The sequence below is a fragment of the Phaenicophaeus curvirostris genome, chromosome 2 (assembly GCF_032191515.1).
Source record: "Phaenicophaeus curvirostris isolate KB17595 chromosome 2, BPBGC_Pcur_1.0, whole genome shotgun sequence".
In the NCBI taxonomy this organism is placed as follows: Eukaryota; Metazoa; Chordata; class Aves; order Cuculiformes; family Cuculidae; genus Phaenicophaeus; species Phaenicophaeus curvirostris.
In genome coordinates, this window is record NC_091393.1 from 82885943 (window position 1) to 82958031 (window position 72089).

Below are 72089 nucleotides of genomic sequence, written 5' to 3' on the forward strand. Positions count from 1 at the left end.
AAGCCCAACTCTCTCAGCCTGTCCTTGAGTGGGAGGTGCTCCAGCCCTCTGATCGCCCTTGTAGCCTCCTCTGGACCCTTACAAATGCTCCATCTCCTTCTAATGTTTAGGATTACAGAACCTGACACAGTGCTCCACATGAGTTCTCATAAGAGAGGAATAGAGGTGCAGAACCCCCTCCCTCCCTCCAGCTGGCCATGCTTCTTCTGATGCAGCCCAGGATACTGTTGGCCTTCTGGGCTGTGAGTGCACACTGATGGCTCATCTTGAGCTTATCAACCAGCACCCCCAAGTCCTTCTCTGCAGGGTGGTTCTCAATCACATCATCCCCCGTTGTGGACTGAAATTGAGGATTGCCCTGACATAGGGGTAGGATCTTGCACATGGCCTTGTTGAACTTCATAAGGTTCACACAGGCCCACTTCTCCAGCTTCTCCAGGTCCCTCTGGACAATATCCCATCCTTCTGGTGTGGCGAGTGCACTACTCAGCTTGGTGTCATCTGCAAACTTGCTGAGGGTGCACTCGAACTTGCTGCCAATATCATTGTTGAAGATATTGAACTGCACTGGTCCCAGTATGGACCCCTGAGGGACACCTCTTGTCACGGATCTCCATCTGGACTTCCAGCCACTGACCACTACACTCTCTGAACCAGTTTCTTATCCACCGAATCATCTACCCATCAAATCCATATCTCTCCAATTTAGAAAGAAGGATGTTGTGGGGGACAGTGTCCAAGGCTTTGCAGCAGTCTGGATAGATCACATCCATTGGTTTTCCCATGAAAGACCTTAAAGATCACCCAGTTCCAGCCCTGCTGCCATAGGCAGGGACACCTTCCACTGGTTCAGGTTGCTCAAAGCCTTATCCAACCTGGCCTTGAACACTTCCAGGGATGGGGCATCCATGGCTTCTGTGCGCAACCTGTTCCTGTACCTCACCACCCTCACTGGAAAAAATTTTTTTCCTAAGATCTAGTCTAAATCTCCCACCTTTCAGCTTAAAACCATTGCCTCACATCCTGTCACATAGTGCCTGATAAAGAGCTTCCACAGTCTTGTACCCAGAGTCTCTGATACCAGACCTGATATGTTCAGGTATTTAATATTCATAGAGCTGCTGTCAGCAGAACTGCCCACTGCTCTGCTTTCTGGAAAAGCTCCTGAATGTCTCCCCTGCACCTACTGGCATCTCTCAGCCAACATACAGCTTCTCTTCCTTGCCCATACTTAAATGTCTCAATTATTTAGCTAGTTATTATGAATAGCAATTCAGTAAAACACCTTCTTCTATAATTTGTGTGAAAGATGCTATACAAAATAAAAGACTATTGTACTACTTGCCATGTCTCACACAAGGGATATCAAATTCCTCTGATTGCTGAGATTAATTTTAAATACTGCAGCATATTTTTAAACTTTCAAGACCTACACAAATGAGTAGTAGCTCAGCAGCTTAGTTATTCATCTTATTTCAGATCTGAATAAACATGAAGTTTAGTGACTTACAGCCAGGCAGCAGTTTATTCCAATTTTACATTTCAGGGTTTTGCCTTATTATCCACATGTGACAACACTCAAGACTCACTCCAGCAAGAAAGGCGTTCTGCAGCAAAATGTAATGACAACTGCTGCTCACGCAAATTCAGTGATTTACTAACTCCTTGGCACTCCAAAGCAGGACTTCTCAAGATTAAGCACTAATGTAAACTGCATTAGCTGAGCTACTCAATCATGTGCCCACACCTCAGAGACAGCTCAGGGAAAAATATTCTTTTTTCTCAACTCTCAGTTAAAAAAAACCAAAAAAACCCCACACATCCCAAAACATTTCTGAATACTCACCTGACACATTTTGAGGGTTTGTGAGAACAGAGTTCTTGCCTTGATAGCAGCTGACATTGGGAGATGAGGCCATGATGTGTATTAGACCATGAAGTCTATTCTGCTATTTGAAGGGAAGGAGAAGGGAGTTTGAGATACTTATGAATGGAATTATTTTGTACCAGCAAGCTTACCACGTGTTTTTTTTTCTGCTTTTCCATACACTGGCTTCCCCTCACAGCCCTACAAGTAGGCAGTTACTCAGAGTCATTTTTCCAGCATGCAAAGCCCAAGTTTCACTCCAGATCTACTTTCCTCCTGATATCCCAGTGATGGGTAGGGTCACTGGCTGGAGCGGTGATATACTCCAATCTGGAAGAGATCACCTCATCCACATCTCCACATTGAACCTTATCAAACAACGTCAATATAAGCACTAACAGACTCCTAAAGAAACCACACAGGGAAACTCACTGCCAAAGTTCACTGCTCGGAGACGGGGCCTCTTTGGTACAGCTGCGGGGGAAGCACTGGCAGGGGTTCAACATCTGCTTGATATTCGAGTTCCAAGACACAAAGAGAATTCTTCTTTTAGTTCTGCATTAATTCGTTACCTGGCAAACACTAAAGATACTGCCACTCCTTCTTCTGCATTGTGACAACTGCAGTTTCTAATTTTCTTACTCTTTCATGAAGCTTAAATTATATTTGTTCATCGAAATAAAAACAATGTTCTGGGTTTTTTTGAAATGTAAATATTTTTTCTTCTTACATATTTTATAACCCGCTACAGCATGGAAGCCAGAATACTTTCCCAGCTATTCTGGCAATCAATACACCATGGTAGAGGAATTGCAATCCAGAACTGCACACAAACATGCTACTAAGTCTTGCTTGGGTTAAAAGATGGAATTGCATTAGTCCTCCCTCAATGTCTTACTGAGCTGATATGCGCAACCTGACAGAAGTGTTCCTGGGAGGCATTCTCCAGGTAGGACCTCAGATGAGCCCCAGCTGGGTCAGCCTCTCTGCCCATGAGTGCTCCATTTGAGCAGAAGTTGGGTGGCCCAAAGCTCTTGGAACAGAAAAGGCAGATGGTAAAATACAGACATTGTGGAGAAATAACTCGTCAACCATGTGGGCCAGACAGTCACTATTCTGAATAAGCACTATAAAAGAGCTATGTGATGGGCAGCATTTCCCATAGTGCTCAAATCCCTACTAATTAGTATTTCTGCAGAGATGGAGAACACTGATGATAGCAATTCCCTGGCAACAGATAGCATAATTAATTCATGTGCAAAGTACCATTTCTAAATGTTTGCACAATCAATTTTATAAAACCTGGACAGAAGTTATTGTAGAATGGGTTTTAGTGGGCATTTTCTATTTTTTTTTCACTTTACAGTCTATAGTTAATTATCCACATTGAATTACTTATGATTAAGTTTCCAATTACTCTAGACACTCTTAAATGCTCCAAATTCTAGAGGAAAAGTATTTTGGAAAAGAACAGTTCTCCGCAATAGTTGTGCAAGATTAAACAATACAAGCAGGTATGCCAAAGTTTGGAACCTAAGTGTTCTCCAGCAGTAAATCGATTTGCTTGTCTCGCAGAGGCTGTGAGCACCGGCTGCTGACAGGAAGAACAGGAAAGCGTTGAGAAGTATCTAATCAATCTAAGAGGACCAAAGCACTTAAGTTTTCACACAGCATAAATCGAGATGAAGGGCTTTGAGATGCAAGTGGTTTTCACTTCAGGGAAGAATGATAGGCATACAGCTAATACTGAAAAAAAACCCCAAACAAACAAACACACAAAATATCCCTGCATAAAAACAACAAACAAAAAAAACCCACCAACCCCTCAAAAACTACATAACTGAATCCTTTTCACAGAAATACAATTTGGAGGTGCAGTGGCTGAACTACTGTAAAAGAAAGGCAATGACAAAGGCATTAATTGCCAAATTGAAATAATCTCCCATCAGATCATAAATTCACCTTCTGGATTGCAAGGTCCAGAAGAACGGAATAACTACAACGCTTGAGTTGGCACTTGGATAACATTATCACATTACCTCATTCAGACTTGCAGGTGTTAAGATTAGAAAAATCTTGGGAACCTTGTGAGAAGAATTACAATATGTAAGAAAGCAGTGCATATCTAGGTAGGTATGTGAAGAAAGAAAAATCTCCATACCATCTGGAGGTGGATTTTTCCAGGCATCGTTCCAAATAACTGCACGTGCAGGTGAGTGAAAATAAAATATTGTCAGATTAAGATCTATGCATCAGGCCAGACTGAGATACAGAGATCTGATGAAAAGGTGGCATTATCCCATGATGCTTTTGAACTTTTTTGGTTCTTTTCAAACTAGCACATTAAACACATGTAGTTACTGGAGAGCAGGACAGAGCATTCAACTACACCCCATCCAGAGAGACAGTCCCTAGGCTGCAGTTCTCTGCAACCCTACCTCTCAAATCAGAGCAACAAAAACTAGAACCAGGGCAATAAAGCGTTCAACATAAAAAGCACTTTTCTACTCGTTTTAGTTTTTAATTTAGTTTTTTCCTTTTCCAACTGAGTTAGATTCCTTGGAGCAAAAGCCAGTAACGCTCTAAGGATAAACAGAAGAGAGTACTGTAGTCCTGGCCTTAGATCTGTGTCAGTACATGAACAGGAGCCCAAGCGCTGCAAGTCCCACAGCAGGCAGAGTGCTAACCCAGGATCCTAGGGTGGGAACAAGCATGTTTTGGGGAAGGGCCGGAGTTTAGGGCTGGTTTGTTTGTTTTCTTGTCAAGATCTACACGACTAGAACAAAAGAAAAAGACCAACACAAAACAAAAACAAAAAACCCAACCAAACAAAAGCCCACAAAAAGAAAACCTGAAAACAGAACGTCAGTTCCAGATGGAAGTCTAAACAAGCCCTAAAATTATTGACAGGTCAGCCTTACAATACAGGTACATCTTTACAACCTTTTTGGTAGATGTTTCACTTATGTTACTCTGAAGTCATATTCGTTACATACATACATTTATGGGTGGAGCTCGGGGGAGCTGCAGGTGCTGAAGGTCGGGGGGGGCAGAGCCAGGGGCTGGAACGGGGGTTCTGCCTCGAAAGTGGGGGTTCTGGCCCCAAAACCGGCCTGGGGGCGCTGGCAGGAGGCACTGCGGCTGAGCAGGGGCTCTGGCCCCTCAGTCACATGAGCAGAGAGCCCTTAAGGCTGGAAAAGCCTCTGGGCTCCCCCAGCCCCAGCGCAGCCCCGTGCACGGAACGTCCCAAGGCGTCAAGTCTGCTCGGGTTGGAACACCCGGGGGTGGAGAACCCCCCACTACCCTGGCGCCTCTGCTGGGGTCTTCACCGCACTCACACAAGGGCATTTTCCCTCGTGTCCAACCTCCAGGTAATTAGACAGATCTATGGCTTTAACTGTCTTTACTTATCAGTCTCTGTGGGTTTTTTTTTAATTTTTTTTTGGTGGGACTCTGTTAAATGCATCTATTTATGAAGCAGTCAACTCTCATGCATGATAGCCCTTTTGTACACTAAATGACCTTTGAGAGTTGGAAAGAGCAGTATCATGAAATAGTGAAAAGGGTTTAAAACATTAGTTAGCCTTTTTATGCCATCTTGTGTTTGAGCCAAAAGTAGAAACTCCTCTGAGCTCCTCTGAAGCTGTATTAAAAACTTACTTTTTAAAAAAGCAGTTATTAGAAGTACCTTCCCTGTTACCTCTGAGCCTTCAGCTTTGAAAAATACCAATATTACAGAATCACAGCAAATCAAGAGAGATGGAGATCTCCACAGAGCTTAATATTAATAATAGTAATATTAATATATGTATTGCACATTTTAATTTCTTTAATTTTCTATTCCTTTCAATAGGAAGGAATATATTCAATATTCCTGCCATGCACTGAAGCATTTATAAATCTAGAAAGTCTAATGCTATATTTCACTTTGGTGTTATGCCATTGTTGCTGAGGTTACAGAAATGGAAGATGTGAAATTGGTCAACGTAGCCATACATTGCCTTTATGTATTTCAATGCAGGCCAAGAAAAAGAAACTGCTGGCCTCCAGTGCAACTTTGGCTAAGGGCTCCTATTCCCAAAAGCCATATCTTGACTTTTTAAGCCTGGATATATTTGTGTCCCTAAATTTTGGCATTTAAAAATGTATAAAGGATATTTTCTCTATGTTCTGTTTCATCCTGAATCTGAATATCCACATTATAAGAAGAGTTTGAAACCTAAAAAATTAAAATTTAGTAATGGATCTGAAACACTGACTGTAGCTTTTAAGAATAATATTGGAAATGAACTTGCTCATAGTGGAAGATTCCTCAGAGACTCTGTTGTCATTATAATTTTTATTCCCGTTTAATGTTTCTAGGCAAGTCTCACTGCTTTGAGAGCTACTTATTCCAAATAGCAACGATAAGATTTTATGAATCTGAAAACATGTCAGTTTGAACTGAGTTAAATTTGCAGTGGTGCCAGCACTCAGTCTCTGAATGTTAGCTCATGGGGAACAATGAAGTTATCTTATTGTACTTCAAAATTAAATAATTAAAGTCAATCCCTTCTCCCCTCCCCTTCCCTCCTTTATTAACTGTCTTTACAGTTACTAATTGTAATAATATACTCAGATGCAGGCAGTGTTATTGCCTGATAATGCCTGAAATTTGAAATGGGCCTATTAGCCACCTGAGGTGAAACGTGATTGCCCAGTTTCTGTGCACTATCAGATGGCAGATGATGTTGCTAAATATTATTACTTAAGTATTTTGATTTTTCATATGGAAGAGAAATTAAATTTCAACTGAGTACTGCAGCAAAACATTCCACTTTGAAGGGTGTTACTGTTTGTGGAAGTTTGCCACGCTAGTACTGTTATCCATGTAATCTTTGGTGAATCTGGAGCTTCAACAGTATAATTAACGCTGAAGAACATAGTTGCTGAGAACTTTGGTGTGGTATGTATTGTAGTGCATATTTGCGCTTCCGAATAGCAATAACCCTGCCTGAATGTGTCAGACCTGAGTCCATTTAATTGCTGGGCTATTTATTCATTTGCATAGGGTAGTTTCAGATCTCTAGTATTAGTCACTGTGAATGAGATACTGCCCGGATTGGTAGAAGCCAATGACTTTACTGAAGAAAGGACTTCTCGTCTGTGCTCCAAAGTGTACACAGACTAGCACAAGAAGAAGTGAGACTTAACTTCTCTTCACCCATTGCTATGGAGAAAAAAATGCATACATGCATTCATTACTAAATCCTGAGAGTGCAGACATGAGCCACATGTCCTTCAGCGAGGACATGGCTTAGCTGCTATATACTGGAGGGTACTTATCAGCAGCTCCTTCAAATGAGTTTTGAAAAGGAAACAAGAAAATACGTTTAGCTGTGTATAATGAGGAAGTACAAGTAGTACCCAGTATTTTTCAATTATTAGCGGGAAATAATTGGTAGATAAAATTTCCAGATGCATGCATGTTTATTTGTTGTTGAGAAATATTTGTGTAAACATATATCTGCTTATCTGTGCACAAAGAGAAAAATGGTTCACATGACTGCTCTGTGTTAAAGAACATACAATATTTTTAAACACAAGTACTTCTGTAATATACAGGTGCACCAAAGAACATGTCTAGGAAAAAACCCCACCCAAATTAGCTCTATATTAGAATTATCAAAAGTGTGCTGTCAGAAATGGGGCATTTGAGAGAAAGTCTGATTCCTAGTATCCAAATTTCTGCTGTGCTAAGCCTTAGAAACGAACAAATTATACACTGCAGGGGAATAAGAATACCAATATCTTAACAAAACTATGAATTTTGTGCTTAAGAAATCTCTTTATCACCAGAAATGAAATCCATTGCAGCTATTTCTCAGTACTATTTTCTTTGTGCAAACTAAAATTCATCAGGAGTCTGACTACTTCCTTGAAACACTTTCTGTAGACGTCCACAAATATTGAGAAGTACCTGTCCTGTAGATGCAGAGGTACCCCTCTGTTCCAAACACTCTGTGGTACAAGGAAAGAGGTGGCTCAAGCCCCAAAGAACCAAAATACCATATTCATGCTAGCAGGCAAGCTTTCCAGCCATCTGTCTATATTCAAATGCTGTGGGATACTGGTGACCCTGCCAACGCACTTGTAAAGTAAGAACCTCATTCTGCTAGACTCCTGTCCTCATACAGAAGACAGAAAAGACCTCAAGAAAATGTAGATACAAAGTTTTTAATTATAATTTTGATTTAGTATTAGTGGAGAGAGATGTTTTACTTAAGTGCACTGGATCAGCACTCCAAAGGCGTTTTTTTTTTCCTTTCTGAACTAAAAGAAACTACTTTAAATCTGGATTTACTCCTTGCCAACCCAGGGTTCACTATCAAGAGTGTAAGCACATTTACACTTCTGACAGGCACTATGCATCTCACCCCGTAAATCAAAACCCCTTAACAACAATCAGTTTTAAGTGCTGTTTCATTTCATAAAAATTACTTCTACTCTAATCTTTCCAAAGCTTTTTCTTCCAGGGAGATCCTTTTTCATTTTCCACTTTAATGAAAATTCCTAGGCGTTTTCAAGGGACCTTCACTGCCATGTTTGATTGCTCAGGTTTCATCTTTTTTTTTTAGAATGACACAGTATTATTTTAAGGAGTTTGAGTACTTGAACATAGTTGAAGAATAAAGAGAAACAGGGTCTGACTGGCTTCCAGGCACCTTGGGTCATCCAGGCTGCTACTCAACCAATACACTCCACAGGGCACCCACTTACAGTGACAAAAGAGGCCGCTAGCAAATGTGGTCTGTTGCGAAGGGCTTGAGAAGACTTCAATGCCTTTGTGTAAGTTAAGAAAAACCATCTTCAAATATTTCCTGAGGCAAAGCTCTCGCTGTTATGTAGCTAAGCACCTTTTGCTTTAAAGTCTCCGTTAACTCACTTTGTGTTTTGCAATAACATTTCATAGCTCCCCTTGTTTCTAAGGATGCATTTTCAGGGTAGCGTGTCAGGCTGATTTTGCTGTGCTTTCAGCCATTGTTTTGCTTCAGCAATGGTGGGTTTTAAATATTTAAGATGCATTGCTGGTGTGATCCCAGAACTGCAGCAAGAATTCAAGGAGAAGTTTATTCTTCGTGGACAAGTGAAGGGGACAAATCTGGAAAACGTAAGACATCTCATTGCCTCCTGGATGTGCATAAAAACCAGAAAAGTGCTGCAATGGGAAACTACAGATCTCTATCTGCAACTTTATGCTGTTGAGAAGTAACTTTTCTTCTACTTTCCAAAGTAAAAGCAAAACTCTCAGGTACTGAGAATATTGTTAAAAGAAGCACATATCACTAAGCTAACTGAGTGGCGTGCTACTATGATGCTTGCTAACGGGAGGAGTGAACACAACACCCAATAAGCAAGAAAGGAAAGACACTTCTTTATACCTGGAAAAACGTTATCTTCAACTGAATTGAACTGTGAACTGCCTGCCAACTTATATATTTAATGTAAAAAGAATTTAATTAGACAGATGTACGCATATACATTAACGTAACAAGCCAACTAACTCTCTTTTTTGTCACACATCGGAAATCTGTGCTGAAGTGTATCTCCCCAGAAGCCCACCTGCCTGACTGCACCACGTGGCTGGATTTACATCCTAATGACAACCAAAGCCATGAACAGTGAGCACCCTTTTTTTAACCTAAATTTTTAATTATAAGATAGAAACAAAAACCAAACTCCACAAATCTGAGGGCTAAAATAAACTTTCTTTTTCCCACCCCCCCTTTTTTTTTAAAAAAAAAATCAGCTTCCACACATACAAAGGCTTAGACAGACACAAGATTTGCACCAAAACAACTGTTGGCATGTCTTCTCAGACACTTCCATAGTAAATGCTTCCTTGCACACACTACCTCCAGCCTAGAGAGACTTCAAGTTAATCTTTCAGCTCTCAGCCTTTAGCTGAAAAGTACTGTTCATATTAACAGTAGAACAGATTGGTGACAAATCACCAGATTTTCAAAGGTCAGTAAGAGCTTTCTGTTTTCAAAGCTTTGCTCCCTAACCTACAACGAGAAATTTCCTCAAGAACTACTAACGCAAGACTACATTGAGATGCAGGAAAATACACAAGAGGAGAGAACAGAAATGTACTGCTGCTTTTTCAAACTGAAATCAATGCTTCATACTTCTTTATCCGGTAATAAAATTCACAGACTTCTAAATATTTTGCTTCAAATTTTAGGGATATTTCCTGTTGTGATTTGCAGTGTATTGACTTCTTCAGTTACATCACCAAGGAAGACAATAGAGCAACAATTACTTATTACCCTGTAGGCACTGCCATCTATGTTACCTTAACCCTTTTAAGCATTATTTCAGGAATGACCACTGCCAATAACTCAGAAGCCATGCACCAGCACTTTGACCTTTTCAAAGCTTAGACTCTATCTCAAATTCTTTTGCATTTCAGAGCAACAATTCCTTGCTTTGTGGACTAAAACTCTTTACCATTCAGCAAGGTAGGTGCAGAAAGGTATCTCCACTGTTCCTTCTCCTTACTGACCAGGGAAATCCTGTCCTCTCTACACTGTAGTGGCTACTCCTCTTGTAATACACAACAGAAGTGACTATCATTCCCTAAAAACAAGGAACAGAGACAGTGAAACCTCAAATTTTATTTAATCAATTTACACAAATCCACAGCAAATTGGACACAAAATAGCACTATATACAGAGTATTACTTACAATACATTACAGATTTGATTGGTGTAGTGTGTCAGCTCTGACATCATACTCATTTATGTAAAACCCTTTACACAGCTGTACTAGGATACAGGAATGTAATGTGACCAAGAAACATTTCTGTTTTTTCCTCAGGTTCAATGATGACCAAATCTCTAGCATACTCATTTCTGCAGACGCTTGAACTGCTGTCAGGCAAGGTGGTAAAGTCACCTGTACAATCCTGTCTTTTTCTATTTTTCCCTAACAACTGTTTAAACATGTTATGGAAGGCAGTAGGGACTGGGGCTGGCAAGTTATTCTTACTAGAGTTCTTACTGTTCTTTATTCTATCTGATCTCCTACCACTGCAGGAAGTAAAATGTTTGATATTAAAACTTTTCAAGCCTTGATCAGCTATGTGAAAATGCAGTGATTGGGGATGCTGATGTGGTGAAGGAGGCTGCATAGAACATGGCCCTCTACATAGCCTTTTTTTTAGGGGGAATCCAACCCGTAGATGACAGCAGCACATACTTCAAAAGATAAGACCAAATGCTGTCTCCAGCAAGGCAGACTGCTATGAATGTTTTTTACATACGCTGCAAGAGGAGTGGGTTACAAGATGAAGCTAGTAATTTCAGCCGATGAAAACAGTTAACACCAATTTCATTTTTCTCTCCTGGTTTCCTTTAGGTAGAAAGTAAACAGTACTCACTGATTCAGATAATCATGTTTAATACCATTCTGACAGTGAAGATATTCACTATATGATTCCCTGTAGGTACTGTAAATAAAAGTGGGTTTTTTTAAGGCTAAGTACTCAGTACTACATAGTTGACCCAACTTCACCAAAGATTTATCTAGGCAGTTTTTGACTACAAGTTAACATGTGCAGAGAATTATAGCATACAACAGCTTCTACAGTGATAAGATGGGGGAACAGTCTTGCAGTAAGACATTCCTTGACCTACTTAAACTCAGCAAAGCATAATAATAAAGAAGACGGATGTAAATCAATTCTAGCTGAAGCCCAGCATCCTAGAACTAGGACTAAAAGATGAGTCCAAATCGGTGTCTGGAGAAGCAGCTTCTCCTTTCCAAGTTGTTTCCACTGTGGGCTGTTCTCCCTCTGTGTAAGGCCGCACCACATTTCATCCTATGTCTAGCACAGTCACGCTTGTCATGTATAATGCAGTTAAAAGGCATGAGCCCAAAACCAGTTCTAGCTTTTAAAGAAACAGTACTGGCTTTACATGGTAACTTGAGAGACTGAAGTTTTTCTCGGGTGTAATTCTACAGCTTGTTTTGGAAAACAAATCCTACATGGAACATTGAAACTGCAGCAGTTATTGCCAGCAAGAATTTAACAGATGTGATTTTGTAAATAGACTAAAACTGCTGTCAAGTATATCCAATTTAGACTACCATGAAAAGCGCTCAAGTCAGAAATAAATAACAAAGCATTTCAGACACAAGTGTACTAGAAACTAATCAACTTTGTACTAGTCCAGAATTTAAAACGTACTCAATTTAAAATCACCTGAATTTCTGGGGTGGAGAGCATTGTTGTTTTTGTCGTTTAACAGGAGCCACATGAAAGATTCTTTCTGTAAAGCTCAGCCTCATTGTATAAAGTCATGCATTATACCATTAGATCACAGAGCTGTGCTAACCGAGAATGTCATGATGAGATGGCTTCTACAGCCTCTATCAGGTTCAAGGCAAGGCTGTACTGCCCGTGGTTCTCAGGTAAGTGCTCGATAACTTTGTTAACCAGTTTAGCTGTTGTTGCAATTGGCACATCTACATTTTGAAGTTCCTGGGGGTCCTGTATAAAAGAATAAACACATTAGAGTAATTTTACAGATGATCCTCTGTACATAAGCCCTCCTAATGTTGTATAAAACAGATTGCTATGGTTTATTCCCTTAATTCAGTTGATGCTTTGATCCATTCAGCAGCTTTACCCTTTGTAAAACAAAAATGGCACCAGGAATAATTAGAATTAATTCTTGTCTCCTTTAGTAAGAAAGGGACATTTGGATGTAATTTTTGTCTTGATGAACAGAAGCTTCTGAAAATCAACCTGTTTTACTAACTAGAGCTCAACTTACCATAGCTTTGAGCCAAGTACATAGTGTGGGAGGAAGCCTAGCAAGAAGTTCCATACCCTCCGCTGTCTGCACATGCAGTAAAGTGAAGGCCAGTCTCTGGCCAGCCAGTATGAGCAGCTGCGATGCAAGCACTTCTTTGTCTGCCACATGAAGAAAGGCCTGAAAATAAAAAAAAAAGAACTAGAATCCAATCGAGCATGACACAACTCACTTATCTGGAGGCTTGAGAAGCTCTATCAAAAGAAGCTCCTCAGTACCTAAAGGACAAATAGTTTAGAGGGTTTCTTGGGTTATCTGTTACTGGATTAAGCACATTATTAAATGCTTCAAAATAGCAGAAGAGTGAACAAAAGCAGATAATTACTGCGTACTTCACACAGTGACTAGCATGTGCACAAGATCTGTTTTAACAGTTCAGCAACACATTCCTAACTTTCATATAATCTCAAGAAAGGGAAGGATTTTCTTGTCCAAGGACTGGTAAACTTTTCCTAAAAGGAGGCAAAACAAAACCAGGTCCCTGAGACTATCAAATACAGTATCATAAAAAGGCTGTACGAGTAGCGTAACTCCTCCTCACAGATTGTTGTTGGGAAGAACAAAATATGAGGGCAATTACTGGTCTTGAAGGAGTACTTCTCCAGCCTCTGATGTTTTCAGCCTGCTAATAAGATGCCTGGGAGGGTTAGGCAAGTAAGTGAAGCAATAATTTTAGCAGAATATCTGACATAATGCTGTACTGATTTAAAATAATGAAAAGCTATTATTACCTCTTCACCAAGATGATCCAGCCCGTAACTGTACAGTTCACAGACATAGTGCCTTTTGACTATATCCTCAGAGATTTGGAGATACTGAGCCAGGTCTGCAGCCAAAGTTGGCCAATTCTTCCCCTTTTCAAAAGGAAACAATTCCTCTTCTGAGACTTCTCTGGCCTTTTGTGATGAACATAGTGCTTGAACTGCTGCATTCACAACTTTGATCAAGAACTTGGAAGCAAAAATGACAAGTTAAGTGTAATTTGAAATTTTGGAAGTTTAAGAACTTTCAGTACAAAACTTGTACCTACTTGTTGTCGTATGGATAACACATTTGAATCCATATCCCCGCTAGGCAGCAGCTGAATTGAAGTAAGGTCTTTGAAAAACGCATTTTTTCCCTAAAATTGAGAACCAAAGACAGGCCTCAGAGATACAGGGGAATAAAAGTAACCCATTTTGATCCAATACTAAGAAGTCTACTTTTTTTTTTTACATTTAATTTGTACTGCGTCTTCTATTACTCTTCGGCAATGGAAATTAATATTGTAAGTTAAAGCTACAGAACAACACAAACTTTTGTTCATGCAGTCACAAGATGTCAAGGATTTGCTTTCAAACTTAAAACTACCTCCCTGTTGAACTAGGTATCTGATATTCCACCAGCTGGAGCCAAAAGTCCGAGTATATTCCTGGTCCCAAACTGCAAACCAACATAACGTGCATAGTAAGTAGGAAGGAATGCAAACTAGCCGATATAAAAACATGTTTTATTTATTACCTATTGATATATTTAACACTGCTTAATTTTAAGGTCTCTTGAACTACACAACAATGAAATTTCAAGCAAAACCTTGAATGAACCTTGGTGGTCCTTGTTTCAGCCTACCATGCTCCAGCAGTGACATAGTCGATGCCATACACCTCTGGCAGTCCTGCTCTGTACTAACGCACGGAGTAGGGAAACTGGTACAAAAAAAAATAAAAAAGCCTATGCTAAAAGACAGTGAGGAACATGTAGGTCTAGACAGTGAGTTGCCTTGTGAGAAATAAGATAATAAATGGTCTTTGTAACTTCTAACCCCTTTTTCAGTCATAAGCCAAAATTCTCTAAAGACCTGTTATAAATTCTCTGATAAAGCTGATAGAACAAATTCGAATTGTGAGTGAGTGAAGGCAAAATGCAGCGGCTGGGAATAATAGTTCTATGTAGTTCTACATTAAGGAAAAGAGGATAGTTCCTGGGGGTCCTGTATAAAAGAACAAACACATTAGAGTAATTTTACAGATGATCCTCTGTACATAAGCCCTCCTAATCTTGTATAAAACAGATTGCTATGGTTTATTCCCTTAATTATTTTTAACTCTGGAGATGTAATATTTATTTTTTTTTATTAATGTAATATTCATTTTATTTTTAACTCTGGAGATGTAATATGCATTCTCATATGACAGAAGGTCAAAAAACCCCCAAAAAATGACAAATGGAATTTATCTATGATAAAATGCTAAAACCAGACTCAGCTGCTGCATCAGAGCTCACACGCAGACAAGGAACGATAATAAAAGGAGAGTAATATTCTGCATGTGTAAAATTCCAGTAAATCATTAGGAAGAAATCTTCTGCCCAGTATTACAGGACTAAATAATTTTCTCCCAAGCAGGAATTAAATGGCAATATACTCAAGTACTTTGTGATCGATTTTTTTTAGAATAGTTGTGAAGCGTTAGGATGAGGAAAACTCAGTTTGTGGTACCTGCTGTGGATCAGGGTCAAGCTTAGATTGGAGACACACTGCATTTAAATTTAGTGACTATTTTTTTTTTTAAGTGGTTTATATGCATTAAATGACAAGCTGTTGATTCTCTTTGAGATGCTCAGAATTCTGGAAAAATCACTGGCACATAATGAACACAACAGTGTCACTAACGTTTCTGACCTTAAATATTTACAGTTTCTCTCATCTGACATTTCTCAGAGCAACTAGAAAAAAACCTGTCAGCCACTGATCTTACCATGCAATATTTTCAGGTCAGCTAATTATTAAGAAGTTGATTTGCATGCACCTGATGTCACTGCAAATCATCTATTCGTAAGAAAAAACATCAAGTTTCAGTCTGAATTCTGGTGACAACTTCATTAATGCATTACAATGAACTAATTGTCTTTCATTAAATCATGCATGAACTGTTTGAAGAGTGAAAGCTAGTGTGTATATACAGAGAGTGATATTATGAAGTATGCATGTAAGCTTCCAAAAGACATACCTTGCTATCAAAGAGTGAAAGTGGCTTCACACTCTTCAGCGAAAACCTCATGATGGCATACAAGATGGTGCATAACACAAACTGGTGTTCCACAAGTGGGTAGTGAATGTGTTTCTGCTCAAGGGCCAGTTCTACTATTGATACTGGTCCTTCTACTGACATCCAAGCATCTTCAGTATCTAAGACAGGAGCCTGCATTTCGTCACTACAAACGTCAGCCTGCCAGAGCAACACAGAAAAGCAGTCACACGTACTCTTTAAAATTAAATTTGACTCAATTATTTCCTTACTTTCTGCAGGAAAAATAAAAATTTACCTCTAGCAATGTTTGCAGAAGATCTGAACAGCAGCCAAGAAAAGCTGTCATTGCTGTGTCGCCCATACCTACATCCTGTTAACAAACAGTATGATTTAAATTGTTTCAGCTGGAATTGAAACAGGCTTTTATTAGTAGTCTTTGAGAAGACAGTTGTTGATATAAACCAAATTGTTAAGCTCATTTTATTAACCCACTCTACTTAAAGTTAAACAAATATTCACTTAAGTACCAAAAAAAATTAGAAGTAACAGCAAAGAACAGGAGTAAAACTAAATGTAGAATTCATCACATCTAGTAAATTTCATTTTCCAAGTGTATCGGTTGTCTTCCAAAAGAGTTTTAACTAATGAAACGATGCATGAAAAGTAATAGTAATTTGTCATATTATAGGCTCAAGTCTACCTCCTATAATATTCAAATTTTTACCACTGCTCTAATTTGTTTTATCAGATAGATACATTTCTTAAAATCCATAACAGTTCCTCCAGGGCTGCATTTTTAATTTCTCTGAAGCTTAAAAAAATTAATCACAAACTAGTATTAAAATTAAGGCATTTTTATTTATTTCTCCCCATTTAGACAAAAGTAGCATTACTTGCCCTTCTGCATAATCTGTCCTTTGGAGCTTTTCCAACCTGTTTTAAAAAAAACCCAACATATTTCAACACAATTAAATGATTTTCACCATTAGGTATCTGTCACCCCATGCTTTGCTATACTTCTATAGCTATTTTCCTAATATAAAATGAGTAAATAGTTAATTACAGATATATAATGCAACATTGAGATGGGGAATGTCTAAATAAGAAAGTTCTTGCATGGTTTCCATGCTTTGCCTGTCTGAATTCAGAAGAGACACCTCAATCATATCCTGTTTAGGAATGTTACTGTGAGGTCCGATTTCTACAAGGTGAATCCCATGCTGCACATGATGAAGCACATACACGTCAATGGAAGTTATCTCTTCCATAGCACAAAAATATAAAAGCAATTATTACAACATCATGGCAGAGTCTTAATCAACAGCTGAAGTTAAGAGTCCAGGGTCCTGAATTATGAGATTATTTAAACTCAAATTCCAGTGATTCATCATGCTGTTTCAAAGTCTGAAATACAGACAACTTTCAGCTGTCACTTTTGGGCCTGTTTAAGTGCCAACCAATTTGGAAACTGTATTTTTCTGGAAGTTGCCAAGAGATCAGTTGTGCTACTGCTTCTGTAACATAAATCACTATTAAAAGTTAGTGACATTTGTTATTACATGATATTTGCTTGGGATAACAGATGTGCGCAAAACCAGTTGGTTAATAAAAACCTTTCTCTCTTTTCCTGTATGTGTCAATCTAAGCAGAAGTAATGGTGGTGGATTTACATAAAGGCATGCAGAAGAATTGGAAAAGTTTTTGCAGAAGTAACACGTACTACAATTGTATACAACTGGTGCTGTTTGCTGAAAGGAATGAAGAAGATTATGTTCTTCAATTCTTACACAGCTAAACATCAGCAAAAAAAAAAAGAGGAGCAAAGGAGAAGGAAAAAAGAAGACAAGGCAGCAAATTTCTTAAGGTTGTATTCTTGTTTTAAATCCCCATCAACACTTCTCACTCTCGCACGTGGACTCGTGTGATGAAACACACTTGGCTGCTGTTCTACATCTGGCAAACCAATAGACAGATTCCCCTTAAAAATGTAAACAGATCTGTCACTTACTGGCAGTTCTCTTCCTAAACTGTCTTCCAGTCCTAAACAGAACTGCCTTCCAGTAAACAGATCCACTGCATATGTACAAGCATGAAAAACTTAAGTCTAGCAAGGACAAGAGACTGCTAAAACTCACAGCAAACAAGCTGAACAGAATCTGACTGACAGTGGCAGTGATAGTTAAAAATGCTCCACAATGTCCACAAAACCTCCTGTATTTTGCAGAACAGGAGCTCACACATGCAAAACTTGGACCACAACATTCAGAAAATCTGCTGCTTGTGGGAGCCTGAGTTTCATGGCAATAACTTACAAGGAAACAGGCACAGAGCAACAACTTCCAGTTATTTATTGTATTTTTACTTACAATTTTAGATATGCACACATATATAGTTTCAAACTGTTTAACAAATACTTTTTATTTAGCAATTACATGCTAACACTGGTCCTAAATCTTCAGTACACACCAGCCAGAGCTGATCAGCTACTAAGCTTGCCTATAATCATTCCATGGTTTTGATACTTTAAAATATGCATTCTTTCATCAATTCCAAAAGTTGGCTGCATAATAGACCAGATAAGCAGAGGTTTTTTGATGCTTAAATCAAAGATATTCCAAACTTATTTAAGAAGTCAGGTTTTAAAAATACAAGGTTCACTTTTAAGTCCATAATAAAAATTCAGCCTCAAAAATAGAATCATAGAATGGTTTGGGTTGGAAAGGACCTTAAAGATCATCCAGTTCCAACCACCCTGCCATGGGCGGGGACACCTCCCACTAGACCAGGCTGTCACAATCCTGCACTCACCTTGTCCATTAGATAGGTAGCAGAAGAAAGCCTTTTTACTATGAATGTATTCCACATCATCAGAGCGATACCTAGAAGTGAACAGAAAAGAGATCTTAACAAGTATGGAGTGATAAGCCATGGACAGAAGTTCATTTAATGGGGGAGCACATTAAAAATAGATGGTGAATGAAACAAGGAAGAACTTCCAGTTATCCTCACTGCTTTTACGCTAGGACTTCAGATTTCTCAGCAAGAGACCACCCTGGTGATAAGATGCAGTCGGAAGTACAATGAATCACTTGTAAAAATGATTACATTATGCAGACTGGCTTAAACACTGTAGGTACACAGAAACTTCGGTGGTAAGGATGAAGGCTTAAGACTAGTGCTTTAGGCACTGAACGCATCTTATTTGCATACAGTCTCCAAAAAAGACAATTATCACCACACTCACTAAAACAGAGTATCAAGAAATGCATGAAAAGTAATTGATTGCAAGTGCCACTATATAAATACAAATTAAATACCAGTTTCATAGAGATAGTACTTTAAAGTGGTTTTAGCTAAACGTATTACCTTTATTTAACCAAAATATTTTCCTGGTTCTGATGGAAACTCAGTCTCAACATGAAAAGCAAAAGCTTGAATGTCAGCAGAAAGTTTTGGGGTAGGTTTTGGGGTGGTTTTTTTTGTTTGGTTTTTTTTTTTTTTGACACAGTGGCCATCACTACCACAAACTGCATACATTTACACAAGTTGACCAATAGTCATTTATTCTGTTGTTTTACAATTTCAAAGACCAATTTTACCAAAAGCTCCATACTTACCATGCTGAACGTGAGCATTAACAATACATCTTAGATGATCTATAGACCTAATGAGAAAACATGCTTCCTTATGTAAAACAAAAAAGGTAAAAGAACAGGTTATTACAGTATTCAAAACTTGGTCTATATGTAAACTATTGATTCCTAAAAAGCCTGGGTGGATGATTTTAAAGCTAGTATTGTTTTTTTTTGACACTTACAAAACCTGGACGTTATTCTGATATTGCAATCTTCTCTGACAAACATACAAGCATGTGGCAAAGTATGTTTCAGTAATCATGAGACAAATTGTGATTTTAGCACTATTTTCAGGGCTTTATTTTAGTGTATGTACTGCTAACATACTCTTTGCTGAAGGTACATCTGCTGACTATGTAATTTTTCAAATACATAATACATTTATGCTAGACGGATTAATTCCTATGCCATTTCACAGAACTGTAGAATGGTAGGGGGTTGCAAGGGACCTCTGGAGACAACCTGCCTACCCTTCTGCTAAAGCATGTTCACCTAGAGCAGGTTGCACGGGAATGTGTCCAGTCTGGTTTTGAATACCTTCAGAGAAGGAGACTCCACAACCTCTCTGGGCAGCCTGTTCTAGTGCTCTATCACCCTCACAGTAAAGAAGTTTTTCCTCATGTTCAGGTCTCCAGGCTAAACAGATACAGGTCTCTCAGCCTTTGCTCTTGAGAGATGCTCCAGTCCCCTACTTATTTCCATAGCCCCTCTGCTGGACTCTCTCCAGTAGTTTCTTGTCTTTCTTGTGCTGGGGAGCCCAGAACTGAACACAGTACTCCAGATGTGGCCTTATTAGGACAGAGTAGAGAGGGAGGATAACCTCCCTCAACCTGTTGGCCATATTTTTCTTAATGCACCCAAGAATACCATTGGCCTTGGCCACAAGGGCATATGGCTAGTTCGTGGTTAATTACTTGTACACCATGATTCCCAGGTCCTTCTCTGCAAACCTACTTCCCAGCAGAACAACCCCTAAGCTCTAATGGTACATGAGGTTATTCCTCCCCTAGGCGTAGAACTCTACGCTTTCCCTTGTTGAACTTCCTTCGATTCATCTCAGCCCAACTTTCCAGCCTGTTCTGGTCTTGCTGAAGAGCATTTCATTATGATGGAGTAAGTACTTGACAATCTCAAAGGAACCTTCTACTCTATAGCAAGATGTTATGCTGCACAGATCTAAGGACTGCTAATTTCAATTTTAGTATCATCTGAACTTACGACAACATTTTCCAGTATTAGAGAAGCTATAGGACAGCTATTTATTTTCTCCTATGACAACTCCCAGCACTGGCCAGGGAATCTAGGAATATTCAGGAAATCTCTTTTCTCTTTAAATGGAATGGATTCTAGTCTAACAAATTTAGTATCTGTGATCTGTTTTAGCATATTTAGAACAGAGGAAATGTTTATCACTATTTTGCAGTACTCAAACCATTTGTTCTTGCACAAAATACAGTCAAAACCCTTCTTCATGCTACTTATTTGAGTCCAGTTTCCACATTTCCAATTTTAAGAATCTGTTAGCTCAGAAACAAACCGTCCTATCTTTGTGAGGTGCCATTCAGCCTCAGGACCTGCATTCATTTTCTCTCTGCTTGTGATTTATCACAGAAAAATTGCAGCTAGGATGCTTTCAAAGTCAGTTGCGCGTTTTTTTTCCCATTAACTATTACAAACTTGTGAAACTTTCTACAGAGTTAGTGTTAACCACTGTTCATTGCAAATGAAATACTTGTACCTCTGGGTCCTTATTCCACTGCACTACATATTCCCAGCAGCAATGCGCATGGAGTACATCCACTTCGAGACTACACGGAAACTGCTGGTATGCTAGTTGCAGCAGCTCTAGAGAAAAAAAAAAAAAAATCTGAAGTTACAAGACGAACCTCTTCCCACTATAATTCCTGCTACTTCACAACAGTAGCAACTAAAACATTGCTACAGACACTTCTGAACTTGAAAAACTCCCGTTACTTTCTTACCTAGGATTGTTTCCAAGCCTGCATCTGCTTCTGATTCCTCAAGAAAGATATCAGTATGCATTTCTACAGGTTCTTCAGTACTGTATGTATTATTTTTGTGTTGGGCCAAATTCAGTACAAGAGGACTGAAGCCTTGCTTAAAAACCCATTTTGCTACAATGTCCGCAATACCTCCTAGGATATAAAGAAAAATAAAAGAAGTGCATGTGGTAGTGGAGTTGACATATCCTAGAAGATTTATGGTTCAGAATTGAAGAATAAGAGAAGAGAGATGAGTTTTAGCTACCACCACTAATTACATAGGAATAACTCTACCAATTAGAAAGCTTCCTGATCAACAGATTAGCAGTTTACAATGCAGTCTTTACAAAAATATCCTTTTTACAATTTTCAAGTGGTATTCTATGTGGTTTGCATAGGTTTTTAAATTAAGAAAAGTAACCAGCAGAACAATTTCCAGTGCAGTGTATATCAAGTAGGTAAGGCTAGTTCATAAGTCTACAATAAAGGCAATCATCCATCTTTCCAAGAGAAAAAAAATGTACCTTTTCCAGATTCAAGCAATTTCTTTACAGAAAGCCTGCCCAAAGACTCAGTCTGGAGCGATGAAAATCTTTTCGTTCTTTTGCTCACTTTGCTATGCAGCAGTGTTTGAAGTATCAGACAATCCTCTAACTGTTTCAGCAAAAGTTTCCAATATTCAGTATCAAGAGAAAGTGCTTCCCAGGATTCTGTGTCTGAACCTACAGTTATTTGGGAAAACTAACAGAACATATGAACTGTTTTAGGTCTGTTCATTTAAAGTAACACAGTTTTGTTCAGTATTAAAATCAAAAACTATATCCCAAGAGCTACTGCATTTTAAATAATAGTTTAGTTCAAAGTATGTACAGTAATTACTATGCAAAGACCAGTTAATATCCTACACTGTTCGTAAGACGCATGGATTCTTAAATAAAAGCCTAAGGAAATAAAAGGACCTGAAAGGTTCATATTAGTTCACAAGTTAAAATCACTTCAAAAAGATTTAATTTTAAATCCTCTACTATTTATGCATTCCCTACACATATGATTATTCCACCTACATTTCAACTTCCTACAAAACCAAAAACATATATCATGCACTCAGAAATACTGGATTATACCACACCACAGCTGGGTATTATTTAGATAATTCTCACATTCATCAGAAAATGCTCTGCCAGAAGGCCCAAGAATTTTTTCAGTTGGGTGCAGATCAGGTTTTTAGCTTAGACAGCAAACTCCAGAGTTCTCAGAAACCTGGCCATTACCACTTCTAGGCTTTAAGCCAAAGGATGGTGGGGGGGTGGAAAGGAGCAAAAGATAAATGGCTTAATGGAAAGGAAGTTTTGAAGGAAAAATCACCTGTTGTTTTATTCTTTTAAGAGCAGATCAGAAGAAGAGGTGACAGAGGAAAGTGAATATGGGTAAAGCATAATAAGTAGTAACACACCAATATAACTGTTTGGGTGATGTTAACGATTAATATACAGAAGTGCAATAATTAAGATGAACGTGCAAAAATACTAAAACACTTCCTGATAATCTAGTTATAGTTTGTAAGGCTGTCTACTTACAGGACTGAATATCACCTAAATCCTACCTAATCTGTTATGATAACTAGCAAAACACACTCATGTCTGGTGCTATTTAGGAATCAAATAACTTTTTCCATCTTGAATTGCAATCCTGTGTGCAGTTTCAGTCTTAATCACAACTTTGTGAAAAGCTAGTTATTGCCAAGAAAATCAAACATCCTATCACCTCGCGAAGGCATAGTAACACGAGCGCTAAGAAAATTCATCAGTATATTTAAAAAGACAAACAACAAAACAAAAAACCCACACAACCATTAGAACAGGTTTACCATTCAAAGCTCAGCTGACTTCTCAAATTTATGTGTAGGCTATAAGTTTGTCAAGATTATTTGCTATCAACAGAAAAACTCAGTGTACAGTTACCATCACAAATTCAAATATGTTTCCTAATAAGTTCTGAGATATCATTCATTCACCTCAGCAAGTATTCTTCAAATTCAAATACAAATTTTCAGGTTTGCAGAACAGCACATTTGTGCCCAGGTTACAAAACGACAAACGACTGCTAAGGATTAATTAAGGATTAATTAAGGATTAATTGCTATTACAAAGATAGCAATTGGCATGGGATTGATATAGTAAATAAAATGGAAGATGGAGGTCCAAGACGACTTACCTTTTTCTCTGTCACACTGTCAATTATCTGCACAGTTACTGAATGTCCAACATGAGCAGATAACAAGGCAGCTGCGTTATTTTCAGACTGAATACAAGCTGTACGCATTTGCTGCCACCAGGGGGAAACCGACTGAGTGTCCCAAGACTCATCTATAGCAACTGCAGAGAAAGGAAAAGTAGGGAACTTAAACTTGGGTCGCTGTGTGTTAAAACTAGTAAAGCAGCAACCAGCCTTGGAAACAGCACTTATTAATACAGCTTATGTTAACAGCAAATGCCTTTTTCTAGCTATGCAGTGCTCGATTTCTGGATTATAACTCAAATTCAAGATAAAGAACAGAATGTGAATTACTCCTTATTCTCCAAGTTTCATTTGGAGGCAACAGATCTAAATTACTAGGTAGTAAAACCTGCTGCATGCTTACTAGATCTAAAGAATCTTACAAAATGACACTTCACAATGCAGACAGCTTCTTTTTTGATTATAAGATGCCACACATGAATGTGCACTCAAGCTGTATCTCTTCACGCTACCTCATGTTCAGCAGAATTAATTTATTTATTAATTTATTCATGCTTCTACTTTCACGCTCATAACCGTGCCCTGTGGTGAACTAGACACAAGGCACAGACATATCCACAGCAGCTCTGCGTGAGGTAGGAGAATCAGTATTTATTCATAGAATCATAGAATAACCAGGTTGGAAGAGACCCACCGGATCATCGAGTCCAACCATTCCTATGAAACACTAAACCATGCCCCTCAGCACCTCGTCCACCTGTGCCTTAAACACCTCCAGGGAAGGTGACTCAACCACCTCCCTGGGCAGCCTGTTCCAGTGCCCAATGACCCTTTCCGTGAAATATTTTTTCCTAATGTCCAGCCTAAACCTCCCCGGCGGAGCTTGAGGCCATTTCCTCTTGTCCTGTCCCCTGTAACGTGGGAGAAAGGGACAGCACCCTCCTCTCCACAACCTCCTTGCAGGAAGCTGCAGAGAGCAATGAGGTCTCCCCTCAGCCTCCTCTTCTCCAGGCTAAACAACTCCAGCTCTCTCAGACGTTTCTCAAAGGCCTCTTCTCCAGCCCCTTCACCAGCTTCGTTGCTCTCCTCTGGACTCGCTCCAGTGCCTCAACATCCTTCTTGTGGTGAGGGGCCCAGAACTAAACACAGTACTCAAGGAGCAGTCTCACCAGTGCCGAGTACAGAGGGAGAATAACCTCCTTGGACCTGCTGGTCACACCGTTTCTGATACAAGCTAAGATGCCATTGGCCTTCTTGGCCACTTGGGCACACTGCTGGCTCATGTTCAGTCGGCTGTCAACCACAACCCCCAGGTCTTTCTCCTCCAGGCAGCTTTCCAGCCAGACTTCTCCTAGACTGTACCACTGCACAGTGTTGCTGTGCCCCAAGTGCAGGACCCGGCACTTGGCCTTGTTAAACCTCATGCCACTGGTCTCAGCCCAGCGGTCCAGCCTGTTCAGATCCCTTTGCAGAGCCTCCCTGCCCTCCAGCAGATCAACACTTCCACCCAAACTTGCTAAGGGTGCACTCAATGCCTTCATTCAGGTCATTGATAAAGGCATTGAACAGGTCTGGACCCAGCACTGAGTCCTGGGGAACCCCACTTGTCACTGGCCTCCAGCTGGAGTTAACGCCATTTACCACCACTCTCTGTGCCCGGCCATCCAACCAGTTTTCCACCCAGGAGAGCATTTGCCTGTCCAGGCCAGAGGCTCACAGTTTCCTAAGCAGAACGCCATGATAAACTGTGTCAAAGGCTTTGTTGAAGTCCAGGAAGACCACATCCACAGCCTTTCCCTCATCCAGCAGCTGAGTCACTTTGTCATAGAAGGTGATCAGGTTAGTTTGGCAAGACCTGCCTTTTGTGAACCCATGTTGACTGGGCCTGATCACCCGGTTCTCTTGCATGTGCTTCATGATGGCACTAAAGATCACCTGCTCCATGACTTTCCCTGGCACTGAGATCAGACTGACAGGCCTGTAGTTCCATGGATCCTCCCTGCCACCCTTCTTGTAGATGGGCACAACATCAGCCAGCCTCCAGTCGAGTGGAACTTACCCAGTCTTCCAGGACAGGTGGAAGATGATGGAAAGGGGTTTGGCCAGCACATCCACCAGGTCCTTCAATACCCTTGGGTGGATCCCATCCGGCCCCATAGACTTGTGGGTGTCTAGTTGGGCAAGCAAGGCTCTGACCACCTCTTCTTGGATCATGGGAGCCTCATTTTGCTCCTCTAACTCCTGGGTTTGTATACAGAGGGAACAACTTTCTTTACAATTAAAGACTGAGGCAAAGAAGGCATTAAGTACCTCAGTCTTTTCCTCATCCCCTGTCACTGTTGTTCCTTCTGCATCCAATAGGGCCTGTATGGTCTCTCCCTAGTCCTCCTTTTATTGTTAAGATATTTATAGAAAGATTTTTGGCTATCTTTCACAGACTTTGCCATTACACAACTTAGCCTAGTAATGGCAAGGTGACTTTATGAGTATCCCTCAAGTTACAGAGATGTTCAGTATACAAATGCTGCAAGAATAAGTGTCTCAATAAGTTAAAGGAACTCAAAGGACTTCTGAGAGCCAGTCAGCACAAGGGAGAGGGGATAGGTTTACACACCCGAAAAAGAGAGGAAGGGGAGCTTCTGGTGCCAAATAGGAATTGTAGCAACTTTAATTGTGGCACTCTTCAGAATTTGATTGTATTTTTAGTTAGTTCATCAACATACAGCATTTAGTTCCATTATATAATTTACATGTGTAGGGAGGGAACCCTAAGCGAGAACACAGGCTAGTCAGAGTAGCAAATTTCTAATAATAATTTTATCAGCTGTTTTCAAGTGTTCCTAATGCACATTTTACCTTTCATTTTGCTCAGAAGTGACAGCATAGTGTAAAGGCAACTGACAGAATCCGGCTTGTCTAGAATATCTTTTTCCTTAGAGAGCCATAAATTGAGAAGGAGTGACTGTAAAAAAAGAGAACATGGAATTAAAGCAACAGAATAAAATTCTAATATTGCAATATGGAATCATAGAATCACAGAATCACAGAATATACCTAATGCAAACACTTATAAATTTTGTGTCATGGAACAGAAATGTTATATCCCTGAACCTTTATCATTAACACAGAGCAAAAAATATACTCTATAAGGCACCCTACCAGAGGCTTTGAAATGAAACAATAAAATCCATACCTTTAATTTAAAAATATGCCTTAGAAAATATTCTTTTGAAAGCATGGGCAGCTAATATTGATATGTTAGCAAAGTCAACTCATAAACATCATTCATTATTAATATTACAGCTGAAAATCTTAACAGAGGCAAGTAATGCTGAAATAGGTATTTCCATTGTTATGCAGTGGATGGAAAAAAAGCAGCAAAAGACTGAAATTACACGCAGATGAAATTTAAAATGACTGTCTGAACAAATTTCTGAAAAATTTACTTTTAATTCTCTTTAAAACTTCTTTGCTTGCAAAAAGGAATTGTAACAAATGCATCAATACCTGAAATTAACTACTGTCATAATTTTTGCTTCTTTGCATAAGAATTATTCAGCAAACCTTCTAGTAGTCCGAAGTGCATACTCTAAATATTTCCACTAGAATACCCACATTTCGTATTAGAATATTTTCTTTTTTTTTCCCCCTTTAACATCTGTTAAGTGGAAAAGCACCCAAACAACTGAACATGGGGGTATTTCAACACAGATTGAATACAGCATTAATCCAAAGGTCAACATTCAAAATCTTTCCTCTCAATTTTTTTTTTTTTCCAAAACACTAAATCGAAGTTTTAAAGTATGTAAGAAACACCTTACCAACAAGATTTGAGGGCTAAAACCTGCTGATTCCAATGCATGACACATTTCCTCTGTGGAACTCTTCCCACACAAACACTTCCAGAAGAAAAAGCTGCCTGAAGCAAAAATCAGTTGACATTATGAATGACATCTAAAGCCACAGCCTCTCCCCTTACGCTTGCATGAAAAATCATCTACTGATCAGGTCCCACTGAGTGCAATATAAAGGACTAAGTTACATCCAGATTACCCTGATGTCCTATCCTTAGTGGAAAAGAAGGTTCAGAACAAAGAACAGTTAAGCGCTTCTACCACATCATGAGTCACGTGTAAAGTGGATTTATAACAAACCTCTGTTTATTGTACTGCTTGCATTGCACATTTTGTTCAATTCAAAGAATGGCTTCATGTGCCAGATGAGTTTATCTGTGGAGTAACCCATAACTGTGTGGCAGCATGCTGTATCTTATATAGCAAAGTAGTTCTATTTCAAATTATTAAAAAACCAAACAACTACATAAGTCATACTTTACCAGCACTAAAAAAGTGTGAGTGTCCTTGTGAGTCAGAGGCAAACTGGAAAAGCAAGATCTAAAAGAAACCATCTAAACTGCTCGGCTTGACATTCAAGTTTCAATTACATTTGTTTACAGCTGAACACACTACAAAGTTATGGGTACCCAAGCCTGTCCACGGCCATGGAGAGAAGAGAACTTATACCTCAGTTCTTAAAACCAGGTATGGTGTTATGGTAGAGAAAATGAAAATTCTAAGATTACTTAGAAACAGCCTTTGATTTTCATACAGATGAAAGCCAAGCTCTTCTAACTTTTCAATCTCAATTTCTCTCTAAGTCTGACAATTAAAACAAAAATAAGCAGCAAGCTACTACGTGAGCAGCATAAAACATCTGTGCACAGAATTCCGTGTTTGCACAAAAATTTTCCCAGAAAATAAATCATCTGGAAAGACAGCGCATTTGAGACAGATTTAACTCAAGCTGCTTCAAGCTGCCATTTTGTGGCATTAATAAATGAATGAACAGTGGGCACTTTAGGGTAATTATGTTCACAGATGTAGTTAACTTTTATTAATGCATCTAGGTAGAAAGACTTGTCCTACGGCTAAAGGTAAGAGTTTGGAACTAGCACTGTCACAAACAACTTCAAGGCAAGACAGCTTGGTGAGGTCCCTAAATTAAGGCTAAATATTTAGACCATCTTAGATTATAGTTAGTCTTTAATTAATTTGATAAACAGTGGAACTTTTACCTAAAGCCACATATTCTCCATCTTCCATATTCTTCACACTAATCACATCTTTTTCATATTCCAAATATTCTAAGAACATTTTCACAGACAATAAGTCATCCTTCTCATCAGCAAACTGAGCAGTAGTTTGGGGATTTTCTTTCTTATAGTTCTCCAGTAAAGTTTGGAGCCTATGAAATTCTTTTTCTTCCATCCGAAGCAGTTTGGCCATGTCCTAAAGGCAAAAGCCAAAAAAATCCCATATCACAAGACTAATGCAAATAGGCATTTTTCATAACACAGTAAAAACTGTGACAAAAGTTAGAAGAGTCAAAATATTTCATTTTGAAACAATCTCAAAATCAGTTATTCATACAGCTCAAATGAAGACCTTGTCTAGCTTAATTCAAGGACTTCAATAGATGTATTTCCCATATTTAGATCCTGCTTATACTATAATATAATCACTTATCAAGCAAACAAGCCTATATTACACCACTCCATATGTTTTTTATAAGGTATACAGAGTTTTACAAATGATATCACAGAATCATAGAACGGTGTGGGTTGGAAGGGACCTTAAAGATCATCCAGTTCCAACCCTCCTGCCATGGGCAGGGACACATCCCACTGGATCAGGCAACTCAAGGCCCCATCCAACCTGGCCTTGAACACCTCCAGGTAAAGGACATCCACAACTTCCCTGGGCAACCTGTGCCAGTGTCTTATCACCCTCAATGTGAAGAATTTCTTCCTAATGTCTAGTCTAAATCTTCCCCTCTCCAATTTAAAGCCATCCCCTCTTGTCCTATCACATTTCCTCTCCAGTTCTCATGTACGTCTCCTTCAGGTACTAGAAGGCTGCTATATGGTCTCCTCGGAGCCTTTTGTTCTCCAGGCTGAACAACCCCAACTTCCTCAGCCTGTCCTCACAACAGAGGTCCTCCAGCCCTCTGATCATCTTTGTGGCCCCCTCCTCTGGATCCATTCCAACAGCTCCATATCCTTCATATGTTGAGGATTTCAGAACTGGACACAATACTCCAGGTAGGGTCTCACCAGAACAGAGTAAAGGGGGAAAAAATTACCTCCCTTGACCTGCTAGCCACACTTCTTTTGATGCAGGCCAGGATGGATTTGGCCTTCTGGGCTGTCGGCATGCATTGCCGGCTCACGTTGAGCTTCTTATCAATCAGCATCCCTAAGTCCTTCTCTGCAGTACTGCTCTCGATCACTTCATTCCCCACCCTGTATTGAAACCGCGGATTACCCTGACCCACGTGTAGGACCTTGCACTTGGCCTTGTTGAACCTCATGATATCAAAAAGCAAGCAGAATTATGATGCTACAGAAGTTGCAAAATTTCTACAATTCTATGAAACAGGCCTCCAAAGCCAAACAAAGTTAAGAACATGCTATGTAGTTTGGATAAAGGACCTAAATCAGGAGATTCTGGTTCTATTTGCACTTCTATCTCAACTTTATGTGACTGCTAAAGAATATTAGGTAGATTAAACACTAAACATCTGTACAGGGTTAAAAAAAAAAAAAAAGCATTAGAAATCAATTATTTCATTAGAAGTTCCAGGCTACTGAAATGGGTAACTTTCTGACCTGTTTATTTTACCTGAGGCCTTAGAAGTGGATTTTTACGCTTAAATTGTTATTCAATTCTGTAAGAAAACTGAATTTTTAATTTACTCACATTATCTGAAGGTGGAGTGCCTTTCTGTATGCTTTGGTTATTCAGTTTGCTAACTAGTTCATAAAGATGTAACAGCTTTAACTTGTTTGCACAGAACTGCAGCAGTCCTTCACCCACACACTCAAGCTCTGAGGAGAAAGAAAATTGCATTTGAACTGAATATATAGCCTGGAATAGTGAAACATACTTTACAGCTGCATTAGACTCCTCCTTTATTAGAACTGGAGGATTTATGTCTCTCAGTGTAAATTTTTGATGCAGTACTGCTTGCAATGATTATGTTTAATTCACAGCAGTATAAAACACTAATTATTTTTACAAGAAGTGTTAGAGAAAGATATCAAGCTAATTTTTAAACGGAAGAAGGCTAACAATGTGGAATTGAACAAAGGCAAAGCTAGTCTCTTTTCCTGTTTTAAGGCCAAACAAGCGATTGTCAAAAACTGAAAGACACGAAGTCTCAAACATATTTTCATTCATCAAGAATTCCAAACTATAATCTCTCATTGCTTCTGCCAATATTTTAAGCATATTCATTCAATGCCATCTCTGCAAGACACCACCTTCTCTATTTCTACAGCCTTCAGATATTTCATGTATCTATTGACATTCAAATTTAAGTTACAATTAAAGCAATCGGAATATGGGAAACTAACACCAACAAAACGTTGAAAAAAACTCTATTCCAACTTATTTGCTTTAAAACAAAGCATTATACAGAGATCCTAAAAGAACCTTTCTACACAAGAGGTATCTCTGAAAATATCATCTTCACCTGAAACAGTTTCTAAACATAATTTTCTCCTCCTGAGTTCTTAAACACTTTTGATACTTAGCTGTTAAAAATCCTACAAAAGAAAAATGCACAGAGCTTGCCACACAGTCACTTGATTTTTCCTTAACAACCACAGCATTCACAGAGCCTAGCATCTGCTTCACATTCTATTTTAAGCACAACTGGAAAGATATGTCACTACTCTTCTGAAACTGGAAGTCTGGAACATGAGTCAAGTTTGTTATTAATTATGACTGTGAGGAAGTAATGTTAACAATAAGAGATTAATGATGAAACGTACAAACTCAAATGAACAGACCTCAGTAAACATGCAGTTTTGTCAATCCCTCTTCAGCTTAAAAGGGCGCATCTCAGTTTTTGTTTGGTTGCTTTTTTTTTAAGGAGTTCTAGTAGAAATGGATAATGCTAGTGATTTAGAATGCCAGAATAAAATTACATAGATAACTGCATATGTGAAGCTCTCAAATCTCCTCTATCTACTTCAAGAAAACAATAAAAGAAACGCCACTGATACAAACGGAAGAAAGATTTCCTAAGGCTTTGAAACTACAGAAATGTGTTGACACATTCTCACTAAGGCAGGACAAGGGACACTGCCTTTCAAACCAAAATGGTTTATTCGGGACTTCTACACAACAGCGGTAGGGATTTCTTGACTCCTATTGCTAAAGCCTCATCTTCTAACAATCTGTAATTTATCTTGTGATAACAACCACAATAAAAATGCACAGACTACTACTACTGAGAAGTCCAACACTTGCAAAGGAAGTGGCATGTGCTTTCCACTCTGTTCCTCATTGCCCAGCTGGGTCTCCAAAGTGGGATCACCTCAAGCACAAAGAAGGTTCTCTCAATTTAGAAAGATCTAAGTGTACCATTCCAAGGAAACAATCTTGCTGACTTCCAGCAACAAATTTTTGAATGTGTAATGACACTTCCTGGCATTTGCTCTGAAAAACACATGAAATAACTTTAACGAAGTTTACTAAGAGAAGATACTAGGCATCTGGCCAAAGTGATAAGCATTTTGTGCTTCCAGTACCTTAAAATTCACAGATCCGAAGTACCATAACCCCACTGCTTTCCTTGGAGAGATAGGACAAAATGAAATTTCTACAGACAAAAGTTAAAAAGGCAGCTGCTTTAGAGAGAAAGCTACTTTCTTTTACTGGATGCAAGTATCCAGCACAGTTGTACAGTCTGGGTTTTTTATCTTTTATACTACAATTACAAGTTACTAGGCACACAGTGAGCACAGCAAAGCAGACTTAATAGCAATCTATTTGCAGCCTGCAACACCATGCAATACATAGCAGCAAAGCTAAGCGGACCAAGCATGTTCTCCCTGTGAAACAGAACAGTTTTGATAGTCATACACCGCTGCAGACAAAGTGTAAATTTCTCTCCATTTTTGCAAAATAAATATCCACGTACCCTGTTTTTTTAAATTATCCATTAATGTCTGAGTGACGTTCGTGAGAGATGAAAGTGGTACATGTTCACTTGTCAACATACTTTCCAGAGCCTGTTAAGTGGATGTTCAACAGAATTAAACATTTACTTAATTGTACTGTAGAAACCTATAAGATAAGCCAACCGTAGCACTTTGACACTTGATTTTTCATCTGTATTTTGTCTTCACACACACTTGTATACTAACTTGATCCTACAAAAAGGTCTGCACTCTATTATTTCAACTTAACCATGGATAATGCCTTGGGGAGGTCACAAGTCAAATTAATTCCAGGCAATATATATGGTATTAAAAAAAAGGCAAAACAGCTCAATTATTTGCTTCAAGTAATTCTGGGGAAAAAAACCTCAACATATTTTGAAAGATATAAAAAGAAAGATTTAGTCCTCTAATCTGGTAACACAACTTTTTTTATAACATTAAAGCATACTGACTTCTGTATATTCACCTGTTTCTTTGTAGCAGGGTATTTGATATCCAGTATTAATTCCTTTGCTTCAGCCTCAATCAAATCTGCAAACAATGCCAATCATTACTTTAATTCATACTCCTCAAATACACTCTGAAAAGCAAGTCAACCCACACCACAGTTAAGATGCCCCTGGGTTCACACTACAGAGGTGAAAGCACTATAACAAGAGTTGTCAAAATAAGCCTGGGGGAAATGTAACAAAATAGCAGTTCAGTGGCTTCTCTCACTCCAAATCTGTCTTAATTTTAAAAAATACATATTACTTACAGAAAGAAGGCTAGATTATCTAGAATCAGATGCTGAACTACATTATATGGTATAATAGTTTGCAAATAGACCATGTTTTATATAAGTGCTCAAAGTATAGTTTAGTTGAGATGGCAGACGAGGCTTATCTTTAATCCTTGTAAAAATAAATTTAATCTAGTAGTTCATAAAACAATACAAGCTACTTAAAGATGATAATTCATAGCACATACAGCTTTCAAAATACACCGCAGCCATATTCACATTTGTACATTTACAGGACAGATAATACAAGAATGATTTGATAACATACCATTTTAAAAAAATTACTGAAGAGAACCTACCTGGATCTGAGGTTTTTGCTTTGAGTAAGACATTTAACTTCTTCACTAGATGCATATCCTTTGCTCGCTCACTCTTTTTGTCACTGAAGGGAAATAATTTTAAATGTATGAGTAAAGAGAACTAAAGTGAGTGATTCAGAAAAAAAAATATATAACTTTTTTATGCTACTTTAAGGTGATATCACATTAGTAAAAACCAAGTTAATGTATACAAACCAATGTGATTATTACCAGAGTACTATACAGCTTGAGAAGGAACACCAGAGTTGCTCTCTCTACTTTGTTTCCAAAATTAATAATGAAATTAATTTGGTTACAGAGAGTCCTTACCTCAGTGCTAAGTGGAAAGGTACGTGGACGGTTTTCACACTTCCAGAGACTGGATCAACAAGGCTTATCTGGTAAGTCTGGGGCTGCCATCCCTGACTAGTCACATTGTTTAAACCCATTATTTTATAACCAGGATACAATAACCTGAAACCAAGAAAAAACATAGACTCTGCAGTGAAGAACAAAGTTAGCAACCTTCCCTTTCCACACACTAAACAGAAAGAAAAAAATACGTATAAAGCTAAAGTTTAACAATGCTAAATGCTTTTATCAGGAAAGACCGCAGAGTGACGAAACACGACCAAATCCCCTTCTATAAAACAACAGGCTGCATTCAGTAGAAATACTGTGGGCAATGCAAAAAGCATGCGCCAGCACTTTCCACTTCTACTGCTGGCGTTATCCACATATCACTTTATTGCAGCCGCACAGCCAATATACCTACCTGCTAACTGCTTCTTACCTACAGTATTTTCCCACATTAAAGGCTCCAACTCGAGGTCCCTGCTGTGTGCTCCACACTTCCAGAATGCCTCTCCTTGGAGCATAGATCACAAGGAACTGAGCCACTCTGCTTGGACCTTGTGCATTTCCATAAGGAGAAAAATCCATCTTCTCAGTTTCCCTTTCATGAAGGTCCTCTACAGTCTGTATCCAGCCAACTTCTGCATCACGGTATCCTTCATAAGAGAATAAAGAAGTTCATTAGTGCACAGAAACAAGTACATGATTAACTCACATCCCCATCTACTTCAGTACTATTCCAGTAGCAAGCTGTCGAACTTTGCTTCAAACTGTGCATCCCTGGCCAGTATCCAGATGCCTGTCAAGAACCGCAGTCCATCAGCTCAGAACAGGGCCCACCAGAGGACCCCTCAGAGCCAAATGCTGCCTACTGCAATGCTTTGTGGGGGAGTAAGTTCTTCTGAGAGAAGCCACAAAATCCCCCAAACTCATCAGGTCTGTACTCCGCACTCTACACCACTGCAAAAGCTTCTCTGAAGAAAGAGCCACAGTAAGTGTCCAGATTTCTCATGTTTCAAGACAACAGAAAAAAAGATTTAGGGAAGGAAATTTGTACAGCCTAATAAATAGGTTATGATTGATCTCTCTCTCTCTCTCTGGTAACGCAAACACTCTCCCCTCATAAAATCTTCAAAATCAAAAAAGGTAGAGATGCTCTAATGACATCATAGAATCATAGAATAGTTAGGATTAGAAGGGACCTTAAAGATCATCTAGTTCCAAACACCCGGCCATGGACATCACTAAACTATGTAATAGTTTAGCAAGTACAAATGCAGGCTCTGAACCACAAGTGAAATACTGATGTATAAAACAAGTTTATAGTGTTATATTAAACTGAGATGGTTGAAAAGTATTTGCAACTCATTTACTGAGAAAAGGTAAAAACCAATACATTTAATCCCGTAGACATTTTTGCTTAAAAAAATTAAAAGAGAAGCACCTATTTCACATCACCACCACTGGGGAGAAAAGCCAGAGATTTTCTACCTGTTGTTAAAACTTACCTTCCATCTCATAAAAAGTTGTAAATATTTAATTCTACAGAGAATATAAGAAGTGTTGTTAGATCAGGTGTAATTACAATTTCAGAGCTTAATGTCTGCATTATTTTACAAAAAGCCCTCAGTTTAGAAAAGACTGAGCACTCCCTTCTTGCGCAGTCACCATAATGAAATAAGAATCCAACAAGTTGTGTATCTTACTGATTTTTCAAACTTCTTTAATTCTGCTGAGAAAACGAGCAGAAGACAAAAGAGCTTATCAAGAGAAAGAATCTTGGTCAATACTGCTAAAGCTCCTACAAAAAAATAATATATTAGGTCTAAAGCTTTCTGTTGTGAATACAGTTTGTGGGGAAAAAAATAATAATCCATGCAATACAAACCAAACAGACTAAAATTTTACTACAGGCCATATCAGTAGTTCAGAGATTGGTACAACAATACCGTTGTGGATTTTATATTACATGTATCTTTGGTTTTTAATAACATAATGTACTAAAGTCACTGGAATGGAATGGCAGGAAGATGTGCCAGGAGAGGTTCAGGTTGGATATTAGGAAAAGGTTCTTCACTCAGAGGGTGTAAGACGACTGGAACAGCTCCCCAGGAAAGTAGTCACAGTGCTAAGCTTGACAACATTCAAGAAACATTGGGACAATATGGTGTGAATTTTGGGGTTATCCTATGCAGGGACAGGAGTTGGACTCAATGATCCTTGGTGGTCCCTTCCAACTCAGGACATTCCAAGATTCTAAGTCTTACTTACTAATAGAAAAACACTTGGCATTCTACATCTGGACATAAGAAGCCACAGTGTTTTGAATAATGTTGTTTGGTATACACTACTATACCTTTCCACATGCGAACTGCAAGTCCCCTTGTAACATCCAGTAGAACAACCCTTCCAAAATCATCTGTTACTGCTGCCAAAGTGTTACATGGAGAAAGACATATCCTTTCACCATGGCGACGGGAATCTGGAAGTCCAAACCTAAAAAAAAAAATAAACAAAAACTCAAGTAAAACCACTAGATAAATATTTTCCTTCAGAAATAGTAAGCAGGGTATCTTATATGGACTAAGATTTCTTTTTTAACGTAATATAAAAGTATTGGTAAAATTAAGAAGAAATTAAAAAAAAAGGTCTTGTGCTATCTACTGGGAGATCTCCTAGATCTGTTGGAGTCCTACTGTAAACCAAAGTTGCTGCCATTCTCCTTTCTCCACAATCAGCAGGGAAACAGGACACGTCATGCAATTTCTTCAAAGCACTTCAGTGATAAAACTTCAGGATTTAGATTTGTGCACTTATACTGTCATTAAACTGTGCACACTGTTCCTTTATAGTAACAATGAACCCACACACTGGAAATGAAAAAGATGAGCAATTATTTGTCCAGAAAGATAAACTGAAATGAAAGAAAGCTTAAAACAAATGAGCTGCAAACATCATCACTGCATAAAGTCAAGAAAAATAAACTTGTTCACCAATTATGCACCTTTCAAAATAATTCAAATAATTAAAAACGCAAGAGATGTAAAGCAACTGAGGCAGTATGTAAAACTTACCTTACTGCCAATGGGGTTGCAGGTTCAACTTTTGGTTTCGGTTTTTGGGCAGGTTCTTCCTCATGTTTACTCTTCCAACCAAGCCAGCCACTTGCAAAAGAAAAATACATTATGGGAATCATATGAACAATCCTAAAATCCTCAAACTATTGTGTAGCTATTATAAGAAAAATAATTTAATGTCATTTTTTATTTTATTACCTGGCAGCATTAAACAATGCTGAAGTCAGTTTACTAGCAACTGCTAAGGCAACATGAGACAACAGTGGCTGTGAGCTACCCTGAAAGAAAGGAATAAAGTGTTTAGCGAGTCAAGAAATAGTCAGCTGTGAGCCACCCTGAAATGAAGGCACAAAGTGTTTAGAAAGCCAAGAAATAGTTCTTACACTGAACTCAACTGCAGAATAGTTTTTCAGGCCTCCTATGGAATTTCAGCTCAGAAAGCATAGCTTTAAGACTGCAAAATTTTAATTCATTGCCCCCAGAAAAGCCATTCTGATATCTCTACCATTTCAAAATCCTCCTGCAAGTCACTGGTAGTTCAGAATGTTTGTCTGCAACAGAAGTTAAAAAAACCCTGTGTATGATTTATCATGGAGAGTTAACTGCTGTACGGCTTTGGCAACCTTGCAAATATCAACATAAGCAGATTTTTCATAAACATATTGGAAAAGCAACTATAAAATCAAAATTCCAATTCTAGCATTTTCAATCAATTTTTGATCCTGAAAAGGACAGCACACAGGCAGGGTCTGAACGTACAAGACACACAGCTACATTGCTGTATTTCTCCAACAAAGCAGAAGACGATAGTGTGCTACGGGTATAGTTACACATAAGCTGCAGGTTTCTTCTACAAGTTGTAGTCCCACTACATGAAATCACCACAGTATATTCAGGCCATGTGGGTACATGATCAAAGGCCACAGAATTCCAAAAATCCATAAGACACATTTACACAATCTTAACACAATTTTTCAAAAAACTTTAGGTTACTTAATTAGCAATAAATTAACATCTGAAAAAGAAGTTAAAATTACTTGACTACCATGTTAATTCTAAGACAGAAAATAAAATTTCTCATTAGCAGGAACCCGAGGGAGATATTGCTATCGCATCCACTGAAAACCATTCTAAATGCAGAAGATCAAGAAGCAGAAATGTCAGCATAAAATGAACCTAAGAATACTTCAGAAATACCCATATAGAAAAGAATTAACTATTCAAAGTTTCAACCGGTCAGCTTCGTAGTACATACCTCCAGGGCAAAAAAGAAACCAGTGAAAGGATTGGATCCAACTGTAACATACTGAGACATAGCAGGTGGGTTGTTTTTTATAGCTGCATTATATCCACCTATATTGGAAGCAGTCTTCATTTGATCAAAAGGAGACAGTGTCATGATTCCTAACAAAAACATTGAAGTGAATATCTCATAAATTCAGAACAAAGTCAAGCAATTGCTCTAGAAGCTCAAATACATTCCTGCATTCTGGACTGACCAGCCAACATTCAGGGGGAAGGGAGAAGGAGCAGCTTTAACCACAGAAATTCCGAAGAACACAAAAGAAATACCCTAACGTGATTAGGTTCATTACAAAGCACAGTTGTTTAGATTTAAAAAATACTAAAAATTAGCGGAGTTCAGCAGCAAAAACACAGCTACCAAATTCACTTCACCTGCCTTGTTAGCCCCCTTCTGACCTCCTACTTGCTTTTATGAAAAGGGTGGAGGAGAAATGAAGCTTAGTGTCTCTCAGATCTGCCTGCCTTACAAGAACTTGGGCTTCTGCAAATTCCTGAGGAGTAAAAGTCTTTTGAGAGCCTAGAAGTCACTTTGCCTTTCCTGTAAAGAAGCAATCTCGAATTTCAGTTTATGTACTAGACTCAGGAAAGACCCACAGCACTCTCAACCCACCTGCCAGACAGTTCCTTAACCTGGCAGAAATGGGAATGACTGCAAGCGATGTAGTCTCTCTTGGCTGTTTCTTACCAAACAAGAGATGACAAGACAGCTACAGCTGTTAACATCTTTTCTCCCCTCAAGTGGAGACAGGAGGCTCAACCAAACTAGAAGAGGGAGTAAAATTAATTTTTGATGATAGTTAACGAGATCATCCACTACAACAGCTTTCTGCCACTATTTATTTCTATCGAACCAGTACCGCTAAGTGCTCTCACACCAAATTTAAGAGCATGAAAACATTAAGTTTCATTTAAGCCAACTATTAGAACAGAAGTACTTACCAATACTAGCATGGTCAACAATCATATCCACATCTTGTAAACCCCATTTCTTATAAGCTAATGGTGGAGGCTGAACAGTCTCACTGCCAGATGCTGCAGCTGACAAAAGATGATAAAGCACAAAAAAATACCTATTGAGTAAAGGACAAAGGAATACCGTAACGGGGGCAGGGGACGATGCAATCTGAAGCCACAAAAGAACCTAGTTTTCATTTAACATACATTTAAACACCTGTTGAGCTAAAATGGCCTTTTGAAATACGTAGCTAAAAGGATTGAAAACAATTTTTAAAATTAACTGAATAAAATTGCACATAATATTCCATTCACAACTATATTTTGTAGTGGAAAGAGCTTTGTTTTACAAGCCACTTACAGTTTAACATTCTGTACAATTTTAAAACAATACTACAATTTATTTCTGTAGTCTGGGCATGTTTAAGTGGAAAACCCCCTGCCAAAGTACATGCAAAACCAGTACATTCACTAGATATGTAATAGTGTGAGGTAAGAAGAGTGGCAAAGCAATGCCTGAAACTCTCCAAAACATCTATTACAACAAACAAATGATCAGGAATGAAAGAAGATACAGCAGATATTATAAATAGCTGTAAGTGCTTCTCTGCAAATGGTGATCTTTTGTGGAAAAAGTAAAGCATGTTCTAGAAGTAGGTGGATTTTTCTCATTATAGTGTCTGTTTATTTTCTTTAGTTGTTGCATAATTCACAGAACATCAGTTTTAAACAGAAATTAGAAGAATTTTGCCTTCTCTTATATTCCATGGGAATGTTATCCTTTCATTAAGAGGATAAGAACAGACGTTATTAGATAGATGCAGGGAACCGTTTAGCATGGCAAATCAGAATCTAAGCACAGCTACAGCCAGATATCTAGGGAAGAATATTAGAATAAGGACACATATCTGATGCTTCCTCTAAATCAGCTTCTGAAGAGACCTTCTCAGCAAGAGATAAACTCGAAGTACTCGGTAAACCACAGCTTTCTTTTCCACCAGTCTGCCAGTTTCCCTCTAAGCCCAAGAAAGCCTTAACCTTCCATATCAACCTCAGCAAAGAATTCTACAATTTAACTTCACATTACATAAACAAACACCTTTTAATTTGCATTTCCTATCATCTAGCTTCATTTCACATCACTTCAACTGGAAGAAAGAGCAAGGAATCCATTCCTATTGGCCAACCCCATATGATTCAGAGAACCCTTATCTCAAAAGAGTAGAATTTTTCAGTTCTTTACCACTCATTCCTTCTATTTAAAATTCAAGCCTTAGTTTAAGGGTGCTGCCGTCCCAACCGTTACTAATGTAGTCATGCTGGCAGATCCATGGTGATTCTCCAGAAACAAGAATCTGACAAATCTGAAGTTTCATGAGAACAGCCACTAGGCAATTCAGAACAGTTCAGCAACAGCACCTGTTTAACATTTTATCTTGCAGAATTGTAACAGAACATAGTATTGTTAAGTGGTTCTCCTCTCACCCCAGGAAACTGACCTGTTTCCAAATTATAGTACAAATAGGCACTATACTAAAGGAACAGGATCAAAGGCTGCACAATCAAACTAGGTATCAAAAGCTCTTAGACATTAACACAAAGAGCAGTGACCATTACAGACATCATCATCACAGCATTATCATTTCCCAGGAAGTCAACACTGGGAAGAAAGGCATTTCAGACAGTGAAATCAGCATCCTGTTATGCTAAGTAGCACCTTAGAAGCATGCTGTGGGTTAACCCCAGTGGGTAGCTAAGCACCATACAGTGGCTCTCTCACTCCCTCCTACTGAGATGGAGAAGGGAATCGGAAAAAGTGAGAAAACTTACAGTTGAGATAAAGACAGTTTAATAGGTAAAGCAAAAGCTCTGTATGCAATTGAAGCAAAATACTGAATTAATTTGCTACTTCCCATCAGCAGACAAGTGTTTAGCTGTTTCCAGGAAAGCAGGGCTCTATCACACGTAACCGTCACTTGTGAAGTCAAATGCCATAACTCTAAACATTCCCTCCTTCCTCCTCTCCTCAGAGCTTTTGTGGTCAGGGACATCATATAGTATGGAATATCCCTTGGGCCAGTTGGGGTCACCTGTGCCAGCTGTGTATCCTCCCAGTTTCTGGTGAACCCAGCCTGCTTTCTGACAGGGCAGAAAGAGAAACAGTGCTGACACTGTGCAAGCACTGCTCAGCAATGACTAAAACATCATTGTGTTATCAACACAGTTTTCATCACAAATTCAAAGCACAGCACCATACCAGCTACTATGAAGAAAATGAACTCTATCCCAGCCAAAACCAGTTTACAGTATATCCTCACTGTGATATGAGTTTCACAAGTGCTACTCAGACAACTTGTGCTCTGAGAACAAGTTTTGCAGAGGATGAAATTTCCTTCTATGAAGTAGATGCCTATATATTGATGGACATGGAAGGAAGATTCAAATTACACCTCCACAATATTTAACAAACATAAGTAAATTTCATGTAATGGAAAGTACTGTTACCAGAGGCAGAAATAAGCATTTCCTTTTAAACATACCTCTTGCTACCTGATTGCGACATGCACGAAGGGACTGAAAGAGGCTGAAACCATCAATTGTCACAATTGCCGCTGGGTACAAGATACTTAGTTCTTCATTCTGTGGAAGAAAATGAGAGAAGGAAAAAAAAAATACCCACCACTATTACTATTGTAGCAGCTTTTTTTCTGGCTTTTTGTACTACTAACTACACAAAAATGAGGATTACATCCAAAGAGTTGGTATCTAACAAGCCACAAGCAACAGAATAAGGCAAAATGAGAAATTCAGTATTAAACTGTGCAATATATAAGTATTAGGCACATAACTTGATATATTTATTTTATTTCAATTACTTGTATGTTTGCTTAATATATTTCATGGCTTGGGGAGAAAACACAACAGTTAGAGCAGCTTGTGAAGGCCAGAGTAAAAACAGGTTTATCTAGAATCCAAGTATCAAGGTTGCAAGGTTTTATGAGCCAAATTCTGAAACTGGATTAGCACCTGAATTACGACTGGAGCACATAAATGCTAATTTGGCAATATAAATTCATTACGCAAATTTCTTAGTGCTTCTGCTTTTCAAAAACAATCCCAAAGCATCGTGCTACATCACATGAGCACTGTATAAAGCGAACTTGGAAATTTCTGTAGCTTCATTAGTTTTCTGCATAATGCATGCCAACTCAGCCAAAAGCAAAGAAAGCTGGCTACCAAAGCCCTTGAGCTCTAACAGCCTTCTCTGTGTGTTTCCTAGCTCTACCTCCTATAAAGATTGTTTTAATTTTCACCTATCTTCTCTGTGAAGTAATTATGTTCTTATAAATGAGTATATACAGCCCTTGGCACCTGTCAAGTTGCATTTTCTCCTTTCATTACTTTATTTTGTGCATGTAAATGAATAAACCGGCAATGAACGAAGCCTTCCTTTGCAAGGTTATCACAAAGAGAAATACAACAAATCTGTAAAGCTAGTTAAATACTCAATAAAAAAACAAAAACCAAAAAAAAAAATTCTGACTCCTCAAACTACACAGGCATGAATACTTCTACAACATGAAATCCAGAGTCTCTTGGTCTAAGGAACTGTCCACCCATCACAAACTGGTAAAGGACATTGAGGATTCACAGAGAAGACTCCCTTCCATACCCCATAACACTGCCACTTCGCTTTTGAAATAATCTGACAAAACCTGTTCTGTGACACCAGGATGCCTGGGAATTTCATAGGTTCTGCACTTAAGCTGTAGGACAGGATCTTCATTTAAAAGCTGTGCAAGAAGCAGCACTCCACTCTAGAAGAGAAAGAATAATTATCATGAACATTTCTGTCCCTTTCCTTAGGGAAGGCAAAAAGCACTATCTGCCGAAACAGAAGTTTTACAGAAATAGATGTTTACTGCAATACCTTGCGTGTGGGTCTGTCGTGCTGAGAAACGTACCTCGGTGTAAAAACGAACATAACCAGAGGTGAAGCCAACAACAATGCAGGTCCAGTCAGGACGGCCTGTTGAACTCCTGTTTCACAAAGATACACCAGAACTTAAAAACAAATCCTGCTTTAAGCTCTAGACATATAGATGTGTAACGTAAGGAAAATTATGATGCACATACATAAGAATATCAATCCTTACCTCTTCTGACTTGCCAGTGGGATACACAATACACTACTCACACATTCACTAGAAACAGAAAGATAAAACCACTAATTATATTTTTTACTCAGTTGTGAAATTTTGCTCTACACCAGATCTTGACAAGTTACAATTTTTAATATTTCAAGAATATATTAATGCAGCACACAATCTATCAAATTCATACTAAAAAGCGAAAAAACACCTTTCATTTTGAAGACATTTTCAATTACAAGTTCAAAAGTGCCTAAATAGATAGCATGAGTATTTATTACACTTTGTTCATGTTGTCTTTCATCATTCACAATCTGATTATTCTGCCAACACACTTCAGTAAAGATTAAAGTTAAATCTCATGTACCTAAAGGTAAATATTTTTTTCTAATCTATAATGATATTCCAAGAACAACTAATTTAAAAAAAAAACCAACTGAACTATACTTATAAAAAAAATTTTAAGATACATTATGCAATTACGTTGATTTTAATATCCATTGCATTTCACTACTTTATAATTTGAGAGCACCTGAAGAGCTAACACAGTCTTCCCAGTTAATGCAATAACTGAGCATGCTCAATGCATGGCAGGCAAAGCATGCAGAAGGCAAGCAGATGAGCAGGCCTCAATATCTCAAATCAAAAGTTATTTAACTGTTACCATGATAGAAAGTTTCACACTGTCTGGGGAAACAGAAGCAGTACAAAGGTTTTATGAAAGAGCATATAAATTCAAGATGACATCCCAAACAGCACTTAAAGCATAAATGCCTGCAGCACCATAGATTATTTGCATTTCAGGTCACCTCCATTCCCCAAGGAGTGATTAAATAATCAGGCTAGACCGTTAGACAAAAAAAGCTTTCCAAATGCAAGTTTGACATGAGCCGCAATCCAATTACAACTTCAAAGCAATGTTAAATATCTCAGTAAAAACTCATCTACCAAAAGCAAAGCTTAGCCACCACAAAATATTATCAGTTGAAGGCAACGTTGGGGCAAGGGCAGACAATCTGACAGTATTTGTATCTACACTTCCACAGAAATAGAACCTTCACCTACAGGAAACATTCAAACCTTAAATCAAGATGCACTGAACATAATCATGGCTATCTTAAGAAAGCTGTTCCATACAGTAGTCTCTCTTGGGGCTGTAACAGTACTAAGAAACAAAACCCCAAACAGAATGTCTTTTCCTTTTTTTAAATAAACATGACAGGGTAATTTCAGTGGTATTATGGGGGTAAAAAGCCTTTAAAAATACCAACACAAAACAGTTCAAATGTGTGGCAGCAGTTTTATAAAAAGGGGTTGTGGTTTTTACAGATTGGAGAGTCTACACCTCTTGCAGCATAACAGAAGGTTGAAGCCAATAGGGAGCACATTCAGAGGCAGGGAGCAACTCAAGGCTGCAAATTTAATAACAAAACGTGAAATTCTCTTCCAAATGAGAGATTCAAGAAAGCATCTGCCTGGTTATTTGACAGCAGATTGAGCAGAAATAATGTATAAATAGAAAACGTATGATCAAAGCAAATTTTCCAAGTCCCGAAATTACTCAGAGGCCCAAACCGTCTCTCGATCAGAGAGACTAAATTTCATTTGCTTGCGGTTTGGAAAACAGAAAGAAGTATTTCTAAAACAACTTCACACATTTCCAGCTGCAACAACCCCTAAGAAAATTTCATATCTACTATAAAAGTATATTTTCCAAAAAGGGTACTTATTTTTTCCCCTTCTAGAACAGGAATTTATAAAAAGCATGACAACCCAGATCTCTCAAAATGTCTAAATTACATCCAAATACATTGATTTGCACAGAGTACTTCTGTTAATTTATATGAAGTTGTCCTGAGACGCCACACTATACATGACGTGTGACCTTTGCAGACAATGTTTCTGATCACCAAGGCTACTCCATTTCTGTTTTCAACATTAAATGCATAAGATCATGAATGGACTCGGATGAAAGCAAAAAAAAAAAATAGAGTACAGTTAAAAAGCATATGCTACTAATAATTAAGCATGAAGATGATATTTCAATCACCACTGCATTTCAATACCTACCCTTCTTCAACATTCAGAGAGCCACTCCAGCCAACAGCATAGTGCATTTCCTCTTTTCCCTTCTCACTGTGCTTCCATTTAGCTGCCATTAAGAATAAAGACACCATCTATAAAACTGTGATGTTTTGTATCTCACAAATGTAATTCTATTCCTAATTCTTCTCTGTGGTACAATGCATCCAGATTAAGTACCAATCACAAACACTGAAGACCATAAAAATAACACAACATTTTTAGTGACTTTCCTAAAGAACTCTCATGTTTTCTTCAAAATTTACATGGAACAAAACTACTCAAATTCTGAAAAGCCTGTTTTTTTTAAAAAAAGATATTTATAGTAATACTGACTTAATCCAATTTGAAAAGGTTCAATACATGAAACAGGGATCCTTAGGAGAAAAGTACTACGTAAGGATAAACTAACCCTGGGAAGATTATTGAAGATGAGCTTAAACAAATAGAAATTTTTTATTTTAAATGCCAAGGAGGACACAAGAACCCTACGTTAAAACTAACAATATTTAATCATCATATCAAAATCAAGGTTAGAAACACTGTACTTCGTTACTTACAGGGTGCTATTATACCTTATGTTTTGATTGCTGAATCACCTCACAGGTGCCAATGGGCAACTAAAAAAAGTTAGGATTGCATGCCATTTGTCTGACACTTAAAACCTAAGACACAGGGACGCTTCTGCCAGTGTGTGGTACAGCTGCCACTGTGCAGTTCAGCAGAAGCAGTTCTTCAGCAGATGAGCCAGATCACCTCCTTATTCTTGATCCAAGAAGAACTTTCTGAGGAATACTACTATCTTTTCAGTGAAAAATTAGCAACTAATCTACACTGGTTTCAGAACACACAACTTTGCAGGGAATGACAAAGGCAGCATGACAATTCAATGCAATCTGCCTAATAATGCAACTGTGAGCTTCAACAGCCTGTTTTTGTTTGAAAATGGTATAATATTCCCCATATCAGTAGTATTCCCCTTCATCATGCTCACATGCTGCAAACTACAGCTGTGAATAGCATGAGCATGCCAGGCAACAGCACATGTGTAAACAGCAGATGGCTGATCAGTGCTCACATATTGCTAAAAGTACTAAGAGCCCTATTTTAGAGTAAAATATAAAGTCGTCCATTCCTCAAAACACAGAAGAATTTTCAATCAAAGGTGGAAATTTCAAAACCAATCCACCTCAACACTCCCTCCTCCAAGGGACACTGGCTCAGCTGGCTTTTTTCCAAATATTTTTAGTTTAATACAGAAGTTTTGTTGTACTTGTTGAGCACAATTACAATTAATGTCAATATCTATGAGCATCTCAAAGAACCAGTCATAGTATATATTAATCATACATGACGGAACAGTTTTCTCACATCAAAATATAGCTGAGAAGTCAAACCAAAACAACCCACTTTCCAAGCAGTACCTAGAAAAATGCATCATGTGTACTATAAAACACTCCAGAATTCTTGAAGGTATGATGGGGGGGGGGGGTGGTGAGGAGGAAGAAATCTTGCCTTGATTACTATTAAGTGTAGTAGCATATATACTTAGTAGGATGCATACTTACGCACTAAAAATACGGCTTTCTGTTCATTAGCTATTACCATCAGGTCGTTTGTTGGTGATAAGGACAACACACAGTCCTGCAGCCAGTAATTTCTCTGGTTCTTGGCAACAGATTCCTCTTCTTCCTACAGGTAAAGCTTTAGTCAACACATGCAATAACTTTTAAACATAGCAGAACTTGCAAGATTCACGACAACAAATTTGGCTTGCCACGAACACCAGCACTGAATGGACTACTACTTATGAGGTTATTAGAGCTCCAAATTGCATGAAAAGCCATGAGAAGTGCATCAACCTTGAACAAATGCTTTATATTTACAAAACAGAAAATAGATTAATACTCATCACTAACTCTACTCCTCAAAATATTTTCCTTTCACCAAAGAGACACTAGAAGAATTAGATTTAAGGTTTTGTTATTGATTAGAGACTGCAAAGAATCTCTTTGGTTAATCTCACTATAATTCCTACTCAAATTGAACAATTTATCCAAGCTCTGATTTTCAGACTGAGAAAAAGGAAACAACAGAAATTAAAAGCTTGTTTAATGATTAAAAGGCATTAATATTATATCTCAGAGAATTTAAATAAATAAAATGAGTTCTATGAGTAAACAAGGAACATGAAAACTAAAGTCATAAAATACAGCCATCTTATATTGCTCACAAGAATAAGCTAAGGGTTAAAACAGGAAAAACATTGAACTTGTCAAAAGAAAAAGGTGAAAGACAGAATGATTAAAATCATTATTTAAAACAAGATTTCAACATCATCCCTAGCTAATCAGTTCCATAAAAAGACACCTTACAGAAGAAAACTTTATTAAATTTCTTTTTTTTTCCTTTACTTTTCAATGCCTTTTCAAAAGTTGCTGGGTCCCATGAAACAGACGCTTGTCCAGGCAACTTGAAAATTCCAAAGATGTGCTTTATAGCAACTATAATGCAAACAACAGTTAAGACAAGGGAATTCATTGCTATATTATTTCTCAGCTGTGTGCTAGTCTGAGGTACTGACTTAGGCGTGTGTTCAAACAGATTCATGCATTTATACGCTCCTACACAGAACAACCTGTTTGCTGTGGATGCAGCTTTTCTTTTTTTTGACCTGGAACCACTAACAACTTTGGAAGAAAACAAAAGCAGAGAAGGAAGTCTTTAGCAAGAAGGGTGGGAACTAACTGGCAGAAGAATCTGACATTTTAAAGAGGAGAGTGAAAATTCTGTCCTGATCAAGAACTTTCTTGCCCAGGTGATATCTTCATAGCAGAAAAAACCAACACACAACAAGTGGAAAAGTCTTTGAGCAATGAAAATTCATTTACAGAAATGAACTTACAGGTTCAGGTAACTCTGCTTCATCCCAGGCTCCCCAGCCACCATCTTCCCAGTTTGTTGATTTCCCTGCTTCGAGAGAGAAAAATATTTGTCTCATGAATACAGCATAGGCAAGGAATAACAAAAACAAAAATGACTGCTGGTGGTTATTTTCCTTCTTCCACCAATGCATTATAACTTCATTTATGGCAGATACTGAACAAGTTCTACAGAAAGAATCATTAAGTGGTAGAAATGTGGTTTTTATCTGTTTTTACTCTCACACTACAGAAAAACAGTAACAGCAGAAGTAACCTAAGTACAAATAGGAAACAAGGTGTTACAACATCTGTGTCTGACAGACTGCATCTAAAAGTCAGGGCAAGTAACATCTTACAGCACCTGGTAACACACATCATTGATCCTTCAACAGGGCTTCTCTGCACTTTACTGGTACAAATTATTCAATCTAATTTGTCTTCTCTCAGTTTCTCCAAAGACATTTCAAGACAGCCAAGACACATTTCTAGTTTTACACAGGAAACTGATGCAAAGAGTGAGGGCATAAAAGAAGGAAACCCTATGCGTCCACTTGACAAAAAACTTTCTCCAGCAGGCACAAAGACCTAAGAGCTCACTGCAAAATTTATGCTTCAGCTTGATTTATCTAATTATTACTACTGCAAAAACAACAAAAGCCTCATCTTGTACGTGCTAGGTAGCTACAGAGGGAAAATAAGGGGACAGAAGGTTCTCTCTCCGCAGCCCTGCAGGACTACATATACGCCCTGCAGATGTTTTGCTAATCAACATAAGAAAACACGTTACACACAAGAACCACACATGCACAACTTCATGAGAAACAGTATTTCTACACATAAGTAATCTTCCTTTTCATAATGGAGGATTTTGGTTTGGTTTAAGTCAATTGCAGGATCAGCCAGTAGAAACGTGAGTGAATTTTAACCAAGAATGACAATGCATGGAAATTGATCTGTGACAACAAAACATCATGAGCCCAGGATAATGCAGATAATCCTACAACCACAACTCCTAAAAGCTGAAGCTGAGACCTTTGAGGGGAAAATGATCACAAGGACCATGGCTATTCAGGTCTTTGCAAGACACTGGAGAAAAATTAAGGACAGACTGTTTAGTTTCAGTTAGGTCATTCAGAAACCTCAGAGAAACCACACACAAAATGCCTCAAACACCTGAGAAAAATAAGATTCCTAGCAACAGGCCTACTTGTCAGTTGTCTTACAGCAGTTAACTAGTAAAGTCTTACATAAAAAACATCTGAAACTCTTTCACCTAAATATACAGTATTTGATGTGAATTTAAAAGCCGATGCAAAGGGTCATTATGCACAAGCATTTATATGTTGTACATGTACAATTCCACTGTTCTCAAGCTCCACCATCACTGGAACTCTCAATAAGTCAATAAGCAGTACTGCAGTTCAGCAGAAAAGCCAAGCACTGACTTCCATCCAGAAACACTAGCATGAAAGCTGAAGCAGTAACACCAATAAGACTTCGAGACTTAACCAAGGATTTCTTTCAAGTTTTTCTTTAACTGATGTCATGGCTACTTCAATGCTAAGAAGTAGTTTAAATGCCATGTCTTGAATTAGCTTAAATTTAGTTTTCAGCAAGTAAGATTTTCCCTTTTGGATAGACACACAGTACAGACAAGAACGTTTGTATCAAGAATACTCTAATTTTATTTGGTCTAAGAACGCTGGTTCCTTTACCATCAAATCAAAGCAGAATCCAGCACAATAAAACAGAAATCTGTATGCTGTCTGCTTCGGTAAATTTTATAGTTTTTCTATGGCTAATGAAAAAAAAATATTGAAAAAAATGTTAGCTTAAGAAAGAAGCTTTCCACCAATGCTGCTGAGAAGGTATTTCACAAGACTGTAGAAGACAAAATGCCCACTCCATGAATAACATTGATTAAAATGGAAAGGTCTATACTATCTACTGAATGGGTGAGTCAGCTTGTTGTACTGAACCACCATCAATACAGATCCGACTGCACAGTTTTTTTGAGCATAACTATATAAGCAACAAGCTTCCAAGAGTCATGGTCTCATTTTGTATTTGAGGTTGAGAATTTTCCAGTGTACAAATATACAGAGAAAAATTATGGCAAATAAGAAGAAAACACTAACTTCAATGTTTAGTTTAAGATAGCTAACAAAATTCTACTTCTGTTTGCATGTTATTCTCCCAAAAGGCAAAAAAATCTCCTTCATATAAAATACATGGAGGAAAGAAAAGAAATCTGTCAGTGTACCACAGTCCAGAGAGAAACATAACAGTATCCAAGAAACACAGTCAGGACCAATGCTTTCCCTACAGCACAGAACGGACCATTCTTTCACTTGAAGCACAAAGCATTAGAACTCCATCATCAGCATACCTGAAACTCTAGAGCTGCTTTAAATGCAGCGTATTTGCAGCATTGGTGTTAATGTGTAAGAAAACTAATTTCAAGCTTGTTTATCATAAACTTAATACCAAAAGAATAATTTCTACGATAAGCACATTTTGTTTAAAAGACAAGATTAGAGGAGAGAGATCTATATCAATGAAGTCTAATTGGCATTACACAGGGCAATTTTAGTATGAAAGGTGTGTAAGCCTTCCTCCCCAAATTGCAGAATATCCCTCTGAGAACAGAAAACTGCTAGTGCCTTCCCTTCCAGAGCACTGTGATGACCTGTGGCAGGGAGCAGAGGCCCTCACCTCTGTGTTCCAGCTCTGTGCTGCAGGCTACCAGAGGACATGCTTGGCACAGGCTTGCCCAGAAAAGTCTATGGCTGCCCAAGCAGGAGAGCACGTGTTCAAAAGTGGATCCCCAAAGCCACAAAGGTCAAAATACCCTTAACTATACTAATACATGGATTTAAAACAAGCAAATTTATGTTCACGTATTATTTTTTTAAAATAGATAAAAATATCATCTCGTGCAATACTCTGTCCTAAACAGGTTTTAGATTATTGGCCATAAAATACCAAGCTGCATCAGCCAAAAAACTACTAAGTACACTCTCTGTACATATAAAAATGATAAATAACACCAAGTTATGCATAAATTTGTTTGATATCTTAACATACTGGTTTGGGCTAGGATAGTTAATATTCTGCCTAACAGTGGGTATGGTGTTACCTTCTGGATCTGCAATGACACAAACACACCAATGTTTTAGCTGTTGCTGAGCAGTGCTTATGCAGCATCAAGGCCCTTTATGTTTCTCACACTGCCCTGCAGCAAGCGGGCTAGGGGTGTGCAAGAAGCTGGGATGCGACACAGCTGGGACAGTTGACCCCAACTGACCAAAGGGCTATCCCATACCTTATGATGTCCTGTCCAGCAAGAAAATCTGGGGAAGAGGAAGAGGGGGTGCGTGTGTGACACTAAGTTATGGCATTTGTTTTCCCAAGTAACCATTATGCAGAATGGAGCCCTGCTTGTCTGGAGATAGCTGAACTCCTTTCTGCTGATGGGAAGTAGTGAATGAATTATGTTGCTTTGAATGCATGCAGAACTTTTGCTTGACCTATTAAACTGTCTTTATCTCAACCCACATGCTTTCTCCTTTTACCTTTCCAGTTCTCTTCCCCATCTCATTGCAGAGGGAAGTGAGTGAGCAGCTGTGTGGTATTAGCTGCCTGCCAGGGTTAAACACTGAATTGCATGCACATAGTTTGTTGGGTTTATGATCCTCCAGCTTATTTCCCATCCATGGTTTAAGAATTTATAAAATTAATAAGCAATCATTTCTTGCATTATTACTTAAGTGCAAGACTTCCAGATTTTTTCTGCGTATATTAACTGCAATTCTGACACCACTAAATTGTGTAATTAGAGAAGAAATAGAACCAGCTTCTTGTCTCTGCAGGCAAAGGAACTTTAGAAATAGTTTAGAATCTTCTTACTATTGAGTAATCATAATCTATTTATTTCAAAAGCTTCTTCAACCCAGGGACTGACAAATATATTAAGTTGTTTTGCCAGCATTTCTAGGAAGCCTCTTTTGAGGCTAGCATAACATTTGTTTTCCCATCACTTCAGATGTCCATAAGTGAAAAAAAAAAAAAAAGACACAAACTGAGGTAGCTCACTAATTTTAGAACCACTTGAACAATTTCTCTTCCTTTAGATATTCACAATCGCTTTAAACAGAGCAGAAAACAACTAAGTTAAAAAGAAGCAGGGTACAACATAGATTCCTGAAAGCAAAGCTGCAAATTTCCACAGCTTATAGTTGCAACTTAACTCCAAAACCAAAGTTTCAGGCACCATTGGGGGGGGGCGGGGGGGGAGGGTGGCTTTGTGACGCTGTATGGCACAAGAAACATATTTCAGCTTTCTTTCAGTTGCAAGTGACAGCTCAAGTTATAGCAAGAAGAAGGAAGTCTATCCAGTAAAAGAGGTGCTAAAGCAGGAAAAGAAATAGGTGCAAAGATACTTTGGACAAAATGTTCTGACACGATTCTGTCACGTATGTTAAGAGTGTCATATAGTCTTTGCCATATCTCAGAATGTACTAACAATTACAGATGTAACACAATGCAGGTAGAGCATGTACTTCTATATTTTACATGGAAATGGAAAGAAAGGAATCTTAAACTTCTATAATGCAATCTGGAGAGGGAGGGTTTGATTAAAGAGGCAATACAAAAGAGCTTGTCAGAAGACTCTTCAACCAGAATATACCAAATTCAATAAGAGGGATACAGAAGCAGTTAAGAACAACTCTACTGCTAAATGCAATCAAGAATTGGATTTTGTAATGTTTTTATTTCTTTGTAACCTTGTTTGCAAGTCTGAAATGAAAAGCCTGCCATTCTGTATTTCTGAATTAAATTAGTTGATCCAGATAAAGCAAAGTGTACAAGCACTAGTCCAAAGATGATGTTTAGAGGAACAGAGCTGAAAAGCACTTTTCAGGACATACATAACAGGACTGGACTTTGGAGAAGTATTTCTCTGCTGGGCTTAACCATCATTCCTACTGTAAAAAGAAGCATTAAAGTGACACCCCACACCTCTGAGCAATCCCCCTGACAGCAGTAGTCCTACCTGACTATGTCACTGAACTGCTGTCATGAAGCCTATGGAATGTTTTAAAACACACAATTTGAGATTAGAGTCTACTGGAAGAATAGAGACACACATAACTTTAAATAAATTCTAATTAAATTCCTCAAATTATAAAGAGTATAGAAAATTTTACATTACTTGATTGATCAATTTTTTGCTCTTTTCAGAGCTATGAGAGAAAGCAGCAAGGTGCAACTTAAACAAGCTGAAAACATGCACGCAGAAGTTTTAGTGGTAACATTAACTACCTGAACATGTAGTGTACTTGAAAAACCTTTTTCACAATTGTTGTGTCATCTTTTTCCCAGGACCTGTAGTGACAGGAGAGCCACCAGTTTTAAACTGAAGGAGGATTGGTTTAGATACGTTATAAGGAAGAATTTTTTCTATGATGAAGTTGGTGAGACACCGAGTTGCCTGGAGAAGTTACGGATGTCCCATCATTGCAAGTTTTCAAGGTCACGTTGGACGAGGCTTTGAGGAACCTGATCTAGTGAAAGACGTCCCTGTTCAAGGTGGGGGGGCTAGACTGAAGAATTCTAAAGGTCACATCTAACAAACTATCCTATTATCTCCCTCCCCGCTTTAACCTTACACACATCCCTTTTTGTCTTTTTCAAGTTGCACCTTGCTGCTTTCTCTCACAGCTCTGCAGTTGCAAGGACTTTACAATCATCCTCATTAACCCCATCAAATAATTGCCTCCTGTGCTGTCGCCAAAAAAGCCAAAACATCATCCAATTCCAACCTAGGACACCTGCAACTAGACCAGGCTGCTCAAGTTGGTTCTTCTTCTCTATTAAGAACACAACTCCGGTGCCAAACAGTTTGGCTTTGGCTGTGCATTGCCTCACAAATCTGGTCCACAACTTTAGACTGTAGCTGCTGTGAGATTTACTGTCTTTTACTTTTAGCTGCTAAACTAAATAGTTACCATACTTTTAAGTGCGTTCTGCATTATTGCACAACATACGTAAACTTTACTAGGACATCCTGAGACAACTGCACTCTCTTAGGGAGAAAATGACAGCCTCAAAGCCTGTAGCACACAGAGTCTGTGGCCAAAGAGCTTCACCCACAAACTAAAGCTTCTGGACTGCAGGAATGATACAGAGAGTGAGATTGAGAGCACCCTCAGCAAGTCTGCAGATGACACCACACTGAGTAGTGCTGCTGTGACACCAAAAGATTGGGATGTCATCCAGAGGGACCTGGACAAGCTGGAGAAATGGCCTCTGTGAACCTCATGAAGTTCAACAAGGCCAAGGGCAAGGTCCTACACGTGGGTCAGGGTAATCCGCGGTTTCAATACAGGATGGGGGATGATGTGATTGAGAGCAGCCCTGCAGAGAAGGACTTAGGGATGCTGATTGATGAGAAGCTCAACATGAGCCGGCAATGCATACCTGCAGCCCAGAAGGCCAAATCCATCCTGGCCTACATCAAAAGAAGTTTAGCTAGCAGGGAGGTGATTTTTCCCCCTCTACTCTGCTCTGGTGAGACCCCACCTTAAGTATTGTGTCCAGTTACGGAATCCTCAACATGAGAATGATATGGAGCTGTTGGATGGGTCCAGAGGAAGGCTACAAAGACTATCAGAGGGCTGGAGCACTTCTGCTGTGAGGACAGCTGAGAGAGTTGGGGTTCTTCAGCCTGGAGAACAAAAAGCTCCAGGGAAACCTTATAGCAGCCTTCTAGTACCTGAAGGTGACTACAAGAAGCTGGGTAAGGATTTTTCACAAGGGCATGTAGCAATAGGATGACGGGGGATGTTCTTAAACTGGAAGAGGGAAGATTTAGAGTAGACATTAAGAAGAAATTCTTCACCACGAGAGTAGTGAGGCACTGGAACGAGTTGCCCAAAGAAGCTGTAGCTGCCTCATTCCTGGAGGTGTTCAAGGCCAGGTTGGATGGGGCTTTGAGCAGCCTGGTCGGTGGGAGGTGTCCCTGCCCACGGCAGGGGGTTGGAACTGGATGGGCTTTGAGGTCCCCTCCAACCCAAACCATTCCATGAAAATCAAAACTTGTTGGCGAAGGCGTGGCACCCGCAGCGGGACACCCAGCCGTGACAGCCCTTCACCACAGCAACGACGCCGAGCACTCGGCCCCCCGCGCCCTAACCATTCCCCCTCCCCGCACTCACCACTCTCCTTGCCGGCCGCCGCGTTGCCTCGGCGGCGGTGCGGGCATAAGAAGTCAGCAGCCGCCTCCAAGTCCTGAAAGTGACCGAAGGGAACCAAGCTACACGACATAGTCGTTGCCGCTACCGCTGCCACGGCCACCGCCCAACCCGGAAGCGTTCGCTCACTTCCGGATCTTGAGAGCACAGCGCATGCGGAAGAGGCTGGCGGGCGCGCGCCCTTGCCCGCGATCGAAGGCAGGGCGAGGTGGGGGCGGATCCGTAGAACCGCTAGGCTGGTAATGGAAGAAGTGGTTGTTATTGCAAAATGCGGAATGTCTTTGCTTGAAACTGAAATAAAGCTCATTCAAGTAGTTGTATTTTTTTTGAAAGTCAGGCAGATTGCATGTTTTCTTTGGCACAGTGTTTTTTCCAGACCGTGTTCGTTCTTCGGAGAGGACAGTGTGCGGTGTGATTTGTGCTGGGCAGCTGCTGCGATCACCTCTTGTTTCACTTCTTGATGACCTCAAAGGCAAGGTCAGGCGGAGCTGGAGCCAAAGCTCCAAGTCAGCAAGAGCTTTGACTGTTGTGGAGTTCATAGTAACATTAAAATGAGTCATTGGAAAGAAACAGAATGTGCCTAAGATTTCTAGGAAAGTTTATCTTTTAAGATGATCTGAGGGCTGGAGCACCGCCCATACCAGGACGAGGGTAGAGAGTTGTTGTTGTTTAGCCTGGAGAAGGGAAGGCTCCTGGGAGGTCTTATAGCAACCTTCCAGTACCTGAAGGGGCTACAAGAAAGCTGGGGAGAGACTGTTTACAAAGACTAGTAGTGATAGGACTAGGGGCAAGGGGTATAAACTGGAGAGGGGCAGATTTAGGCTAGACATAAGGAAGAATTTCTGCACCATGAGAGTGGTGAGACACCGGCATGGGTTGCCCAAGGAAGGTGTGGATGCCCTGTCCCTGGAGGTGTTCAAGGCCAGGTTGGATGGGGCCTTGGGCAGCCTGCTCTAGTGGGAGGCGCCCCTGACCATGGCAGGGGGATTGGAACTGGATGATCTTTAAGGTCCCTTCAACCTAAACCTATGATTGTATAATTCTATCTATATGCACGTAAGTGGGAAATAACATCCTGTCCCAGCTCCTGTCTCGCTGCACATGATGGATGGAGATCGCTCCCTTGTGTTGTCCAGGCCTGATTAAAGGGTGCTTGCTTTCTAAAACTCCAAAATGAGTCTTAGAAAGTTTATTTGCTGTGAGAAACATCCTCATAGCCAATGGTAACAGGCTCAGGTAGATTCCATAGTGAAGCACACTTTATTCATATCCATACATGAACACGTGTCCCTCTAAGTAGGTGCAGGCTGGTATACACTTAGCACACTTTTTACCCCTAACTATGTGACCAGACTGTCCCTCCCTTATTTCCTCATTGGCTGGGTACTCTAAGGTTTACAGCCTATCTGACGCTTCTTATTAGCCTATGAAGTCTCCCGCCCCTGTTCATATCTCCCACCATATCTCCCCAGTCAACCCCTTCCCTTATATAGACACTTCCTTTCATGGTTTTTGGTTTCTTTAAACTCTTTAGGCTTGCCCCTTCAACCACCATATCAGTTTCCACTGGTGTTACCTGGTGTTATGCAAAGATGGCATCATTCTACATTTCGATCTTTGACTGCAGACCTAACTTTTGTGAGGCACAAAGTTTTGGCTGTCTTTGTCTCTGGTCCTTATTGGGCAAAATTCAGTGCCTATATCGCAAAAACAACATTTCTTTTCCTAATATTTGCCTGCATTTTCGGTATCATTGAAAAAGACCTTTGAGATCATTGAGTCCAACTCTACCTTTCCACTACTAAACCATGTCCCTGAGCACCTCATCTGTCTGTCTTTCAAACCCCTCCAGGGATGGTGGTACTACCACCTCCCCGGGCAGCCTGTTCCAATGCCTGAGAACCCCTTTTGGTGAAGAAATTTTTCCCAGTGCCTAATCTGAACCTTCCCTTATGCATCTTGAGGCCACTTGAATTGTGGTCTGCATGTCTGGTTTTTTTGTGGCCATTGGAGCTGCAGCCATTGGGGCAAGAGCCTTGTCCCGGAGCTGTGCAGCTGGGCTGGGAGTTGTTGATGCTGATTCTGCCCGCCAGCTGGGTGCCAGCACTGATGAGCGGCTGTGAGCACTGGGCATTGGCAAACCCAGGAGTAAGAACAGCCACAAAGGCCTAGGTTTGCCTTCCAGAGCCAACTTATTATGCAGTCAGTGGCAGTAATTGGCATGCAGGAGTTGCATTGATGACAATGACTGTGTACTTGACAAGGAAGACCAGACAGCTTCACAGCTGGCCTGGACCTAAAGGAAGGTGCTATGAGATGCTGATACAATTTTGTAATCCAGGTGTGATGATGTGCCAACACAGCCCTAAAAACCTATGGTAGTTCGATGAATAAGAAACACCTACAGTGGGTGATGAGGACAGGGTTTCTTTCCATCTTAATGGTTCTTGCAAATAGCAATAGCAAACTTTTGTTTGGATTTATTGTCAAGCAATTTCTGTTCCTTCTCTGGACATTGAGGCATCTTAGTGGCAGCAGTGACAAGTGTGATTTTCTGTGGAGTGACATCAACATGGTGTTGACAGACGATCCACAGCCTCAAAAACCTCCCTCTTGAGCAAGGAGAGGAAAAGGCATATGCAAGAAGAATACCAGAGATGTTTTATGGTTCCCAAAGAAATAGAAATTGCCCTGTCCACAGGCCTTTACGAATTTTTGTACGAATTAATTATCCTAATTTACAGTGCTTTTTTTTTTAGTATAAAATCCTGCTGTTCATTTTTACATAGATGTCTTTTATTTTATTATTTGATAGGTAACAATGCGTATGTCTGTAGTAGTTAAAAGAAGAAAAGATTGGGCAAGTAGTCCCAGTCATTTTAAAAGTTTGGTTTGTGGTCTAGGTTTTTCGGGTGGCCTTTAAACACTTTGACTGAACACATTTTTATGAAGAGAAGTAAATGAAGATAAGTAATCCTGTGCCCATTCAATACAGAACTGTTGAATCCTGTTTTTGTGAATGGGCAGAAAAACTACATGCTGTGTGCCAACAGGAAGGAGGTTCTTCAAAAATAAGGTCACAGTAAGGGAAAGGCTGAAAGCAACTGTTACAGAGGAATGGCTGCTGACTTCGAAGACACTGTAATTAAACATGTAAAGGCTGTGGGGAAAAATATTTAATGGCATTTTAAGTATATTACATGCAAAGTCACTAGTAATGTCAAGTGAATAAATGAAGGCTATGCAAGAAATTAACAACCCAGTTTGTCATTCTTTAGTGATGTTTTCATCACATTATGAAAATTTCCGTGAGTAGAAACTAGTGAACAGAGTAAGACACTGCCATACCTTGCTTGGTTTGCTGTACACAAAGAAGTCAAGTTACAAAACTGCCAAAATACTAATGAATGCATAAAATAAGGCAATGAAAATTCAGCAAATTAATTAATATTTCAAGATGGGATTGTCTTGAGCCCTGATGAACTCCAATTATTCCTTTGGCTACTGGATTACCTTTTGTGCATTTGTTACACCTTCTTCAATAGTTAGCATTTTTAACATGTTATGTGGAAAGCAATTTAAAAAAAAAACAAAACACTTTGAAAACCTCTCATAAATATTAAGTAAAGTTCCCGAAGGCATTCAGATAAGTGCTTAATATCCAAAATTAACAATATATTTACTCTAGCAACAAGACTTTGCGTATACAAAGGTCCTGTCTTTTGGGGACCTTAATGTAATTTACGGAAATATGTAATTATGAATATTGGGCTTTTCATTGGGGGAAATGAAGGTAATGAAAAAATGAGTGATTTGCTAAGGGTCAGTCTGAAGCTGAAGTATATTCCCACATACAAAGACCTGTAGAGGGTGGTGGAAACCCCCAAAGTTTTCTTCTCATAGTTTCCTCTGTATTTTTAGAAGGCAGTCTTGTGACAGAAGGAATCACAGAATCACTAGGTTGGAAAAGACCCACAGGATCATTGAGTCTAACCATTCCTATCAACCATTAAACCATGTCTCTCAGCACCTCATACACCCATCTTTTAAACACCTCCAGGGATGGTGACTCAACCACCTCCCTGGGCAGCCTGTAGCATAAATCCTACACATCCATACTGGAAATGCCAGGCCTCCCAGTTGGAGATTGCAACACTTAATCACCTGCTTTCTGTACAATAAACTTGCTCACAATTCTCCTTGGTGTGCTTTGGGTTTATGAAAAGTTCTAATTGTTGGGATTTGATCAATTGTAATCCATTCTACTTCTTAATAATTTTAAAATCTAAAGATCTAATTTAAATCTAAAATATTTTAGATCTGTATATATGTGTCCAAAACATACTTTCTTGTGTGCACTTGATTCCTTTCCTACACTGAGACAGTATTTTTTATTTGAAAAAACAGATCTGGAAACGAAAGCAAACCCTGCACCTCCAACATATCTGTCAGCATGCAGCGATATGATGTGCAGCGTCAAAGCAAAGAGGGAAGCAATCTGTCTTGCTCCTTTTTTTCTCACCCTCCTGGGCCAGATTCAGGCTGGCATCCCTGCCTGCCTGCTCTCTCTGCATGCAGAGGGTAGCTGTTGCTAAGCAACTGTGGACGAGGCACTGCAGCCTGGTTTAAAAATGGAGAATGAACTAAATTCATTTTGATGGAGCCAAGATACAGCGTAAGAACAGGCTGGAGCAATAAAAAAAAAAATAAAGCAGCTGTGATTTGCACTGGAGAACAGAAGGTGTCCAAGCAGAAATGGGAGTTTTGAAAGCAAAGAGGGAATGATGTGTGAGGCCCATGTACAAGAAATAAATAGAGAATTAGGTGTTCTTCAGGGCAAGTGCTGTCACTATAGCTATATATTTAGGCTGGAAAATTTATAGGCCAAAAAATCTTTGTTACAATGAACTTGTGAGTGAATCTCAGAAAGTTAAAACCAAAAGCAGAGAAAAATAAGTAAGCTGGTAACTTATCAGCAATTCATTGTAGTGGGTATCAGTCAATCATTTATTCCTTTGCTTTCCTGCTCATAAATGCTAGTAATAGATTTTAAGGGATCTTAGTTCACAAGTACATCTTCAGACAAATTTCAGATAGTACTTTGAGTTTTACATAAAGCAAGATAGTTGAACCTCATAGGCTTATTCAGTAAGAGAGTCCAATAAGATGGATTTCTTATGTAATACATATCTCTGAAGTACATTTTTGTAAATATTTGGTTGTCTCAGTAGAATATTATCTATCTGGGGTCTCAGTACACAACCTAGAACTCTTGAGAGAAGTGCTTAAATGTTAGGGACCTCACTTTCTTTCAGTGTTGTTAAGAATGAGGCTGACATATCGTTCCTACTTCCCTAACATGCTATCAGTCAAGCATAAAATATTCATTTTCTGCATTTGAAGTTCATCTATTCAATGTCTTTATTCATTACAGTGAGACCTTGATGTCGCAGATCTGAGAAAAATATCAAAGAGAGATATAAACATAGAGAAGAAAGGATGCTTAGTCTTCATGCTCCTTAATGAGGGAAAACCTGAATGTCAGCAAAGCAAATTTGCCATCTCAGAGGATGAGTACAGACTGCCATCTGGGGAATTTATAGCTGAGAAATCTGGCTGCAGGACTGAGAAATTTAGCCTCTGTGGTGGATCTAACTGGATGCCTTCCAGTAGTCAAAGCATTCACTGCAAATATCTTACCCAGTGAACTTTTTACCAAGTTGTTTAGTTTGCAAACTCTGCAAACCTGGACTGATTGTTGAGCACTTGCAGAATACAATACTGGGGTTGTGTAAAATCTTTATGAATAATGTCATGTAAGCACCAGACAGCTGGTTAGAGTGGCACCCACAAATGCTTGTAATGAAATCTTCACTAGAGTGCTAGCAGAAGGCAAGTCAGAGCTTTCAAACCACAGTGATGGGGCAGGAGTTGGGAGTGCAAGACTGCTTGGCATGAGTCAGCAGAGACTCTTGTCATAGGATAAATCAAGCTGCATTCATCCCTGTCATGCTGTCTCCAGGTATCATTGTAATTCCTTGGAGCAAGAGAACATTTGTTCTTATAAGTAGTGTAGTCTTGTTGGGGTATTTTGGCTTATTACCATGTATTCATCTAGAGAAATCCTTTAGGCCAGGGGAAGGCATTCGTGGATAATTTGTCTAGGTATGTTGAGCTACTCTAAAGGTGAGACATTGACACCTTTACTGTCTATATTTGTTTCTGAAGTCACTGATTTCACATACCATTTGCCTTGTCTCTACTATTAATATATGTATTCAGATAAGACTCTTGAGCAGTAGGGCAGGTTTTGTTTCTAATGGCAATTGATTTATCACAGCTTAGGCAAGATACTCCATTTCTTTGCACCTCCTTTCATCTTTTCTGAAGGGCAATAACAGTAATAAGAAATTTTGTTAGGTTTCTGCATGCAAATAATTTGTCTTCTATCATATTTCAGTTCTCTATGGTCTTGGTAAAAATGGATTCTCCTGTCTTATCAACCACCAGCTTAAAAGGTGATTCTAGGTAAAGATCTGTAAGAGCTGAAGGTAGTTATTTTCTGCAGTAGCTTAGATGATGACATGAAATGAACAGTAAATGAAAACACAGGTGATTACAGATTCCTCTCTACCTAGATGTAAGCAGGCTGAAACTGAGTAAAAAGTGGATGCTGAACAAAGATGTTTATGTAGTGTATTTGAGATTTTTCTGAAATCAATATATCTGGTCAGCAGGCATTAGACACATTTTCCTATACACAGAGAGAAATCTCAACCTCATCTGCGCCAGAGTAAGCTTTATAGCCAGGCATTACATTCGGTTTTCATTCACAGTTTAAGAACAGAAGCTCAGTGCTGAATCTCAGCAGTGCTGTTTAGTGATTTTTTTTGAGAAGCACAAAATTTGTTGTTTGTAAGCCACACAGCCCTTTCCAGCTGAGATCAGGATAGTAGTAGTATCTGAAAAGTTTCTGCAAAACTGGAGCCTGCAAACTACCACTCTTTCATTAGCACGTACACTTCATTATTTTACGCATTCAGAAATATGAAAGAAAATATAAAAGAGGAGATTATTAATAAACTAAACTAAGGGAAGTATGTCTCAGAGGCACACAGATACACAATGTTGTCTGTAAATTCTTTTTCATGTTTCTGCATTGATGTCTAAATTATTTCCTTTTTTTCCTATGGAGGAAGTGCCACATCAGCAGGAAACAATTGAATTTCTCTTTATTGCTCCTCAGAATAATTGTTCTCTCATGTAGCAACACACACAGAAGGTTACAAATCTACAGTTAGCACTCAAAGATACTCTCACAGATATTTTAGAAAGCAAAAGTTTTGCTAGTTCTCTTGACTCTTTAGTCCATTGCAGTGGTTAATCATGACTGGAGCAGAAATGGGGTGGGATTAAGGATGTAGGCATAACATTTCTGTTGAAGTGCTTTCTCTATTATCTTTCCACCTAACCAAGGTAACGAATCACATCAAAATCAGAATGCCAATTTTTAAGGTGTACTTAAAGATCTGTGAACTTTTTTTTCAAATGCTAAGTGAATAATAATTGGTCTTGAAAATACCCTGTTAAGAGCATCAGTAGATAACCCATCTGCTTATATAATTATGGAGAGTTAATGTCTGTTAAGATACGAACAATTTACATCCTATTGTCATCTGTTCAGTTCAGCAGGGTTTTACTAACTTTTCTCATTACTATATGTAGCCCTGAAGAAACAGGGAGGCCAAAGTCTTCTTGTTGTTGAAAGACATAAGGAAAAGAAACATCCATAAATGCCTCTGAGATGATATACTGCATGCATAAAGCAAGCAGCTGTGTATTGCTGAGCTGGATTATATGGTTAGGAGTCCAGGTCTCAGCTATAACTGAAAATTGCATGATTTGTGTCTCCTGAGAGAAATAAGCAACATCTAAATAGACAGCTGCTAGCTTTAAGCTATATGTAATTTATTTAACTACATAGTGCCATGGACTTCTAAGATTGGCCAGTGCCAGAAGCACTAAATGTGCTAGTGGGCTAACAGTTAATCCCATCTGCTTAGTTTCTGAAACTGGAACTGAAATACTGGATGACAGTCTTATTAAGCTTCATTATTTTAGCTAGACCTCTCCTTCAGCTTTGAAGACCTACACAGCATGAAAAATAAATTCTCAAAAGAAATAGGTTGCCAGTGAAAGAGTTTCTCTTCACCCCTTCAAACTGTCTGCCCAGAACAGTGTGTTTACCATACAGAAAGGGAGTGTGATTACAGTACTTACATAAATGGCTTTCTAAATTGGCATTTTAAACAAAAGTTTCAAGATGATCTCATCTGGATATACCTATTATACTAATTTCAAATTGTAAACCAAAATGCCAACCCCCTTTTCATGCAACTTTACTTACATCAGTTTCCCGCATTTTTATTTATGCTGTTATGCTTTCAGGAGTCTATCAGAGTATTTCATTCATGAAGTGGAAGTAGACTTAGTAGCTCACACGGCCACTTCATCACAGTCTCAGCTCAGAAATATTCTTTTTCACAGCAGCCGTGTGGTTCTAGGGAGAAGATATCCTCAAGGTATCAATACCTTAGCTTTTACATTTTTTTCACAGATTCAAGGAGATAACATGCCTTTGAAATTTAGCTTGGGAGGGGGTATTAGGTAAATACAACTGCAGCTGTGATTCACTAGCCATCAGACTTCACCTGTGTGCAGAAGGAGACATTCACTGATAAGGGAAAGCTGGAATGTGCACAACAGCAGAAAGCTGACTGCACCTGTCTCTGCAGTCTTAAAGCTCGACCAGGATGAGACTGTGCCTGCGCACAGATTGGGCTCAGGGACGATTCATGAGGAAGATGAAGGCTACTTCAGCCCTGAGCCCCAGACCACAACACCGTGCCTGCGCAAGTATTGGAGAAGCTTCTTGAATCTAAATATAATAAGAAACGGGGAAAGGTCATGAATATGTAGTAGGCATTTATGAATAGGCATGTCTTTACACTATAACTATCTGCTTGTTAGACCATATGGTGTGCGAGTTAGGAGGATTACCCCCTTGCACCCGCTGGCGAATAAACGCATACCTACTTTATAACCCTTAACGGAGTTATAGAGTTTGATTCCACAAAACAAATATGTGATTCCTATGTATTGCTGTTAGCGGGCAGCAGATAGCCTAAGTAAAGTCTCCTGACACTGTGACCTAGTTCTGCCAGGGCTTCGTGGTATTTCAATGGTAGAGAAATGTTGCCTAGCACTCGTTTCAACCTCTGGGTCTAGTCTGCTATGGCTTTTTTAAGTTTTAATTTTTTGGGTTAATATTTTCCATGCTCTTTTGTCTTATCTCATCCTTTTTTGAGAGTTTGAACAGTTCTACAAGTATCTTCAGCATGGCAATTAATCTAACATCTATGATTTTGCTAATGCCAGAAATATTCCTGCTAAGCCTTTCTTCGAATTACCAAATCTTTCTAACATTTTGGTGTTTTTAGGAAAGTGTAATGCTGGACTCTAGAACACAGTAAATTTTATTGTAAATTTTTTTTTTACTTTTTGTTTAAGGAGCAGAAAGTTCAGACCTGATCCTTCAAGATATTTTCTTTCTGGCAAAATGTAGGACCTCCCTCTAAAGGTGGCATGCAAAAAAAAAGAAGTTGAAAAAGGTAACAGCTTATTGTCATTCCACATCAATGTCATAGAGTTAAATGTGTGAAAGCCCAGCTTCCTTTCAAAAACTGTGCAGGCAACAGCATCAAGATCAGGCTGGTTTTGTTTATTACTTGACATAGTAATCAAACACTAGGTATGTGGAAATGCCACGATTAAGATCATAGCCAAGACTTGCAAGCAGACTTCTCCCCATATCTTGTGACTTATCCTCTCCCCACCAACTTTCACATGTGAGGTCTAGCATCCAGGACTAACCCAAGACAGTACAGGTCCTGTTTCCATTTAAATAAACATCAGAAAAATCTCACTGATTTGAAAAGAAGCAATACCAAGCCTATATTACAATTGTGGACTACCTGAGCCACTTTGGAAGCTGCTTCTGGAAGGTGGTGGGGGAAGTAACAGCCCCTGTGGATTCTCCTCTGACCACAGCAGTACTTTGACGCGAATTTTGTGTCTTACAAAATGGAAGTTGTTATTAACAACACAACCAAAAAGTGTATATAAAAACATAGAAACATAGAATCACACAATGGTTTGAGTTAGAAGGGACCTTAAAGATCATCTAATTGCAACCCGCCTGCCATGGGCAGGGACACCTCCCACTAGGTCAGGCTGCCCTATCCAACCTGGCCTTGAACACCTCCAGGGATGGGGCATCCACACCTTCCCTGGGCAATTTGTGCCAGTATCTCACCACCATCATTGTGAAGGATTTCCTCCTTATGTCTGCTCTGAATCTGCCCCTTAACATAGTTGTTTTATTCCTTTCTGGCTTTTTATGTTCTAGAAAGTACCACTAAACAGCCTACAGTTAGAATTTTAATACATCTGAGTTGTATTCATAATTCAGGGGATTTTTTATTGTGTAATAGCTTCCTAGTGGTAAAAACTCAACGTAAAATAGCAGAAAAGTCAAACTGTAATTTGCTATGTTAATAAATTAAACAATTTTTTTCTTGCAGACAGTGAAAATAAAAGCCCTTTTAGTAGTACAGATATTTATAAATTTAGGTACCATTAAATTGTCTAAATTCTAAAATTTCTAAATTTTTTTAAGGTTACTACTGAAATATAATTGTTTTCTTGAGTGCAGTTTCTTCAGAAAGTCCTGTTTCAGCTAGAGAAGAAGATTTTCCATTGGAAACTCTTTACTTACCACCCATCACTCATTGCTGGATTTATTGAAATAAATAATATGGGCATCTCATTAATGAATAAGTTATATGAGAAGAATGGTGTCAGATTCTTTTTCATTGTTTGCGTCATGAAGAAAGAAAATTCAACAATGCACTGAGTAAACTTTGCTTTATACAAGCTACTTTTTAATTTGGAGAAAGTAGATGCAAATCCTTTGAAAAATCTGTGCCTGACTTTCCTTAAGCAAAACAGATGAGCACAGCAAAGGAGTGAACAATTTTAGTACACAGTGGGTAGATGTCAAATGGGCACACACAGGAAGACAGTAGGATAAGCTGTGTTTTTAAACTATATATTTCATGGAAAACAGATCATGTCCTTAGCTGAAATTTCAGGTTTCAAAAAGTTTTTAGAAACTACTTTTTCCTAAAAAGGCAGGAAAACCTCCAGGTATAATTTCTGAAGAGGCTGGAGAACAAGCTTTATGAGAGGTGGCTGAGGGAACTGACGATGTTTGGCCTGGAGAAAAGGAGGCTGAGGGGAGACATTATCCCTGTCTGCAGCTATCTGAGAGGAGGCTGTAGTGGGCTGGGTGCTGGTCTCTTCTCCCAAGTGACAGGACAGGAGGAAATGGCCTCAAGTTGCACCAGAGGAGGTTCAGATTAGACATCAGGAAGGATTTCTTCACAGAAGGGGTTGTCAGGCACTGGAACATGCTAGTACAGTTGGACTCGATGACCTCAAATGTCTTTTCCAACAATTCTATGATAAGCAGGAGAAGGGTAGTGGGGAAGAATGATAGGAGTAGAAAGAAGCTGCTTAGAGCATAAAATGTTGCATTTTTAATACATCAGCTTCACAGCTCTGATGAGAGTCACCTGTTATCTCCAAGCCTGTATGAGAAACACTTGGCAGAAATGCTGGGAAATGCAAGATTTGCTTATTCGGTGTACAAAATTGTCACATGTGATTCTTTTTTTTTGGACCATTCAGTATGACTTTCAGCAGGATTACTGTCTGTAGTCTCACAGGACCTCCGAGCTACGTAAGCATAACTGGAAGGATTTTGTATTCTAGCATGTAGCCCTTGAACCTCCTGTCCATGGGGGCTCAATTTAGCACCTCAGCCCATTTTGCTGTATCCTGCTGGTTCTTCTTATTCAGAGTCATTCACTGGAAGTTGTTGAGGCCAGTGTTTCTACTGATCTACACAACCAAGACAGTATAAAAAGAACCAACATAAGGAACTGTCTGCATTATTCCATATAGGTACGGTTGTGCTTGCAATCTCAAAGGTCTTTTCCAACCTACTGATTCTATGATTCATGCTCAGCCATTTCCCATGTTTAGTTCCGAATCTCCCGTCACAAAGTTTTGGGGTATTTCTTTGTTTTGTTAGTGCAAACTTAGGATGCAAACTCTGCTGAGAAGTTCTACTTCATCATTAAATCTAGAATAGAGATGTGTGTGTTGAGGAGTTGTTTGTTCTTTCTCTTCTTTCTTCATGAGTCCATTTTGAATATAGGTATAGTTTCTTCCACAAACCAACCTGTGATTTTGCACTTTGGTGACTACTGCTCCTTTGAAATAATTATTCAGAAGGATATGTGTACTGCACCAAAACAAAAAAAGAGTCCTTCAACAGCTGCTCAGTTTCAGACTGCTTCTCTTGGAAATTCTGACTGAATATATCAACCCAATCAAAGATACTAAATATAAATGTTTTCTCGTAAATAAAGAAAATCAAGAAAGTCAGAGGTTTGCACGTGTGATGGCCACTTGCACCTCCAATATGTAAATAAATAAGTAAATAAATCCACGTCACAAGAAATGCTAGCAAAGAAAAGTGTAGGCTGCAGAGAGGACTGTGCTGTGAGAAATGTTTCATCTGGACAATAACTGGGGTGCTTTTTTATAGATTCAGCCTAAATAAAAGTTAGGCTCGGGGTTGAGAGAAAGAGCCTGGAGAGCTGCAGCTGCAGTGAGGCTAGAAGGGGGCACCCAGAGGGAAGTGGGGGCTGTGGAGTGACCTGGGTTGTCAGAACCTTCTTTCTGAGTAATGGCTGGTTGCTGATGTTGAAGGATAATCCTCAGGTTATGGTAGAACAGGGTAGCTCTAGAAAATAAAAGGTTTCTTTGTACCAGTTTCTCAGTCTAGAGACTGAAGCTGTCCAGGAATAATTCTCTGTCTGCTCCCCTGAGACCAGCCTGCTGATGGAGAAATAGCAATGATGCATTCTCAAACAAAAGCTTCAACCTACAATCCAGATACAAATACCCTTGGATTTTCATAGTGCATACAGCTGCATCCAGATGTGAATATCACTGCTGGTCCTTACCTCCTGTATAAATAAAGAAAAGTAATAAATCTAAATGTGGTAGATAGCAACAACTTTAATGCCTTTTAGCCAGTGGGCATCTCAACATAAAACTTCAGAGACGTGTGCAGGTGCCTGTGGGCATTTGTGGAATGCAACAGACCTTAAGGAAACAATATCATGCAAAACAAGAACAGCATAAAGTAGTCATATGCAAAATTATATTACCAGAATGAGAATATTAAAGAAAAATAAATATTAAAAAAAGAAAAAAGAAAGTAGCATCCATTACTGTGTGATGGATCCAGGAGCTTTCTTGGTGGACCTCTTTCTGCATGTAGGCTAAGCTGCCACATGCCTGGTGCTGCAAGCTTTAGGGGGCTGCAGCAGGTGCAGAGAGGGTTCTTCTTCTGGGAAAGCTTTCTGTAAGATGTTGTTTCTGGATCGGTATTGCATCAGAGAAAGCAGAGAATGAAATCTGGGAACATTGAGTTGCTCTTGGGCTGTGTAAGAGCACATTGGTTCCAGAGCAGGAGAAGGTCCTAGCCTGAGGGCCAGGCTGCTCTCTTCTGAGATCTCCACCAGCACTTCTAGCAACAAAACTTGCTCAAGTAATTTCTGAAAAATGGGTACTGAGGATAAAAGAGCAGAATTTTAGAAGGTATTATTATTGTTTGGATAGTCTGAGTGTAGAAATACAATTTGAGCAGACAGTCAAAATACCCACTAGTTAACTTTAACTTCCTCCAGTGTCACCGTATAACCAGGCTGTAGCTAGAAATAATTAGTTCCAGGAGCCATCTAAAACTTCACCGTTTCATTTTTTTAACTGTTTTGTCCTAGTTGGACACATTTCGCAGCTAAGGGAATGAACCTCTTTGCACTTAATTGCTAATACTAGACTGTCAGAGAGAGCTTTCTGTGGCTGCATTTCTGCAGATGGGAAGAATATAACTTAAATGACAAGTCATTATATAGGATTAAAATGAGAGGTGCCAAGTTTAGTGGACCACTAGCATGAATCAGTAAATGAAGCACATTCCCTGAACCCAGAGAGCACAGGCTGAACTTCTGCAAGCAAAGGCTGAAAACCAGCTTTCATCTGGAATTAGAAAAGGAACAGAGCCAGCATGAGATGCCTCTGTATGAGATTGTTCCAGGTGTTACTCTATAATCCCCCAGAAATCAAGGACAATTTTAGTTATGATCTTTATAGGTTGCAGGCTGAGCTTTTATTTTTTCTTGGGGAAGATTAAAAGATTCAAAACAGGTGTAATAAGATCACACAGCTGCACTTATTCCCTTTCCCAGGGAGACAAGAGCTATTTATGCCTGCCCCCAACTCCTACAGTGGAAATTTCCTTTCTGTATGTCTTTTGATGGCATTGTCAAGCACCTGCTGAGCCAAAGAGGGGAAAAAGAAACCCAGTGCAAATAGACTAACTTAGGGAAATGAGAGATACCCTGGCCAAGTAGGGAAGCAAACCTGCACTAGAGCTCCAACTGAGTTCAGTGTCTTTCTTTGGAGTCCAATATATCTGATTTTTTAACTGACTACAATGGTCTTATGATTGGGATTTTTAAGTTGATCTAAACAGTGTAGCAATAGCCTGCACGTTGTTTGCACGATCACGTAGCCAGAATCCTGGCCATCTGCAGAGACTGCAAAACTATCCATGCTAGAGCCCCCAATGCCTCCCATGCCTTTTAACAGCCATCTTATTGCCAACAGGCACTCCAACCCCAAGGGAACCTGGACAACTCCCTTAGGTTTAGGTTTATGATTTTCTGTTTCTCTTTCTGCCACACAGAAGAAAATCCCTGCTCAGACAACTCCCAAATGCAGTAGTATGACTTTTTTTTTTAAAAAAAAATATATGTTATAGGCATATTTCTCATCATGATGCAGACACTCCAGCACAGTTACACTGACCAGCCTCCAGGTCAGGTCGCTGGCCAGAGGAAGCCTGGGCAGCTGACTCAGCACAGCCCTAGGCTGGGAAACATGTCTCTGCTTTATTCTAAAACTTAATTTTCAGTCCACCTGCACTTGTTCTGAAACACAAGCCCCACCTCTCCCAAAGAGAATCAAACCTCCTTTCTACTTACCCGCTTTGCAACTGCACTGCCTTCCACTCCGGAACAGGAGGCAAGCCTCAAACATTGCTCTTTTATTAACCAAACCACATCCCCATCACTCCCAAAAGTACACCCCATTTCTTCCAAAGATGACAGTCTTGGCTTTAATATTCTCCACTCCCAGTTTCAAGCCCCCACATTACCCCACAAGGTGGGTGTAATTTAGGTTTAATACCAAACCCCACCAGCCTTATTTGTTTGGGTTTTTTTTGTTTAGGTGAGATTTTCTTTGAACTTTGAGTCTCTATTACACGAAGTAAATTAGTAGACAAGGCATTAGAATACAATACAATACTCTCCTACATCATGAAAGGCAGGTTTTATTTCATTTTCACTACAAAGCTGACAATTGTATTGCCTTTCCTCTTTTTTAATTAAGTCCAGAGTCTTGCTGAACTTTAATTATATCATAATAGCACTATAAGAAGTGAACCTATTTGATAATTTACAGTGGTCTCTCTTGAAATACACTGTGCTATATTTTAATATTCTTGTTTGAAATAAAGTTAAACAGTGCCACTTACACCCAAGTCTGCTCTGTGCAGAGGGAAATTCATTGTCTGTTTAATAGATGTTATAGCTTAGAAACAGATTTTTTCCACAAACCTTATGCTTTCTCTCAGTTTTCTGGAAGTCCAGACTAGCACAGTAAGTTTCTGGGGAAACACTTCAGCTCCACCTGGCTTTCCTCAGCTGAGGCAGAAGGGGCTGAATTACCCAGGTATGTCTTAACTCTCTTCACTTACGGAAAAACACCTGCATTACATCTCCACTCCAGTCCCATTTTACTGCACAAACAACCTCATCTCTGCCCTCTACGCTGCACCTACCAGTCTCTTCCAAGAGTCCTTTTCCATGAACTCACAGTAAACCACTGTTGTCCTTTCCAAACTTTTCACCTCAAAATAAATCTAGTGAAGTTCTACAGTAACGCTGTAGCATCAACAAATTCTTGTATGCAAACTCCCACAAAAACACATCTCCTACAAGAAAAATGCCACAACGTT

The 72089-nt window shown here is 39.1% G+C and overlaps 1 protein-coding gene across 2 annotated transcripts; it reads right to left on the reverse strand.

Moving 5' to 3' along the window:
• Nucleotides 1-10514: 10514 nt before the first annotated feature.
• RAB3GAP2 (RAB3 GTPase activating non-catalytic protein subunit 2) lies at nt 10515-55924 on the reverse strand. 2 transcript variants are annotated; one of them, XM_069852715.1, is made up of 35 exons: nt 55772-55924; nt 48533-48597; nt 47196-47319; nt 45616-45697; nt 43552-43599; nt 43360-43435; nt 43111-43212; nt 41935-42034; nt 39380-39478; nt 38391-38539; nt 37334-37413; nt 37133-37222; nt 36415-36554; nt 34498-34714; nt 34035-34178; nt 33705-33787; nt 33091-33155; nt 32603-32693; nt 30373-30500; nt 28689-28902; nt 27436-27533; nt 26471-26576; nt 23591-23751; nt 21901-22117; nt 21356-21529; nt 21112-21218; nt 19356-19422; nt 18547-18617; nt 16636-16671; nt 16034-16108; nt 15718-15936; nt 13761-13850; nt 13462-13680; nt 12692-12850; nt 10515-12405 (listed from the first exon to the last, which is right to left on the reverse strand). In XM_069852715.1, exons 1-35 carry the CDS (start codon nt 55878-55880, stop codon nt 12259-12261), a joined length of 4152 nt encoding a protein of 1383 aa, XP_069708816.1. In that variant the 5' UTR covers nt 55881-55924; the 3' UTR covers nt 10515-12258. The 2 variants fall into 2 exon arrangements, with proteins under 2 accessions (XP_069708816.1, XP_069708815.1); XM_069852714.1 differs by having other exon boundaries at nt 48533-48600.
• Nucleotides 55925-72089: the final 16165 nt, after the last annotated feature.

Excerpts from the sequence above, each read along its gene's own strand:
- RAB3GAP2 (XM_069852714.1), bottom strand. The coding sequence starts at position 55,880 with ATGTCGTGTAGCTTGGTTCCCTTCGGTCACTTTCAGGACTTGGAGGCG. Across the intron at positions 36,555-37,132 it reads GCAACCCCATTGGCAGTAAG|GTTTGGACTTCCAGATTCCC; the intron begins GTAAGTTTTACA and ends TTTTTTTTTTAG. Across the intron at positions 19,423-21,111 it reads AGTGGAATAAGGACCCAGAG|GAAGCATGTTTTCTCATTAG; the intron begins GTACAAGTATTT and ends GTTTTACATAAG.